At 46.1% G+C, this 54,260-nt stretch overlaps 1 protein-coding gene across 1 annotated transcript; it reads left to right on the plus strand.

The window, feature by feature from the left end:
• Window positions 1-15,053: 15,053 nt before the first annotated feature.
• glra4a (glycine receptor, alpha 4a) lies at window positions 15,054-50,067 on the plus strand (the record flags this gene model as incomplete). Its single annotated transcript, XM_079745506.1, has 9 exons — window positions 15,054-15,121; window positions 35,373-35,482; window positions 36,845-36,912; window positions 38,628-38,851; window positions 40,163-40,245; window positions 43,369-43,506; window positions 44,097-44,311; window positions 45,455-45,604; window positions 49,669-50,067. 9 exons carry the CDS (start codon window positions 15,054-15,056, stop codon window positions 49,969-49,971), a joined length of 1,359 nt encoding a protein of 452 aa, XP_079601632.1. The 3' UTR covers window positions 49,972-50,067.
• Between the last annotated feature and the right edge of the window lie 4,193 nt (window positions 50,068-54,260).

Below are 54,260 nucleotides of genomic sequence, written 5' to 3' on the forward strand. Positions count from 1 at the left end.
GGGCATCCCTGGAACAGGCGGTACCTGTGTGCCGATGACGTTCTCTTTAATAAAGTGTCCGATGTAATGATGCTTGTTAGTGTTTTTTTGGACCCTCCCTCTCCTTGAAGGATGCCCACATGCAGCCCGCAAGAAGACCTTCTTGGTGGCAGAAAGAAACAACAGCGCCCCAAAACCCATCTCTTCTCGCTAGCTCTCTCTTGCACACCGCATACTTTTCCTTCCTTCCTTCCTTCCTTCCTTCCTTCCTTCCACACACACACGCACACACACACACACACACACACACACACACACACACACACACACACACACAACTCTCTGCTTTCACCTTTCAAGGATGACGTCCACACCGCCACACCAAAGCTGACCACTTCCTGGGGGGGGGGGGTAACCCACCTGACCTTTCCCCTCCAGTCCAGTCCCTCGCCTCACTGCTGACCTGAGCTTCCTCTGCCTCAGAGTGCAGAGGGCCTGGGGGCCTGCTCCCCACTCAGCCAACGGTTCCAGGCGCAGCCATCCATCACTGTCCGTCCTCCGTTTAAATACCGAGCCCCGGGTCCATCACGGACGGCGCCGGTCGCCCGGCGGTGAGTCACGCTGAGGAGATCCCTGGACGCCGGCTCAGGGAGAAGAGACGGGTTTACTCTTCATTAAGAAGAGGAAACATCACCGGCTATTACCGAGGGCCTTTCTTTTAGAAACCACAAATTGTCCATCTACAGACCAGGCATGGGCATATGAAGGCCATTAGTTTTGGGGTATTATTGTGGTTTAAAGATGAACCCTATGATGTGAGGGGCTTTGTTGTGGAGAGCTGTACGAGTGGAGCTTTGCTTTTGGAGACGCAGCAGTTCCTACATAACTTTAAAGTTTTAATTGGCCTGCCGTGCAGCCATTTTGAACCCGTTTTGGGTTGTTTATGGCGAGAGGTTTCTGAATATTGGATGAGCAAAGCATCCTTGTATCCGATCCCTCATTAAAATTCTTGAAAGGATGACATTTTACGCCTACAAAACCAAATTAAGCAAGCGTGCAATCCTTACCAGAACGCGGATCTAGTGTGACAGAATGTGGACGGCCTGGACACGTGCGGGCCACTTAGCTTCTGAATACGCTCAAGGTCATGGTAAACTTCTTAAACAGTTCAAGGTCATGGTTAACTTCTTAAACAGCTCAAGGTCATGGTTAGATTCTTAACCCGCTGAACTTCATGGATAGCTTCTTGAACAGATCACGGTCATTGCTAACTTCTTAAACAGCTAAAGGTTATGGTTAACTCCTTGGATAGCTAAAGGTTATGGTTAACTTCTTAAACAGCTCCAGGTTATGGTTAACTTCTTAACCAGCTCAAGATCATGGTTAACCTCTTAACCTCCTCAAGGTCATGGTTAGCTTCTTAACCCGCTGAAGGTCATGGTTAACTTCTTAACCTGCTCAAAGTAATGTAATGTATGTACAGTGGTGGGATCGAAGGCTTACCAAAAGGTGATCCATTCTAATCGAAGGCCTTCATGTCATCCCCACCCGGGGACGACATGAAGGATATCAGCTACCCTGCACCCTAAATACCATTTCCGTTTGGACCGTCAGGGGGAGTCCATTTGCACCAATGAGATTCCAGATAGGAGAGAATGAAGCAAAGTAACTCCATCAGTGGTTGACTGTATAAAACAAATCAAAAGGTGCACAGTCAACAGAGAGGTCATTAACTGGGTGAAGAAACTCAAACCAGTCCAGAGTAGTGTGGAGAGAAGCAGGAAGAGGATCAGTAAGAAGGTATAGTGATGTGACCATATACTATATATGTACATGAATTAACCCCTAATTACCTTGGCCAACGGAGTAGTAAGAATTAAAGAGGCAATCCCAAAGATTTCTGTTACGTTCGCATTGGGAACACTTCCTGCTCTTAGCGGTAATTGATCCGGTTGATCCAAACGGTTTCACCAACAACGTTCAGAGCATTCTTCATACTGCAAACGTAAGAGATCGCATCAGTGGAACACAGGATCGATCAATACCATGACACCTCATTCAGCGATAGGGACTTGATTAACAGTTTAACAATGGCATATTAATAATTTAGCCTCAACCCTTAACCAATAGCCCTAACCCTATGCTAATGCTATATAATAATGCTTATTACTGATTCATTAATGTTTAATTGATATGAACCCTTATTGTTAAGTATTTCCAGTGACGTTTATACCGATTCATATGAATTGTCAGCCCGCGATATGTACAAGGAGGTTATGTTATGTTAGCTTGGTTCTTCATTGACATTGGCCGTATACGTCTATGAACACTGAGAAATGCGCCAAACAATACATAAATGATTGTTTCTCACATGACTTCCGCATGAACATACAATGCAATCAAAATGACCCAGTTCCATTCTTTCCCGTCGTTTCTCCCAACCTTTGAATGTGCATCGATTTTCTTTACTGTCTTGGGATCTGTCGATGGCGGCGGATGATGAATGAGCACCGCCGTCCTTCCACAGGCCAACGCCTCTGCCGCGGCTCACAGCACGGGCTGCCGCTCTGTGGGACTCGGAGTCCGACAGCACCCTAACACTGTGTGTGTGTGAGGTGTGGTGTGTGTGTCTTTGTTTCTGTGTCTGTCTGTGTGTCTGTGTGTGTATCTATGTGTGTGTGTGTGTGTATCTATGTGTGTGTGTGTGTGTGGTGTGGTGTGGTGTGGTGTGTGTGTCTTTGTTTCTGTGTGTGTGTGTGTGTGTGTGTATCTATGTGTTTGTGTGTGTATCTATGTGTGTGTGTCTTTGTATCTATGTGTGTGTGTATTTGTATGTGTGTGTGTGTGTGTGTGTGTGTGTCTTGGCATCTGTGTGTGTGTGTGTGTGTGTGTGTGTGTGTGTGTGTGTGTGTGTGTGTGTGCGTGTCTTTGTTTGCGTGTGTGTCTGAGACACTGTTAAAGCATTATAGATTAATGGCACAAGACTGAAGGAGCTAGCATGTGCAGTATACACAAACAGACCGACCACAAATATATCCAGCTACAGTAACTACAGTGAGTACCGAGCGTTAAATCCACAGCCTTTGATGCATTGCATCCCTATTGACCAAGACAAGGTTTATTCAAACCAGAGGGAATCAATACACGTGGTACATCAGAACGAAAGATGGATATTCAAATACCAGCCCAGCCTGAAAACAGCTCAAAATATATCGTTTTTCTTCCCAGGTGAAACAAGAATAAAATCCAGCCCATAATTCTCTACTCCGTCTTTCCACTTTCCTCGCGTCGGCGTTAAATCGCGATCAACTCGCAGTGCAAACACCGACCCGACGTTAGTAATCTCCTCCGCCTCTTCCTCCACCAACACCACTCGCAACGTCTCTTTGAGGGGGGGTGGTTGCAGCCGGGGCCACGTGACCTTGTTTACGACCTAGGCCCGGGGGGGGGGGGGGGGGGGGGTCTCTGAAGAGCCGTTTTCAGCACGGATGTTTCTTCTCCTGGTCTTTACGGCCCTCCCCTCCTCAGCGGAGCCTCCCTCCACTGTTCCCAGTTTTACGCCTGGGATGAGAAATAACTATATACCATTACACCTTGTGCTGCCCTTAACCCCCCCGACACACAAACACACACACACACACATACACACACACACACAAAACGGCCCTTGGCTCTTTAATCCTCCTTTCCTATAAATCCGGAGATGATCTCATCTGGGATTCCTCGAGCAACACGCCGTGCACAACACAGTCGTTGGAGAACGTCGCGAGGAGCCTCACAAGCAGCTGTTACACCTCACGTCCCAGGAGGGAATGTCAGAACCTATCTCGGGGAGGAAAATGCTAATTTGAAAGAGCAGGGCTTTTTTTTCTGAAGAGTATATTGTGATAGTTGAAAAATGATGTAATAATTTTTTGCAGAGCTCCCGTAGTTCAACACCACAATCCCGAATAACCCCGTAACTCAGAGGGCAAAACAGCTGTGTAAGTGGCTGATGTAAATGTGTGTGTGTGTGTGTGTGTGTGTGTGTGTGCGTGTGTGTGTGTGTGTGCGTGCGTGTGTGTGTGAGCGTGCGTTCGTGCGTGTGTGTATGTGTGTAAATTGTGCTCGCCGTGGGGGTGGCTTCGAAAAAAACCAATGGTTGCCATAGCGACAGGGAGGTAGAGCATTATGGGTGAAACGGCGGCTCGGGGAGACATCAGGCGTGTTTGTGTAGTTATTGTTTCAATATGTTCCTCTCCTCCTCCTCCTCCTACACCTTCCCCCCCCAAGAGACAAATTACCTACATGCCACCATTGTTATTATTCCACATTTTGCACGCCAATCGACCACCTCCGTGCCGTGGTGCACCGTCAATATTTGAGTCGGACAACGCACATCCTCCCCCCGTTCCCCGTTAACCATATTTATTGACGCAATCCCACACCCTCACCCGCACCAATATCCCGCTCAGCACCGAGATGAAACGCTGTGTGTCACGGGAGAGAGGGGAAGGCGGTGGGAGCGCTGTCAGCTCGACTTGTAGCGTACGACTGGATGCCGATAGCCCACCCAACTGCCCACACACACACCACACCTACACACACACTTCCCCAACACACCCAATATGTCGCACACACACCCCCGCCCCACACCATGGCTGGCTCCCACCGCCTGCAGTTCCTCTGCCTCAGCGTGTGCTGGTGATTATGCCGCTCACTATTCGAATGCTTGGGTGGAAGTTTGCCTCAGATGATTTACTCCACTAGGTCATGATGTGCCGACCGTCCTGTGCCCGGAATAAACCCAAAGCTGGAACATTGATATGTTTTGGTAAGAGTTCGATTCTGGGAGGAATAAATCAACACTAATGATTCAATAATCTTTAACAAAGCAGGGATTGATTATTATTTTTTTATCAACAAACATCATTATTATAATTATTAATTATTATTTGTTTTTTCAATTATTATTCCTACTATTATTCTAATATATGAGTGGCGTGCAATTTATATACTTAATAAGTAATCAACCCAAAGGGCAAATTAATGTTCAAAATCCCTTCTGAGCCAATAATCTTTTAGCTTTTAACAACATGTAAGGATAAACAAACAATGCACACACATTCAGGCATGCATATACAAACACACACGAGCAAACATACGCTGGCAAACACTCACACACTCATACAAACACAGCTCCAGGAAGCAGCCAATGGGAGCGTCCTCCATTTGTTCGTCCGCTAAAGTAAGACCACGACGTGGCCATTCGGTCTAATTAAGGGATTAGATACACTTGCTTGGCCCTGGAGAAAAGCTCCATTTATTTTCCTTATTGGATTTTCCTTTGGTTTGCTTCTGTTTTATTCAATCGCGCGCTGCAGTTTGTATTCATTATGGGTTGGAGGGGGGGGGAAGCCGCAGGAGTCATGGGGCAGGGAACTGGAGAGAGAGGCCATGCAGGGCTGGAGTATGCATCAGCATGGAGGAAAAGGCCCAGGCTCGTGTTTCAGCGGTCAGCTCTGATCTCGCTGAGACTGAAATGTCGCACCGCCAGACAGTGCTGAAAATAGCCTTTGCGAGGTCATCCTCTGCCAAGTAGTGCTTGCAAACGATTGCCCTAGTGATCCGACCTGGTGTGGTGTCTCCTGTCCCAATGAAGGCGGTCGACCACTTATAAAAAAAGGATTGTGTTACGCAATTAGTCCAACCTAAAGGCAGAGATTATTAATTTGTGTAATCAGCGTTTGTGTACTGTGTGTGTCTGGTGCATTATCTTCTCCATAAAACCAAGTGTTTGCAATTATAAGAATTCACTTATTGTCTTCATAATAATTACTATGATGCATAGGCTGGGGCGGAAATTAACTTTACAATGGCATGGAGGACACACTATATTAAAACATAAAGAAATATGGCTTCTTATAACAAGCCTTTACTTCGCTTGAAGACACAGAGAGGCAGAGAGGCAGAGAGAAAGAGAGAGAGAGAGAGAGAGAGAGAGAGACAGACAGAGAGACAGAGAGAGAGAGAGAGAGAGAGAGACAGAGACAAATAAAGTAGGAGTCTGTGGTCTCTGAGCTCTAGGGTCTTAACGCGAGATCTCCGCTGGGGAGCTGTGGGCCAGACCGTGGCGGCTGGCTGATATTCAGCCCCCGTGCATTAATGTGTCTTCTTTGTGCTTCTACCCCAGAGAGCGCAGCCAGTGTCTGGGTTTGAATGTCAGCTTCCCGGGAAAAAGGAGGTCCCTCCGGTGTCTGGGAAGGACACAGTCTGAACGGGAGATGCCAGGAGGGAAGTGCAAACAAGCTGGGAGAACCGCAGGTGGAGACAAGCAGCGATCTGGCTGCAGCATGTCGCTTAGCCGACAACTTTATCCAAAACAACTCTCAGGGAACATAAATGCAGGGCAATAAAGTTTGGAGCACCAGGATTGGTTAGGATGACCAATCCTGCCGTCACTGGGAACGAACCCAGCACCTTTTGGCTGGGAGTCACAAACCCTGACCACTGTCCCGTCCCCTGCCACCGTTAAGAAACAGCAGTTGTATTGCTTCAAACCTTTCAAAGTGCTTTTTTCTTAAATAAGCCAAGATGAATCGGCGTGCACGGCTTTCATTTCGTTTACCTCAGGCTTTGAGGTCTGGAAACCGTTGTCGGGAAATTTTGCGCGGGACAAATGCGAGCGTAGCGGAGGTGATGAGGAGGATGATTAAGGGATTGTCAGGAGAAGGAAGTCGCAAACTTGCAGAACAGGCAGGCAGCTGTCATTGTTCATTATCACAAAACCGTTACAGTTACAAAGCAAATGCAGTACAATAAGCTCTGCCAAATCTTATTAGACCACAGAAATTCAGTCAAAAAAAAATCTGAAATACAGATGAGTTGGCACCGAAACGTTTTCCCCTCCTCTATGCTTCCGCCTGACTGGATGTTGAGTTCCACAAAGGAGACACTGCCTGCAGGTCCCCAAAGTGGACGCATATAGACTTTGTGATAAGAATGCTTCATATACAAAAATGAGCATTGCTTTGGAAACTCTTGCAAAAATTCAATGAACACATTCCACATCAGAAGATAACTCCATTGAGAATCACATTCCTTTTTCAGGCAAAAACCCATTTTTGTGATTTGTGACATTGAATCTGCATCTTGGCAGCCTGACTATGAACTACATTCAATTTCATACGTTAGAGATCTAAAACAAAGTTATTACAATTAATGCCTAAGGTCTGTGACAACATCCAATAACTTGGCTTGATGCTCCTTCTATGAATTATCTTCACTCTCACTCACCGTCTCTCTCTGGATGTACTTTGTTTTTACAAAATAAACTAGTATTGCTGCTGAATTATTCAAATGGAACTCAGCGACTCAGTGATGTAGAAGGGAGAGAGTTGCAATTAGCAGTGCTGTTTACCCCCACAGCCCACGCCCTCCTCCTGACTTCCACTTGTCTCCGCTAAACCTACTTCTCAACTCAGTAGTATTACCTTGCAGTTCGTGAGAGCCGGGCATTACGTGGCGAGGAAAGAGCCTGCTTCTAATGTCTCCCAGAAAGGTTAGTATTCTTAGAGCTGGCCAAGAGTTCCTAGGCCGAGCCCGATACTAATTTAAACACGCCGCCCTCGTCTGCCTAACGCGCCTTCATCTCGTTTTTATAACACTCCGATCTTCCCAGCCCTCCGTGCAAGAGTCACAGAATATTCATATCCCAAACCTCATAACTGCCACCCTTAAAAATAAACTTGTGTAATTTGAACCCCCTCCTCCAACCTCCTGTGAGGGGCTTTACTCACGAAGAGGAAGCAGGTGGACAATTCCTCCGTTACAGAATGACAAACTCTCGTCGAGACGCTGTCAAAGTCTGCATCCGACCGACAGCATGTTAGAAGTGATACTCTGATCGTCTCCTCTGTTCTGTTCACCAAACAGGATTTGCAAACATTACTTTTACATCAACCCATCCCTCTCTTTAATCTGTAAAAAACGGGAGGGAGCGAGAGAACCATGTGGAGGGAAGGTAACCCCTCACGCTGAAACATCCACAACCTCCGATGATGAGCTGTTATCTCCTTCGTTACCATGTAGGCACATTCTGAATAGGAGCGTCGTGGATCACACCCCGCTTTCGTTTCAGCAAACCAGGGTCTGCCCATGATCGCTTTTGTTCCTCATACTCATAACAGGCAGGGTTTGTTGTGGTTTGTCTGTTGCTCAGAGAATTGTCATCCTTCTGCTTCTGATTCCGCCCGGACACACGCTAGCAAAAGATCTGCGGAGGCGATGAGGTCATCGAGAGGATACCAACAAAACAATTCAACAGAAGGCACCGCAAGGAAAAAAGCCTCAATGCTAGCAGGAAGTCAGTTGTGTTCCCTTACCTCTGTGTTTGCAAAGCATTTATATAATGTCTGTGGTGACCCTGGATTCCCCCACACAGAATAAATAATCAGCCTTTCACAAATCCTTTATGACGTTTCATTATCTACATTGGTTTTCTACAATTTCAAATAATTAGGCTTCCATTTAGAAAAACAACAACATATCATCGTGTAATTGACTTCCAATTACAATGCATCAATCACAATTGTGAGGAAGCCAGTGAACCGACGGATGCTCAAGGGCCTGGACGGCGTGAGAACCAATCAGCTGCCCGGTCACCGGCCGCAATCTACTCCAGACTTGGAGTAATTTGTGTCGTCTGGACTCATTGATTTTCTTCTACGCAAACTCTTTGCAATGCATGGGCCCAAACAGATGTTTAATAACATTGTGCTATACATGGGAGTATACAATGTGATGAATAATTTAAACTTACACAAATACGAGTGTTTTTACACCGAAAGCCCTCTTGCCATCTGCAAGTCCCTCTCGCTTAAGGAGAGCGTTTCAGAGCGGCCCTCTCACACATCTCCATGCTTCAGTGTGAGCCACTCCTGCCTTAAGTGAATGCACCTAAACCAATTCCAGACTTTGCAGGGCCCTTTTCTGGGCCACTTTACATGACCAAGTGGGAGGGATATTAATGTTCCGACATGGGAGGCCCATGTTTCGGGCAAGACGTCTCCTTCTGCCTCTGTCAGATACAAGACTGACTCTTCCCAACGCGTATTTGATTGTGAAATAAGTTGGTTGAATATCAAGTCATTGTTTAGGTGTCACGTTCTCTCACGCTCTCCAGTTAAAAACCTATAGCTACGTATGTTCAAAAGTACAAGCTAAGGGCATTAGGTGATTATGAACTAGAATATCAAGTTAATCGTCATGATAGATAGAAAATAATGAAAATAATTCCCTGTGCATCATAGAGGTTGATAGTTCTCCCAAATGCAATTTATCAGTGTCCACGGGTTATGATTTATATCTTGGAGATTACATTATCTCAAAGTTCAAGGCATCTTGGATTAAATATTGAAACGGATCGACGCAAAAACTAAAATAAATCAACAACTAAAAGGTTGCCCACAAGAAGATATGCCACGAAACATTGAGAAACATGCAAAGATCTGTGATTCCTAGGTGGTGGAAGCCTTCATCTGGGAATATGAAGCAGAACTATGACCAGAGGGTATTTCTTAACCCTTCACTGCCCCCATTGGTTCATACAGTGCTAAGCATATTTTCACATTACCTTGAATCTTTTTTTCCCCATAATTTGCCCAGGGCACCATACAAAAGTCCACCGGGTAACTATCAACATCTTCTTCTGGTAACTAGCCCTGGGGGTGACAGGGCTGGGATCTTTGTGTCTTTAGTCAAATGATTGCTGATTGTTTATATTTTAAATTTTACTTGGAAAAAAAAGGAAGAAAGCCAAGAATTAGAAACTTTTGATAGGAAGTATGAAAAATAGGTTTAAGATACGTATTCATGCGAACCGCCCTTATGCCCAAGTTGCAAGATTTGGAGGTTTATTTGACGGTTCTTATAATTTGAAAGCAAGCAAACCTTGTCATATAAAACAAGAAAAGCAATTAAAATATTCAACATTGTCTTCAACATTGTGTGTGGAATGTGGAAATCATTTCACACAATTGATGGATAACAGCAGGTAAGCTGTGTGTGTGTGTTTGTGTGTGTGCGTGTGAATGGATTTGTGTCAGGTTTTATAATTGAAAGTGTAAACTAACATTATATAAAGCCACTGGGAGACATTACTCAACAAATGCAACTTTATCCCAACAACAGCAGTTAGTTTACGATAGTTTAGGTTAGCATTTGCTACCGAAGCAGAACCGAATGAACCCGTCCGTAGGGTAAAGAGATGAAGACACAGGGATTAAACCAAGATTAATCATTCTACACCCGCTGGTGGATATAAAAAAGTTATGTTGATCAGGGACAAGGAGAAACTTCTCTTTTCTTCTACCTGGGAATGACTGAGGAGGACAGCGTGAAAAAGCTTCTAGAGACAGCCTTTACCTGATTGAAAGAAGGAGTTGAACGTTGCTCTTTGGGTCAAAGCCTGAACAAATGTTGACTTCTACACACCATGTCCAGTATAAACACCCAGGCCTTTAGGTCTGCTTTACAGATCAACAATATTTGGTGCATTTGTCAAAGCCAAGAAACAGTGTGAGCAAAACAGTCTTTTTAAGAAATCCAAGGGTGATCCACACCCTGGATCAAAAGCTAAAAGAAAACAAACCAACATCCCAATACACAATTCTGCAATACAAGAGCCTTCGTGACCTTAGCTCAGCAGTGTATCTGACTTTGTGCAGTCTCTGTTTGGAACCAGGCTACACGTTTGATCCCTTTGCCCGTTTGAACCCCACAATCTATTTACGCTGCAGTCCATCATACCCTGTTTGAGAGCTTCGGCTCGTCAACGGTCCCTTTATTTTTGTTTTATGGGCTTTCATGAGGAGAGGGGTCACAGAAGTTGGTCGGAGTGAATGCCATCTGGCGCATAGGACCTCGGGCCGGAATTGGACCAGCATACTGGGTTATAGGACTGGCTGTTTGAGCCACCAAGCAACCGTTAACCGTACCTTTCTTATGACACAGGGGATACAACAGGGCTGTCGGGGGGTGTATAAACACACACACACACACACACACACTAACTGATGTCGTGACAAGACTGAAGTCTCAGTCGCCGGTTCTATGTCCTCAGATTTCATCCTTAATCTGAGATGTCTTGATGTGTCTTAATGGAGGAATCACGCTCCCACTGAGTTTGCGGAGACGTCTTAGTAATTGTGAGTCAGTCAAAGGAGGTGGAGTCATGAATCTTGGAGTTTGCACCTCAGATCTGTTTTGTAGCATTTCTAGTGCATTTGTGTTTTTGTATGTCAATACCACTGCCCCATTGCATCATGTGTGTCAACACCCATCACACCACATGAGGTACAAGGAATATTGGCCAACCCTTCGGCTTTCGTAAATAGTAAACTTTGCCTGCAGTAAAGTGTTTTGGGATGGAAATGTAATTGAGCAGATGCCATGAGTATTGGAGGAATGAGATGGGTTGGGTGTTGTATTTATGTATGAGGCGGTTAGATATGACCAAGCATGAAGCGTCTTCCAAAGGCCGGATATTCCCTTCAATAGCTTTACTCAAATATATTAGGAAATCTTTCTTTTTTGGGGGGTTACAGTGTGATTTCCGAGACCTATAGCCGGGTTGAAGATAGACAATCATTATACGTTTGACGTTTGCTTTAGGTTAACATATTTGGAATTTTTAAAAGGAAGTGATGGGGAAAGAATTTGCCCCTCTAATAAAGATAGATATAGATTTAAATTCAAGGCTTTACAGGAGCTCACAATATGGTTGTTATTCGTAATAAAACAATTTACCAATATTAGATTTAAAGTCAGCTGACCTCAAATTGAAACCAAAAGCTATGACGCTGCAAAACACTGTAAAGGGTTTAATGTGCTGTGGTTATTAATACTCACAATTACCATTAAGAATAACATCCCCAAATGATGTTTACCAAATGGATCAAAGAGGACATCGGACACACAATCTGTATGTGTGCGTGCGTGTGTGTGTGTGTGCGTGCGTGTGCGTGTGCATGTGTGTTTGTGTGTGCGCGCGTGCGTGTGCGTGTGTAAGTAAACAGCGCGCGGGGGGGGGGGAGATAATCGCCGCTTTGGGCCGTAAACAGCGCGCGCTGCTGCACAAAGCCGCCGTGTTCAGCGAGACCCGTAGCGCCGCGCCGGGTTATTGAGTCTGCTGCCAAGGATAAGGGGGCCAGGGTTCCCGGGGGACCCCAAGCCAGGGGTCGGGCCTCGGAGGAGGGGGCCACTGGGTCGGGACGGTGTGCCACACATGTTCGGAGAGAACCAGGCACGCAGAAGCAGCCTCCTAAACGGCGGTTGATCCGGCTTTAGAGTTCACTCTTCCCAGAGAAGATCTAATGCCGAGTGAAGGCAGCGGGCCGAGGCAGCAGACAGGACAAGGGGACGTTATTGGGGCCCCGGCTTACAGCACAAAGTGCCCGGTTGATTAGATATTAGCTTTACCACACCCAGCCGTAACAGGTGCAGGTAGTTGGATGAGGGACGGCACGACATGACAAATGGATGGCAGGCTGCTGGGGCGTTAGTCTCCTTGAAGGGGCCGACGCGAGGACCCCTTTCTCTTGAAGAGGTGTCCAATGGCTAAATATTACCCTTGGCGATGCCCCAAAGCCATTCACAGGGTAGTAATAGCCTTTTAACAACCCCTTTCCCTATCCAGCTTCACTGATGAATTAACTTGATCATTTGATCGTCAACGGTTCAAATAGTCCGACACCGAAACCCAAACCAAACGCCACGGTGTTGTTTAGTGTACAGTATAACACGTAGTTCGATGCTAAGGGGCGGAGAGAGGACGTTTTGAACCCAGGGTGGGGATGCATAAGGACGGTGTTGAAAGACAGGTGGAGAATGATGGCCGCAGCAGGGATGTGACCTTTTGATGACAACCGAGACATTAACCCCCAGGGCCGCGGATCACGGGAGCGTTGGAGGTGAAGGAGCAGAGGATTAGGTAACAGTGCTGGCATTTTACATCCCCCCCCTCCTTTGCCCTTCCCTGTTGGCTGTCATTCCAACACAGTGAGTGGCACGGCTTATATTCCCTCGTTAAAGTACTTAGACGAATATACCCTTCGCGTGAAGGGAGTTGATTTGATTGTTTTAACCATGTCTTTACAACGTCAGGACGCAAAGGCTTATAGCAACCGTCTCAGCCCCGTAGAAACTATGACAAACCTTAACATGGCAGCCAACCAGTGAATGGACAACGTGGGGCATTGAAGTACGTCTATGTTTGGTCTGTGTACTGCCGCGTCCCCCACCCACCCCACGCCAACACCACACACGCCCCACTGCGTTCCCCACCCTACCCACAGCACCCACCACCACCACCACCACCCCTCCGACGGGTGACAGATGTCTCCTCCGCCCCAGATGTCGGCAGCCCATCCGGGTCGGCGTGCGGGCGGCCCCGCCTTCGGTGCAGGAAACGACGGCGTCAGCTCCGTGCTCGATAACTGCCGCTGCCGACAATAACGTCTTCCCACCCCTTCCCCCTTCTCCCGTCTTTCTTCTCCTGCTCCTACCCCGTCCTCACCCCCACATCCATCACTCTCTCCTCTACCTCCTTCGCCAGACTTTCCCTTGTATTTTGCCTGTTTATTTCCCTCTTCCCGTCTGCTTTGTTTGCACTGTTTGGCTGAAGACGACCAGGCAGGGCCGGTGGGAGTGTGGGGGCTTGGGGGGGGGGGGGGTTCCTCTGAGAAAACATCTTCAGTAGACCTCGCCTCCATAGGGGGAAGAGGACGGAGGGACGCAGGGCTGGAACAGCTCAACGACTCAGATTTGTTTGTGTGTTTCCTTTCAGATTTGTATTAATGTATTCATGTATTGTTATTGTTTTTCAGCATTGTAACGTTGCTTTATGTCACTTGTTCACTCTTCACCAATGCAAATGAGGATGCTTCCTCCATGATCTCTCTAGTTAAAATAAAGGTGGAAGAAGGTCGAATACTGCAAAGACGCATATAATTAATATGTGACGAGCGATAAATGACATGATAAGGGGGGGAACCAATCAGAAAGGTCGATGAAATCCAAATCGAACCTCCTGCGTCACGGTCACTCCTACAGAGAACTAATCCATCTTCATGACTGGACAGGGAGATCACAATTCTGAGGAAGCGATAATCTGCTGTGTTGATCTACACATCAGCCCCCAACTAACCCACGCAAAACAAGCAGCACCTTATCTGTTCATGAAACAGTGGCCAACGCCTTGATTTCCCATTTTCCGAGCCCATCATAGAACTGGTTAACACTGCAGACCGTCAGAACATTCAGGGCGAAACAGAAACCCATGTGCTCCAATGTTGAACACTAAATCACTCTTTATGATATTATAAAAGGGAGTTGTACTGGTAGGAACACAAACACCTACTTTCATGGAAACGATATTGATTTTAAATAACCTTACATTGCACTGACACAATATCAGTGCAATGCAATTTGTTTTAAGATGATTTTGTGTTTTTTTTTCATAACGTGTTATGTTGTTATTCCCAGTACAACTCCACCTTTTGAGAGTGTGGCCAAAGGAGTGGAAATGAAATCAATGGGTGAGGGAATTATCGAAACTCATTTTCTCGCCATCTAACCCGTGACATCTCGCGGCACAGCCCATTTACTCCCGGCCACCCCTTCTACCCCCCACCCGACCACCACCCACCCTTTCTCCCACAAGAAGCCAATTACGCGCCGAGTGGACGGCAGCTCACGGCACGGTTACTGCTTCTTTAAATCTTCCCGATATCAAATCTTCGAAGCGACCTGATTTTCGTTGAAAACAAAAAACCTGGACATAGAAACACCGAGTTTGATATAAAAAGAATAAAGATTAAACTACCCAGCCAAAAGTTGCCTGCAGGACCCACTCGGACGCAACCGACGCTGTGGTGAACAGCCCCCTGGACTCAGTGGGAGGGGAGAAGTTTGGATCCTCAGTGAGACGATGCCTTCCTCTTCCCAGTCTCACACGCCGCTCAGTGGATTTGCTGATTCCTAAGATAATTACTCCAGTTATTTCAACAGGACGGCTGGGATAGACTGAGCCAGAGATGCTCCCACGGGTCACTAGGATTCTATATGCGTTGTCTTTCTTCTTTTTCCAAGGATGCTTCATCAGGTAAGACACATTGGTTTGAAGATGTGGGGAGGTTTGAAATGTTTAAAATGTTATGACAACGTTATGATCATGAGTTTAAACTTTAAGAAAACAGTAAAGAGTCATTCCCTTATTATGGGGCTAATGGAGGCGTATTGATCCCTGTAGAGCGAGGCATAAATCTTCATTAATTGTGGTTAATTGCAAACCAAAAAGGCTCTACGCCAACAAACAAAGGAAGGATTCTCATCAGTAAGTCCCTTTGACTTGTTAATAAAAGAGGATATATCCTTGAACTCTTTTGCAAAACACACATAAAGTCATTGGGATAATTTCAATCCTGGTTTAAATCACAGTCTGATAGTAGAGTATAGTGTGTAAACCGAACCACATGTATTTCAAATGAAATTTATCTCCTGATCGCCGGACTAAATGATTCGCAGTTCCCAGATTAAAGACGCTTTGCTCTTCAACTACCTGTGGAATCGCGATCATCAGTATGGTTTTATTAGCCATACATTTGCACTATATTCCCAAAAAGCAAAATAAAGAAAGAGACTAAATCAATTTCCACAACAAACGGAAAGGTGTCGGGGATTTGTGTGACTTGTTGACGCTGAGTGGTTCACGTTGCTCGCCAAAAGACGCGTCCTCCGCGCGTCTCCAGACGCACAGACTCCGGACGCGTTCATTGATTATTGTTGGAAAATCAGCGCCGTTTTCGGGTAACCGTTTAGACACAACGTGCACAGACAGACACAACAAAGAGCCTCTGCTCCTCTGCCGCTATGTCTGCCACCAACAGGAGCGATCTATCTCTGTCTGCTCTTCAGCTCCAGACTGTTGCTATTCTCTCCCTTTCCCTGTATGCTCGAATCACGCTCTCTTTCTGACTTTACATTTGTAACCCATCCTTTTTTTTAACTCATCCCCTAATTGCAATGTTCTGTGGTTTCAACCCCAACACCCACATTCCCTATCCCATGCCCGGTCAAACCCAGGAGTGAAGGGTTGGGGAAGGAAGTTCTGCATAAACCCACCAACCTCCCAACTCTGCAGGTGTGACTCCAGACAGGACCAGAGCCTGAAAGGGCAGATCTTTAGCCTGGGGAAGAGCAGTGAGCCAATAGGAGCCAGAGGCTCTCTGAAAGAACTCATGAGGAATGGAAGCAGGACGTTGAGAGAGCAGTTTCGCGAAGAATGACCGCAAAACGATGCAGACGTCATCTGTGCAGCGAGTGCAGACGTCCTAAAGAGTCGATTCAGACTGACGGGACTCGGGCGCTAGGTGAGCCTGCGCACCTGTTGCGCATTGAGAGATCAGTGTAGGCAGGTTAAACCAGCCGTCACCACACACACTCTCAGGGAGATCTCCTGGCAGCATGGAGCACCATCTGCATGCATCATTAACTTCAAACTCTAGAAAAACCGGCTTTGGACATTTTCATCATCATCATCATGCTGTGTCTGGGGGAGCCCGGGAAAGCCACCTTCATCGTGGCCTCCACCGCACTCCCCCTACCTGGCTGCCCCCCACCTATGTGTTTGCATTACTCCACCTGGAAGCCAGCTAGGTGGAGTAATGGAGCCGCATAGGTGGAGTGCGACAGGCTTGTGTGTTTGCTTGCCAGGGTTCTAGTAATGAGAGCCTTTAGTGGGGAAGATCGCTTGGCAGATGTGGGGAAGGAGAACAGAATACTGCGTTTGATATCTACGGGTGTAGAGAGGGCGTTGGTGTTTGGCGTTGTGTTTTAACGATAGGAGCTCTGGAGCCAATTCAAGCCAAGAGTGCGTTCAGAAGGAAACCAACTCTGAAGGTTGGCCGGCCTGCCTGGAGCTGCTCACCTCCCGACCGGCTTATGAGGAAGTCAAAGGCCTGTTTGACTTCCCCCCCCCCCCCCCCCCCCCCCCCCCCCCCCCCCCCCCCCCACTCTCAATTCAGTGCAGCTTTCTGTTTTTGAGTCCACCCTTCTCCCTGAAAAACCGAAACACTCAAGGATCTTTTTAAACCGCCCAGTTGGTTCAGTTTGTGCTGGTGTGTGTTTAAGTGTAAGCATTCAAGCATCCTTTGTCATCCACCGGCAGACCATAAGGGCTGCAATGGGTGGGCTATACTAGTTCAGCTGGTCAATGTGTGTGTGCTCTCTAGTAGTGCAAGTGAAGGACTAATTGCTTAAGTGAGAAGGGAGAGAGAATCTCAGTTCCTTGTTCTCCTCACCTCTGGTCCTAGCCTGTGTGTGTGTGTGTGTGTGTGTGTGTGTGTGTGTGTGTGTGTGTGTGTGTGTGTGTGTGTGTGTGTGTGTGTGTGTGTGTGTGTGTGTGTGTGTTTACTATGCATTTGCATCCATGAGTGAAAAGTATGGAGTAAACAGCACAACGGTGGGGGAACAAATGAATCGAGAGGGTGACTCAGGATAATGGGGTCCATCATACTAAATGGGTACCAGCTGAACCATGGAGAGATGGGAGGAGGCAGCAACGAGTTTTTGTTGGCTGAAATTAGTCTGGATTTGATTTGAATATGAAGGAACAAATGCGGATCATTTAGGTGAATGTATTGAAGTGCATTTGGGATCCTGGGAGTTTGTGGCTCAGTAAGTTATTAATCAGTCTCACAAGGTGTGGTTGTGGCAGCTATAGTGGAATGCACTCAAGTAAAGCACATCAGTATTCAGAGGTATTTGACAATGCCCTTCAAGATTTTCTTAGTTTGCTATATTCATTATCACTTGGATGTACAGTGGAGTTTGTTTTTCTCCTAACCCCAATCGTTGATTTAATAATATATGAAATAATATTTGGTTTATATATACATCTGCAATTCCAATCTTGCAAGATTGCAAGCTCAATTCAAATAAACCCTTGAAGGCAATTAAAGCCACATTAAAAAGTGTTGTACGTTGTAAGTGTTTCATAGTACTACGAAATCTGGTAGTTAGTGTGCAGTCATTTTAAAGGCGCTGAACCGAATCCCAATTCATTTATACAAGGTAAATTAGGTCATGTTTTTGCGGATAGAGTGGCAAAACTGCTGCAACATTCTCAACGTTAACATTGAACAAAAATGCAGCCATGGCTGCATTTTTGTTCATTGTTAACGTTGAGAACACATGACCTAATTTTCCTTCTTGTATATCACTGTGTTCTGCATGCCATTGATGAGTAAGGAATCCCGAAGAAGGCCTTGCACCTTTTACCATTTCCAATTAGTAATATATCCACCACACATGTTTGAGTCTTTATAAAATAGGCAGCTGTAGCGCTGGAGAAGGATTGGATCCTACGCCTGAATATTAAGTGAGAAGGACCAGGCTAGTGTACACTCCAGGAGATGTTTACTTTTTAAAATTGGTAAACGCCACAGGTGTTCCCACTGACGTCTCGTGTCCGACGTGCACAGGCTTTTTTAAGTGGAGCCGAAAATGCATTAAAGTTTTGAATGACACTTCAGGAGTGATGTAAACACTCATTACCCAATCCTGCGTCTTCAACAGCACCGTGCTTAGCCCTTTAATTAAATTTGTGATATATTCCTAGCTGGCGTTACAAGCCCATTCCTTAGCACTAACAAAGTGGGGTCTGAAATTAAACACTGTGGAAAAGAGTAAACTTGCAACACAGTTTTATTTCATGTATGAGTTGTGAGACCTTCTCCAGACTGGGGCGATGAGTTATCTGCCCCGTTTGAAGGGTACCTCACTGATTTCCGGCTAGTGCCACTCAACTATTTCTGGCTAGCTGTCTTCTATTCTCTCCAACTACCCAGGGAGAGCCCCACACAGGTGGCTACGATGGAGAGGAGCAGAAGGACAAAGGGAGCAGAGAAGACAGATGGGACGTTTGCGTGACTTAATGACAAAGAAGAAAAGAGCCAAGTTAGACGAGACCGGCGAGACAGTTTGCTTCCTCGGGTCAGCACCGCAGGGATGGCTTTATCAATCAAGGAAAACAAAACCATCCTTTAAATTGCCTACAGATTACTTTTGAAGACTAAGTCAGTTGAGGGGTCTTAGGCCATGTTGTCAAAGGGGCATGACCTAAGAAATCATAAATAATTGGCCTGTTAAGCCCATTGAGACTGTAATGGTGATTAAGGGCTATACAAATAAAATTGAATTGACTGACCTAAACTTCATTATGGGTACATGTTTGATCACAGCTCAGCCCGAGTATACATCATTGACTGTTTTGTCGTTGTCTTTCTTTAAATTAAACATTGCATTCGTAGGCCCTACTCGACTATCATCTCGACTAAAAGTAGGACAGGAAACGTGCTTGATATGAGTCAATATAATTGCATGTGGGCAGTCTGGTCTAATTCTGCTACTATGTCGCGGGGCAGACAGATTATTCCGCTGCAAGCACTAGCAGCGCATGTTGGCAGTGATAGTTTATCCAGCTAGCGAACTAGCCTCCTCGCAGCTGTGCTGGCACATCCAGCCGCGGAGATGGGGCTGATTATCCCCAGTCCATTACATCCAACACCACGCATGACCTTTCCGTATTGCTTGGATATGAAATGTGCCCAACTGCTGCCTTTTTCCTCTCCTTTTTCCTCCTCCCTCCCTCCCCCCCTTACATCTGAAGGGGGGGGACTTCTGCGGGTGAGATGTTCCAGACTGCTCAGATAAATGTCAAGGGGTTGGGTAACGTACATTGAGATGTGTCCCTTCTCCATGTAAGGTGGCTTTAATAGCAACACAACCTCAGCTCATGACATCAAGAGGCACGGTGTAATGGTGGCGTAAGGCTAGAAACCCTACACTTAGACGTCCTCGGGGCCTGGGGAGTGGTGGGGTTGCTTTACTCGACAGGGCAGCCTGCCAGGCTCCCATGTTGCTGCATCCAGTGAAATCCGAACCCCTAGCTACCAAAATAAGGTTTACTATGATGTGTGACTGATGCGGATGAGCCCGATGTAAACTTTCTAATCAGTGCACAGACACTCCCCGGTAACTAGGCAGCGTCGGACTGGAAAGGGAATATCATCAGAGTGCAACACCGTCTACCGGTTAAGCGTCTTCCCTCGGGACAGCAGAGCATGTGTTCACTGAAGCCCAAATGTAATATTTTCTATTTCCGTTTCTTTTTTTGGGGGGGAGGGGGGAAGGAACTTCTGCCTCATGGCTCACTCGGTGCACACCAGTTTGACAGAACCTAGAGGTACAAGGAATCATTTAGTTGTTCTTTTTTATCTACCCCTCCTGCCATCAACTGCTGCTATGTCCGTGAGCTACTCTGCAAATACAGTTAATCCGCGATGAGCAGAGTGACTGATAGGCTGTTTGCTCTCCAGCGAATTTTCTTGTCTAATTAAGGCGGGCAACTGTAAGAAATGAGGACAAGAATAATATTAATTAGATACACTACCCATTAATGTAGAACAACTTAAAATGCGCCACATCCCAGAAATAGTGATCACAAATATATAATGCTTTCCTTTTAGACCTCAGCACAAAGGATGCAGATCTTTGAAGTGCAGATGTAAAAGTATATCCAGAGTTTAGAAGAGAGAAAGTATAAAGGGAATACAACATGTATTAAAAACACTAAATTGATATTTGAGTGAATCTGCTTCTGTGACCGAAAAAGCTTACCAGCGTTTCCAGTCAATGACCATTGACCAAGGCAGCACTTGGATACACGTGGTGTTGATAATTATGTGCGCTGAAATTAGGAACACGAAATGGAACCCATTAAAAATCCCTCCATCATGGTATTAAGCCTGGACAGTTCAGTTCATTATGATTAAACTTGGCTATGGGAGCAATGAAACAACAAACTCAAGTCTCTCTTCTCTTTCTTTTTTGGACCTCCATTATATATTAACAATAGAAAAGAGAAAATAATTACGAAAGGAGAACTTATCCAAGAAGAAACACAGGCTTTTTTCCATGTATTTAACAAGAGACCAACATAACAAAATCTTGACGGGCAAGCGTTACCTCTCGGCGAAATCATCGAGCCGTGAAGTAAAGAGATCTGTTCAAGCTGTGCATGTTGACTTAACTGTATACAATTGATTGGAGTGATTGTCTTCCACCCACAAAACCCTGATTCAGGAACTGTTGATTGATCCATCCTGTAATGATCTTGTCAAACCGAGTTTAAGCTGGAAAGTATTGAATGGTCACACTCCGTAATAAAGCATCTTAAAAGGGCGCTGAACCCAAAACCGTATCAAGTTTTAAACAGTGTTGTCTTGTATGATGGTCAACATAGTAATCCATGTTATTCTTTATGGAATGCCATTTGAGTCAATATTAAATAAATGAATAGATAACGCTATGAAATAAATTAATTAGGCAAAAATTTAAATTATTAATACTATACTGAAATAAATAAATATGTTTCTGATTTCAAAAGGACAACTGTTTATGGAGACTTTTACGCCACATATCCATCCGGTGTTTTCAAATGAGTGGGACGTGGTCATTTTCGTGACGTTGCAGTGCCTTTACTGTGGCCCTTCAACCTCACAACCATGGACACCAGTGGCCAAGCGTGTGGATGCGTGGAGCTCTGCTGCAGCGTTTGATGCTGACGCCCGCGTCCCAGCGAGGGTTGACACTGATAGTAAAACCCCCACAGTCTGTGGCACATTTCATACACTACGACGCTCATTATAACTCACCGACACAACGGCGGTGCTAAAAGAGTACCAACGTTTTGGTTGGGCTGTAACCATAGGTATAACAACGCCCCCGTCCATCCGAGAACTGTCGGACAAAAATGTATTTTTAAATCTTATGGGGTTTGAATTCGAGTGGACGCATGGGGTTTACCTACACTTAAACCCGGGAACTATTTGGTGGACTAGTGGTGTTACCTGGTAGCTGAAACGCTGACGTATAAAAAAGGGAAAAAAGAGAGGCGATTGCCGAGAGCTGGACCTTTGAAGTTAGATCACTTTATTGCGACGGGTGAATATTTCTTTCGCATCGGTTCTCGTGTAATGTTGTGTCTGTCACTGCAACTTGCTTACTCATTCCGTTTACCGTCATGACGTGTAAACTGGCAGAAAAACAGACAATATATTTTTTTTAAACCACGAATCAGCGAATAACCCTTTGAACTTGGGCAAATCTGAGTCGGATCGTTGAGGTGGCAACTGGGCTTGTCAGAAAATACCATGAAGCAGGCTACGAGGAGCTCCCCTGCTCAATCTGCTTGATTTCATTAGTTAACTGGTAGACTTGACCAACCAATGGAAGTGGTAAATGCAATTGAAAAGCACTTATCAGCTCAAACCATAAAAAGGTCAAGGAAATGTGGTGTGATTGCCAACCCTCTCTGAGGCAATGACTATGAGGGCTAGAGAGATAACTATCCAATTTACCCCTAATGCTTTCATTCAGTCACATTCTGATCCCTTCCATGACAACAGCAAAATAACCAATAGGCTTTTGCCAATAATCAGTTTCCATAGCGATATAACCTCATTGATTGGTGGGGTGTTGCACTCCACCGTTGGAGATTTGATGATTATATTGGTGTGTTTGCCATTAGCGGCCCTAATCATTAGCTTCGAGGAGAGGGCGAATGCCTTGCTCAAGGGTAAAACCACAGCACCCAATCCATTGCCTAGGGGCTTTCTACCACCTCCGACCGATTTGACCTTGCAAAGCAAAATCATAAAGATAAGGTAGTTTGGGACACTTTTATAATTGGCGGAAACTTATTCGCCGAGTATACAAGTTGCAGCTGTGAAATACCTGGATTGTATTGGCTCAAGTATTTATCTGCATGTATTACAGAGCGATTTGGACAAGAAGGGAAAGACCGAAGAGACCGATGCTCTCTGAGGATCAGCAATATCACAAGGTTGAAGCAATTTCGTTCCAGGAATATTAAGTTCAACTGATAGAACTTCTAGACAAGCAGGACTATTCTGCAGAGCGGTTTAGTTAGCATCATTCATAATGGAGTTCTGAGCAGAACGGCAGATTGAACACTTACCGTACTGTTGTGCATTTCCAGCCCGGGCTGTGAGCAGGATTGTTGTGTTCCAGAAATAGATGAATTATCTACACATGGCGTTCCTTCATTAACTTCTAAACAAAGATAATAAACTTACAGGTAACTGAATATATTTATGGGGAAGTCTGTCAATTAGTGAGGATACAATAAAGGCCTACATGCAAAATTAAGCATTTGTACCAATTTCAAACGGAAAATGATATAGTCTGACCTCAATAGTCAGCAAAGACGTTTAAGTTTGAAACAGTAATTAATGATTTCGTCAGGGAAGAAAGGAGCTTATCTTCATGAGTTAATTGGGATTTTGTTGAATGTTTATGTATAAAGCTTTATCTCTTTATACAATCCTTCACTGTTTCTATTCTCAAGAAACAAAATGTTTGGTGATCTGTTGACCGTCCCCTCTCGTTTATGTGACCATGTCAATGCTTGACTACCCGTGGGTTGGAGCTCCAAACTGCTGATAGTTAATGATTCATATTTGATCAAGCTATAATGAAGTTTACCTAGCAATCTACATTGTATTCATTGTCCACCATTCTCTTTATTCTTCCATGACTGGGACTTTTGCTTTGGAGAACTGCTATGCAAATCTTCAAAACTTAAAACCTGTTATTTTCAAACCTCTGTTTATCAGAAAAATCGAGTTCTAACAACAAAAAAAAGGCGTTACACAAAATACAAATTTTACACATTTATTGTGGTACCAATTTGAACTCAGCTGCAAATGTCCTGTTGGTTCCAGACAACTTACAAAAGGAAATCGCAAACTACCTCCAAGTACAAAAAAGTCAAGGTATGCTCAGTGGGAACTTTAAACAACTAAAATGATCTATTTAACCAAGCAGGCAACCACCATCTCTATTGTATATTAGTGTCTTAGGCTAAAGCATTTTAGTACATGCTATTTTCTAAACAAAAACGTTGGTTAATGTACGGTTTGGACTTGATCACAACACCAGAACATTTCCCGTGTAAATAAAGACAAAAACATCAAGTTTAATTATTACAGAGCTCCACACCAAATCAATCCATCAATGAGTCAGACCCCAATGGCAGATCCTTATCGTTATCTCACCCAACACAGTAGGCCCTGTTCTTCTCAAACCTATCCATAACACCTCTGCAGAGATATACAACTTTATCTTTGCCTTCTATATCTTACTTGCCCTACCATAAAGTCAATGCATTTGTCTCTTGGCCACCCTATAAAGTGCCTGAATCGTCGTTTGAAATACTGCTGGTATCACATCCGCACTGGATGAAAGATGGTTTGTTTTGTCTTGGCCCAATATATGAGCTACACTGGTTGAATACATTTGGAAAAGGCTGAGGTTATTCTAGCACTGGGGGTAATCATTTTGCCTTCTTCGCAAACTATTTATTCTGATATTTATTTAGTTTTTTGTTGAGATTGCCCGGTATCTTTGCGCCAAAGGACCCATAACGGTTACACGCTGCATCCTCTTGTTGTAAAACTTTTAGAGACCAAAGAGACTTCCAAACGCCATTTTAGTTTGTTCTTTGTGCTGGCCTCAATCTCTTGCATTTGAGAATCGAGCCTCTGAGACTAAAGACTCATCTATCGATCTATCTCCTTCTCTATCCATCCTCTATATATATCAATTTCATATGTATATCTATCTATTTATAAATGTATATCAATCTATCTATCGATCTATCTATCTATATATTTATATACACTAGTAACTCATGAATTACAGGTTCATTTCCTTAACACAACCCCATCTAGTGGAGCTTAGCCTTGCTTCGTATTAGAGCTAAATAATTAATGGCTCACGCAACTCACTGTACAATATTTCAGAAAAGCAGCCTTTCACTGAGTAATTAGAAACATCCTGTACACAGAGTAATGGCAGTGCTCACCCTGACAAGATGCAGGATTACAAATATAAACTTGAAGTGGGGAAATGCATTCACCTTGTTTATTGCAGGGAATTATTGCAGGCATTTTGAGGGATTACAAAAAAGTTAATAGCTGCTGGAAAGGGGCCCAAAATATCTAAATTTGTGGGATTACTGAGCAACATTAATACAAAAAAGGGATTGCCTTGATAAATAACATTTGGAAACCCATTTAATACTCATGCCTGTGCGATATCATGGGTATACACAAGAAGTCTGCAGAACCCACTAACCAAAATCCTTCCTCTTTGGAAAAGGCCAGAAATCCCAAGGATTATAGTTCATACTACACAGTCAAAGCCGTGTTTTACTATGTCAGCTGCATCACCAAGGTCCCTGACAGGTAGTTTACACACCCGTGTTACACTGATTCTCCCTGGCAAAGCCCTGGGCAGATCTGGCTTCTCTCTGGCCTTCATCCAACAGTTTGGCTGGTGAAACAGATCAAGGGTCAGGACCACCATCTTTTGATTCTCTTTTCTCGCTGTTATGTGCAAAATATAGTTTTTTCGAGGGTGGTAACAACAGAATGTTGCAAGGAAGTATTGCTACAACTCACGACACAGAATAACTTGATGAGCAGGACTGTTATAAGCCCTTAAATCGTAAGGGTGAGTCCATTCTGTGTGTACAAGGTACAAGACATTCTTGTCTTGTACCTTATATGTACCTTAAAATGGTATGTTATAAGTTACCTAATAGGGCGGCATGTGGCCCACGCAGTAGAGCGGATTGGCTGGTAACAGGAAGGTTGATAGTTCGATCCCCGGCTCCCCCTAGCCGAGTGTCGAGGTGTCCCTGAGCGGGGCGCCTCGCCCTGACTGCTCCCGACGAGCTGGCTGGCGCCCTGCGTCGTTGACACCGGCGTCGGTGTGTGAATGTGTGCATGAACGGGTGAATGTTGGGCGATATTGTTCAGCGCTTTGACAGGCCACTGATAAGAAAAGCGCTTCATTAATGCAGTCCATTTGATTGCATCGTACATATCTATTGCGAAGGGCTCTGTTACCTCAATGCTAAGTTTCCCTATAAATGAAAGGAATCTTCTTTCTCCTTATTGTTAGTGCGGTCCCATTGTGTGAGCCAGCTCAACCAGCTGTGTGTTCATTACCAGAGGGCAGCCTCTCCCGGCGGCACAGAGCCTTCTCAAGGCCCTCTGTTAGCGCTTTATAAGCAATACGGCCCCCGGGGGCCACATTAGAGAGAAAGGAAAACAGCCACAGAACATCATTTCCTCCTCAGTGTTAGGGAGCAAACCTCTGAGTCCAATCAGCCTGGAAGCAGAAGGAGAATATCTGCGCAGAGCAGAGAGGTATGGGAAGAGGATCAAATAAATACCAAAGCAATGCGAGCGATTTGCCTACTGGACAGTACGCAAATCACGGGGACGCAGAACAAAGATGAAATCACACCAGGCAGTTAACATGGAAGGCAATGATAGCTGTGGTCCCCATGCATATTCATCCAGGTACATAGCAGGGCTATTATACACAAGCAGACTTCAGCTTCTAATGATATGTTTACGGTGTATCAACGCACACCCCTCTGCAGAAAGCCCAGCTAGAGAAATCACCATGTATTTTAAAAAGGTGTGTGTGGGAAAGGGGATGGGTTATCAGCTAGAAATGTGGAGATGCATGCCAATGAATCCCTAGCAATTGCCCACTGAACACACGCACACACACACACACACACACACACACACACACACACACACACACACACACGGCTGAATCGCATCGGAAATCTAATCTCGCTCTTCTAATCGCTGCATTTCATTACCTTGACGAGATCAAGAAGAGTCCGCCCTTCTTTGATCACAGAGTTTATGTCTTATTTGTGGCCACACTCCACCACTTTACTCACACCAAGGTTGGTGCATTCAAAACAATTACTGTGATAGATCGCTTACTTCAAAGTTCCTTAATTAGATGTTATACTGGTTGTTGTGGATGCCGAATTTTGACATTAATCTGGCCAGAGTCTAAAGTAGTAATGTTTTCGTAGAAGTTGTGGTAGGAGTTGTACTGAAGTCCAGTTCTTGGCTCGTGGTCAGATCCAGTGCATGAAGATAGCTCTGCAGTCCTTCTCAAGCTTCACACAGAACACATCACAGCCACCCCCACGCTGTGAGTCAAGGCTCCTCTCTCTGGCTATCAAGAAATCCAGCTAGCGTCTTCTCACACAGACTGACAGCAGCAAATCCACTCTGATATCAGATCTCAGACATGGAGAATACTGCCCGGCGCTGACAGGACGGGAGATACGAGGCGTCAAGGAACTGGGGAACAGGGTTTCCTGCCCGATTCATCTCCTCACTGCCATAATGCGGGCAATCCCATTTCTGAAGATTTTCTTTAACCTGCTGCCACATTTTCGAATAATGCAGTATTTCAGATCGCTTCAGGGTGAAGAACGATAATGGCAAGGAGATAGAGTCCTGCCAACTTTTTGTCTGTCAGCTATTCTTGAGAAGCAGTGGATATATCAGTCACTGATTCAACCCTTTACTTTTTATGTCTTAAATGTATGATTCTATTATAATTGTATGATGTACTGATGTGTCGTTAAAGGGGCCTATAGGGGTGAGCCACGATACTCCGGATTATGGAGATTGAATCCGACACCGTCGGGATACCCAACACCCTAGCCACTACACCAGTACCAAAGGGATGTTACTAGCTCACTAGCCGTGGTGTTGGTGTTATCACGGTTTTAATAAGTCCTTTGGGTTCAAATATATGTATGAAAAAGGCTTTATTATTCAATGAGTTGAAAGATGGTTCTCCCCAGTTTACAGCTGAAGGCCACCACAGCATGTGGGGGGAAGCTGCTGCGTTAGAGAGAAAACTCTTGCAGCACCGAAATGTCTTAGTGTCGATCATCCGGTACTCTGCGACTTGTCTCAATAAACGATTTTAATCAAAACAAATCAAGATTGAGGCTGTTGGACGGGAAAAGAATCATGTAATAAGTGCTTAGAGGGGGGGGGGGTGTGTGTGACATAGTGCTGGCTGCCTGAGAATGGGCGAAAGGGGAACAGAGCGGGCCTGGAGGGGGAGGGGGGGCGGGCAGACACCGGGCGGGCGGGCTTCTCATTCCAGAGGAGAGACAGAGCCATCACGGGTGTAAAACTGTCATCCGAGTGCGGCCTATTTAGTCCCCGTCAGCCGCCGCGATGGGATCACGGAAGCATCGTCGGTTCATTCCGGGAGGCTCCGGGGAGAACGCCAAGCCTCCCTCCCACTAGATCCCAGATTACCTCACAAATGAGGACGCGCAGACGACAGAGTTCGTTGTGAGTGCCGATTTGCTTAACGTGTTAGTGTGGATTAGTCTACATTCCTAATCATTAAACCGCAGGGTTTGCAGTGAGGCAGTGAAAAGTATATTTTCAAGGCAGCTAATATTCCCATTAACATTGGCTCATGGCTAAAGTCATTATTTTTTTATTAACAAAAAACAAACGATTAGAGCCGAACACTAAGGGGATTAAGAACAGTTTGCACGGAGAGAGGATGTTAAAAAAAACACAGTAAACATCTCACTTTGATGTGTGCTACTAGCCCACCGCCTGTCAATGCAACGAAAAGTCTTGCACTTTGCAGTTTGCTGGAGCTTAAGTTTGCAATTGCTCAACGATGAGCTTGAACAGGTGGTGGACGGAACCTTGAATCTCAAATCGAATCAACTGGAAATATGGGCAATAAGTTAAGCCGTACAATTCTTCTCAGAAACGGGTGATTTGCGATTTCAAAAAGATTCCAAACGTCATTCATATTTCCCCCCTTAGCTTCCTCGAATATCCCTAAATACCCACTAAGATTATATATTTATGTTCACCATTGCGTACCAAACCTGCAACCCTTTTTATGATGAAACAAAGGACTAATATTATTATTATCATTTAGGATTTTTATTTAGCACATACTGGACATTAATGGTTGTGTGTTGCCACTGTGGGGTTCCTTTATACTGGCTTCGCTCATATGCATTCATCACACATGGCCTCTGTAACCATCCTGGTTCAGTTCCTCAGGGTGAGACTCAGACCCCTCCTCGGTGATTGTGTGTTTGTTTGCTTACCTGATGGCAAACTGGAGGGATTGAGCTGGCCTGCAGGTAGCCTCCATGTTGCCATCATTCACACGTGGCCATGACTCATGTAGCCACACTCCTTCTTGTCAGAAGCCCCCTGCTGCTACGCAGATCAATCTCGTGTTTCAGACAGCTGCTGGTGTCCCTGTATTACCAGGATTACCATTCACCACACCTGTAAAGAACAACGTGCAAGTGTAAATGGCAATGTGCTCCGAATCCCATTTCCCGTTGAAGCTCATTGATCAAAAGGGAAAAGCCATAGCCACGGGCCATCATATACATTGACAGAGAGAGGAGGTCTGTGCAGGTGTTGGGGGTTTTTACCTTCAAGCTCAATGTGGATTTTGATAAATGTACTCTTGGCAAGACATCTGTCAGTGTCAAAGGTGTTTTTTTATGTTCAAAGTCACTTAGATTGCCAACCATAGTGGATATCCAAGAAGACGATAATAATAGACTTCATGACTAAGTGAATACTAAATAAACTTAGAGCCATTGCTTTCTAGCCAAGCTAAACAATTAAAGAACAACAACAGTGTTGATCATTTAAACTATCTTCCTACTTCCTGTGAGTCACATCCTGTTTCCTGTCATTCACATCCTGTTTCCAGTCATTTCAACCGAAGGACACAAAATATTTGTTTGAATATTCACTCATTTGCAAATGAATAGAGGATCAAATAAATGTCATTATTTATTCAAGCATTTAAATACTAAGTGAAATTAATTACTAGGTATTCAACCTCATTGTCAAAATAACTCCCTCACTGGAAAATCAGATTCTCAAGTGCACATTAGTTTGGATTTTATTGATCATACAGATCATGGTAAAATGATCTGTCTCCAACATCAAGGTTGATGCTTCTGGCCGTAGCGGTACGGCAGAGACCCTAATCGACAATTGCAGAAGTATAAATTGAGCTGGCAGTTGAGAATCAGATGTTGAAGAGGACATTAAGTAAAGTACCTCACAGGTATGACAAACGACAGCCCCATCCTGATGGCCAGCTGGCCACCTATTCGCGTTCAGCTTTCATTATGCTAATGCCCCTCAGGAACGTGTAACGTTCATGCGTGGCCGTCTAAATGGCGCTGATTTCCCTTATTGCTCCTGTGTTCTGGGGAACAGAGTCACGGTCCCATTTGAGTCACTATTCTGATCGGAAGTCTCCAAACGAAAGACAATTACCAGCATATGTCTCCTGTTCCGGTGGAGGAATAAACATGGGTTCTGACTGGGTTTAATTCCGCACGGGGATTGGTGAGTTGCCGCTAGAATGGGGATTGAGCAGCAGGAAGATATAGTGTACCTGCCAGGTACTTGGACTGTTTATTCCACAGTTTTATGATGTTGATTCAAACTACTAGGATGTAACTCCATGCTTACACTGCACCTACAGTATAGTTGATTGTAGAATGAGGAATGGGCCTACGCTCTTTAAATGTGTCCCTCGCTCTAGGGGCTAACTCATGAGGCTAACATTGGGACAGCTGTGTTGCTTTTTTCCATGCTCTCCCCTTGAACTCAACATAAGTCAATGATGTGAAGAGGCATTCCACGAGTGCTGATATTGGCTCCTTTAGAATAGACCAAAAATGACATCCTTTGTCCTTTCCCAACCACTTTTCCTTGACCTTGAAGGAAAGCGTAACAGGGTCAAGAAAAGATGTCGAGGAGAATTCACGAGGACTTAGGAGAAGATAGCCGCGGTGGGAGGACAATCTGACTGCTCTTCCATTTAAATGTGGCTGCCGCAAGGAATTGTGGGACGGCATTATCTCCTTACCTTTCGCTAAGGCTGAGATAAGAAAGAGGCATTGAAGACCCTTTCCTTAGCATTTAGAGAATTCGGCCAGCTCTTATCATGGCTGCCACTTGGATTCTTCCGGGCCTTTCACTCGGTTGGAAAAACTTCCTAAACCAAAATGACTTTAAAATGCTCTGTAGCATGGCTGTGATTTCTGTCATAGAAAGATACTCGCGCCCTGAAATTCAGTGTTACAGCAATCTCCTCGTGTGATATTGCTGAATTATAGTAGTAAGTAGTAAATAAGCATAAATGAATATATATAAATTACCAATGCTGCCATGGCTATTATATTTGATTAGTATCATGTGTATGTATTGCTAAAGTTATGTGCTTTCTTAAATCCACATGGCTCAAACCTTCTGATGGTTGGCATTCAGTTTAGTGCATCAATGAACTAGTAGCTATCACGACCCGACCACGTTCAAGCATGACTTTGAGGTAGTCCTAAAGCCAGTAGTGTGTAGCTACCGTTTCATGCTCACAGACCGTTTATCTGGTTCACATTCCCATAAACCGAGATCCTGTTTGTTGGCTCAGGAATCCTGTTGGATTAATGTTAAAATGTGTCTCTATCCTACTGCCCTGTTAGCATGAAGGCACAGAGTCAGAGAACACCAGAGAAATGTGTTTGCTCCTTTTATGTTGACTGAGGTGCTATTTGTTCTCCACCCCCCCCCCCCCCCCCCACCATTACCCCCTCTGAATTGCTGATTACGTCCCCCCCAAAATACAACCATAACACAGCCATGATTTTCATAAGAATAAGAATAATTCATATTTTTATGTTTCGCTAAAACAGATCATTGCAAGTACAATGAAAACAATAAAGCGAGAACTAAAACCTCCATTGGAAAGGCTCTGTGCTCTGTGGTATTCTGTCTCCACATGGTGTCATGATGAGCTGCAGACAGAGCCCCACCCCTGACAGGTAACAAGTGAGTCAGTGCCGACGAGAGACTCCGTACCGAAGATGACTGCCAGACGGAAATCCTGCAGGTTTTAATCTCGCTTTGGCACAGGATAAGCATCTGCCATGCCAAACTGTAAAAACGGTTGGGGGTTTTGAAACACAAGCCTGCAGAAGAAAGTGTTTTATCCGGAAATGAATTATTGTCTCTTGTAGGCCAGATGTATTGCCTTAAAGACACATCTTTGAAATGTTACATTTATTTTATTTTTCATGATTGTTGTTTGACGAACATTATGTTGTTTTATGATTTAGATCATTCAATTGATAGATCTTAATTAGTTACACTGTGACTAATCAGTTGTCCTGTAACATACAGCACATTTTTTCGGTATCTTGCACATTTCTGTTATTGAGTATTTTGCAATTTGGATATTTTTTAGGACAATTTTGACCAGAACCTCCCCCAGAAAAAAAACGTTTCAAATCAAAACGTGGACTAAAACTGATGGGCTCTTTGTGAAACAAAACGGCCGATAGTGGTGAACTGGGAGCTGAAGGGAGGTAAACGGTACCGGCAGACATATCATTAGCCGGCCATTTAGAAGAGAGTGCCTGAGGGTTGGAACCTCACGCACGGGTCCGTTAGCCAGCTGGAGATTATTCATCATGCTGAGCCTTCTCTCGTCCACTTCAGGGCTCGGCCTTTCAGATAGCCATCAAATCGTATCAGAGCGTGGGGGGTGCTGAAGCGCTTCATGAGTAACTTGACTTAGACGTAAGCTAGATCGGTGGGGAGGGGGGAGACACAACCCCCCACGGCCAAGGGTTGGAGAGTCAGAGGCAAGCAGGCCTCCCTTTGTAGAACAGGATTTTTACATTTGGGTTTTATTCACACACATAACATATGCGCGTTTCATAATGGTTATTTTTTCTCATAAATAAAAACGTTCATCGTTCTGTACGTATGCTTCGCACAGAGTGTGTGAAATTACAATGAGCCAACCGTTCATGCGGTTACTATTTTATTGATTGGATGCTCACACAATAGGAAGGGAAGTAATTCCCATTGATTTTAAAAATGATTGATTGATAATGTTTTGCACGTGCTACAATGATGACTTGAAACATATTATACGACTGAACTTACAAAACGTTTCAGCTATCTTTTAAAAGACTTCAGTGTGAGAGAAAGTGTGACGGGACCTGGCTTGTCCTGTGTGAGGAATCATAATAACAGGCTATAAAGCTAATGTACATTGACACTATTAACCATTAATGTAACCTTAAACCTTAACCTTTATGTGAATCAATTCATTTTAAAACCAAAGCGTGGTTTTCTACCTGGTTTGTCTTTGATGTTCCTCTCTATCTCAGGTACTGTCAGGTCTGCATGTCACGGAGCTGTTCCACTGGAATCAAGCAATGAAAATGGGTGCTTGTCTAAAAGCTCTGACATCAGAAGATTGAATTGTTGATTTATAGTTCTTTAAGAGGAGCCGTGGCCACATTGGCTTACAGGCAAAGCCGTTCTCCCTTTGCTAGTGTCGGGAGATTGTTTTCCTGGAGTGAACCCTTGATCAATTCTCTTGACAGAATGCAATTTAATGGACACCATCCATGAGATTTGCTAGCACCTCTTTCGTAGGCATACACACCGGGCAGTCTCCTGTCTGAACGCACACGGAAGTACCTGCGAACAAATGGCTTTAAAGGAACGGTCTGCAAAAAGGACGCGTTCATATTTACTGTAATTAAATACCTCGACCAGAATGCGCCATTAGAATTGTGCCACAATAATACATGGCATTTACCATGTATCATTGGGAAAGACACAAGGAGATCTACCTTTATTGAGAAGTGATTTCCTTCTAGGAGAGAAAGCGTAGAGGTCTGGTTGTGCAGGTGTGAGCCCACCTGGCTCTGTGTGTGCTCACAAGTAGCCAACAGACGGCCAAAGAAAGAAGTGAGAGAAAGACGCAGATGTCCACAGATGTGGAAGGAAGACGATGATGCAAGCGGACTGGGGTGGTTGAAGTTCAAACTATGAGAAGGACTCCGATATAGCTCAACAGGAAGGAAATCTTCAAAGGCACATGCAAGAAGTTCTGCTGTGGAATGGCGGAGAGAGTCAAACTTTATCGGGAGTAGCTCGTGTTTTTTGCTTTTAATTACCCTACTTGTATTCTGTAACTACAGGAAACCTCTGAGTCCTGCTTTCCTTATTCTCCCACACGCGGAGAATTATTATACCACACTTATTTGGGGTATACTGTATTTCTCACCCAAACGTAATTATATTCAGTTTTCCATATCCTAACTCACAGGCTCACCCAAACTCCATTGTTGCTCGTCCCTGTCACGAGGCTCAGCCAAGGGTTGTCACATCCTCCCTCCCCACGTCTCTGTGGATTTGAAGCGCGGCGCTGACGGCCTCTCAGAGCTCCGTGTCTCGGGCTCAGAACGCCGCCGCCGCGGCTCGCCCTCCAGAGGAAATTGGGCGCGGCGGTGCGCACTTCACAGAGGCGGGGATCAGGATGGATCGCAAGCTGTTAACAATCGCATCAGAAGCATGGGACGAGAGCCACGACGGTCCAGCGGGGACACGTCACACAGGAGATCCATCAAGGCCGCACGGCCTCTGTCACAGGGCTCGCCTCCTGCCTCCCCCTTTTTCATCGGTCTCTCTCTTCCCATTTTCTCGTTCCCACTTTATCGGTCCGTCTTGCCCCCTTCCCCCCCCCCCCACCTTTTATTGTCTCTTTCTCCTTCATTTTCCTTCTGTCTCTCCCTTTCCAATTATTTTCACTCCCTTCCCCCTTTTCATTCGGTCTCGCTTTCCCACACTCACAAAAAACACACACATTCACACATGCCCCAAACACACAGACACACATGCAAACGCCCCGAACACACACACACACACACACATACCCACACAAGTCTACTCCTGCTCTCCGCCGGCTCTGCCTGCTTCCGCATGCCCTGATGGCCGCGTCTGTCAGGCTCCCAGAGTCCCCGGCTGTCTCTGTGGAGCCTGTATCTACATCCCCCACCCCCCGGTGTGACAGTAAGCATCTCAATTGAGCCATCACCCCCATCCGAACCCTCTGCTTACGGAGCCGCGTGTTGGGGGGGGGGGCGGGAGGGTTTACCTGTTTCTCTCTTCTCACCGCCTCCGCCCGGGACAGGGAGCTCCAGACGAGATATCTCCATAGCTTCGCTTTTTTGGACCACAGCCAGGATCCGTCCACCCCCGTTTCAACCACTTAATTATGGAAGATGTTTTGTGTTGTGGGGGGGGGGGGGGGGGGGTCTCCACACATGATAACTGACAGTTGTCCTCCTCGTTAGTAAGCCCAACCTCTGATCTCTCTCTTACTGCCTTTGGAGTTACCGTCTGTCCTCGCTCTCCTCTTCTTGTCTCATCTAGTCTCTCTCCCTCTTCCTCTGTTCTCCCTGCTAATCTCTCGCCTCCCTCGTTGTCTTCCCCCTCTCCACGCTGGTGGTCACGTCCTGCTCGGTGCCGATGGTGGGTCGCTGTCAGACTGAGCTCCTGTAAGGAGGAGATAAAAGATTCGTCTCCTTCTGATTTCCTGGACAAGCTCATGGGGAAAACGTCCGGCTATGATGCTCGCATCCGACCCAACTTCAAAGGTACGTGCGGGATGGTGGAGCTGTGATCGGGGTCATGAACGCATCCGTCCACGGGTTGGGTTTGATGCGTCGTGATTCCTTACCCAGCAGTTTCCAGAAGTTCTTGTCAAGATTTTGATGACATCAACGATTTTATGAATTTGTTGCTTGTTGCAGATCAACAAAGTTAAGACCAGACATAGAAGTATGCCTTAGCTTCTTCTATTCAATCGCAGAGGCCATTTTAATATAATACTTACAATGAAAATCTAAAGGATAATAGAGTTATATGAGTTTCTGGTTTGGAATGGATGATGGGGTACTTGAACCATACTGGTGGAGCAGGGAAACACTGGTCTAGGTTAGGGTGTTTGGATCCCAGCTGAAAGACACTGGGTTTGAACACCAATATAAGACTTGAAAAAACAGCCAATAAAAACAAAAATTGATTAGAGACGTCAAACCCAAAAACAACTCAAGACAGCCTGAAGCACCATCCCCTTGATTGTGAAGACTGAGCAAAGACTAGAATACAGCATAAGCTAAGTAATAAGACCCAGGTCTTACAGTGATGTTTAGAACTCCCCCATCTGGCCATGACCCCCATCACCTTGAGCAACATGCCTCCCCCATACTTATTAATGGCCTGCATCTACCTTTAGTCGTTCTGGATTAAAGCATCTACTTCAGTACTGAATAGAATATTATCCTCCTTGGTCCCATCTGTAATTGACATCCCTGATCTGCAAGTGCCCAGTGCTATGAAACAGACTCAGGTTGTATGTTGTAAGGTGAGGGGTCTGACGGGCTTTGGTCGGTTATTTAACATGCAGAACCAGCATGCATGCGCGCCGGTGTGCTAAGCAGGGCAAAGATGGAGCTGCTCTGCAACAGAATATCTCAGGGAGCTTGCGAGACTCATCCATATTTCATGTGTGCTCCACAATCTCAAAGTTCTCCGCACTCTGCAAGACATCCATCTGAATCCATAACACTCACAAAGGCACCTGGTATTCTACTCTAATCCTGTATCTTTTTGTGTTCTTCTGAAGAGGTCATTCACTCGCTGCTGTAGGCCTATGGGATCTTCGCAATAATTGATATAATGGGGCTAGTTTGAGCGAAGACTCTCTGTGATTGAAATGGATTGTGTCTCACCATTAAAAACAAAAAACATAAATATATGTATGTGTGTTAATACTGTATATGTATGAGGAATATAATGATGAGGGTGGAAGAGAGGTCACTTCATAGAGAAATCACAAAGTGAATACAAACTTAGCTATGCATAACCATCCTCTCAGAATAATGAGTGCATTTGTAACCACAGAGTCTCTAACGATGTTCTCTCCTATCTGTTTGTGTCTGTTTGTGTCTTCTCAGGCCCACCGGTGAATGTCACCTGCAATATCTTCATCAACAGCTTTGGCTCCATAACAGAAACCACCATGGTAGGAGCATCATAGGAGCTCGATCTTAGCCTCATGAAGCGTACCCTTATTTGGGGGATTCTTCCCTGACCAGATCACCATTCAGTGTAATGTCCTCATGTCTCGTCGTTAATATGTTTCATAGTTGAAAACAATTTCCCGCCATTTACTTCTCATTTACTTCCTAGTTATAATCCAATCAAGGTTGGACATTTTCTCTCATTGTTTCCTGGAGCATATCAGTGTAACCTTCAGAGGCCAGTGGGTCAGTGACGGGCCGATAATGAACTGTCCTTTCCACAATTAATATCAAAATTGGAGGAAAAAAAGTCCAAAAAAAGGAAGGAAGGAAAGCAAGGTGAGGAGCTAGAAAAAAAGGAGGACCTTTACCTTGGCAGTCCGCTGGCTGGGTCAGCACAGACACAAGCGTTGTGTTAAATACTGTCAAGGGAGCTGGCAGCAAGGGCCAGAATGTGCACTGAGGTCAGCACAAAGGAAGATGACAGCAATGATGTCACCAGAAGTGGAGGGAACGTTTATTGTGATAAATGTGGCGCGCAAGCCGCCGGTTTGTCCTCCGCGGGGGAAGTGTAGCGTATGTCCCGGTTGAAATAGTATTCTAAATAAAGTTATACCTGGATGTGACTATAACTGTCCTGCTGGGGTCGGGACTGATGGGAATTTAACCTTGCCTCATTGACCCGGTAGGTCAGAGGTCAACATGGGAGCTTGAGTCCCGCATGGCCACTTTCTAACAAATCCATTTAAGGGGTAAAAGGTCGGACTAAACTCCTAACTTTAGCTTTTTCATGATGAGGCTCTATCAGTGCACCTCTAAAGAAGTTTGGATGATAAAGCACTTTTAGTCCCCGTGTTTGCTGAGGGAGCGCTCATACCCATTCATCTCATGAATCGATTGATCTTTTAGTCTACGCCAGGTCAGAAAAGCACTCTGGTGGGTGAGAACGGCAAGTGGGCAGTAGTTATCATCACCCGCTAACCGTCTGCAATAGTTTTGCAATATCAATATACACAGGGTGCGATTTGTGAAAAAACCAGAGGGGGGGATAATTTTGAGAAACATTTTAAAATGTTTCAAAATGAAGACGGACCCTGTGTATTTTGGTTGTGAATTATTACGATGTAATGGTGAAAATACGGATAAAAATAATTCAGCAGAGGGTAGGACGTGTAAACCAGAGGGGGGGATAATCCCCACCATCCCCACCGGCAAGTCGCACCCTGAATATACACAAAAATCCAATGCTAGACAAGAACAAGTGGCATCAAACGCTCTCATCAGCAATCATCGGTAACCACCAACACTCTCCTGCCTCTTAATTTCTTCATGATATTTTGCCACTGTGATACTTTGTTACACACCTTACTCAAAGTTCTGTTCCAGCTCGTGGTAAATGTGTGAGACCACATCAGGGTCATGGAAAGCAGTGCAGCATTTCCTGCATTAATCATAATACTTTGTTATTATGATTAATGCAGGAAGCATTTAGCTTTAAGATGTCTTCGAAACGTTGATGTGTTCTTGCTCAAGACAAAAATAAGCTTGCAAAGACTTACAAGACTAAATAACCTATCCATAAACCAAACAAAAATCAATAAATATGTATATATATATCTGTCAACTAATAGTGAATCGTGTCAGTGATGGACACCAACATGTGTTCTTCTTCGCGGTCGTCTCTGTGACGCTAACTCGTGCGAGGCGCCCCCTACAGGACTACCGGCTGAACCTGTTCCTGCGGCAGAAGTGGAACGACCCGCGGCTGGCCTACAGGGAGTACCCTGACGACTCTCTGGACCTGGACCCCTCCATGCTGGACTCCATCTGGAAGCCCGACCTGTTCTTCGCCAATGAGAAGGGCGCCAGCTTCCACGGGGTCACCACCGACAACAAGCTGCTGCGCATCTTCCAGGACGGCAGCGTTCTGTTCAGCATCAGGTTGTCCGTCCGTCTGTCTGTCCGTCGTCTGTGTGCCTGTCCGTCTAGAATCACAACAGAACACTTAGGGTTACCCTATGGTAACCCTAACCCTAACCCTTATACCAACAGAACACTTACCCTCGTGCTGTGTTCCTATAGTGGCTGTCTGGATATGATGAAGGACAAAATGTGGGATTAAAGTTTGGATATTTCCCAGTTTAATAAACGCACAGCGATAATAACAGGGGATGAAAACTTCAAGTAGTTATTTAATGTTAGTTATATAGCAGTAGTTATTTATTATTAGTTATATAGTAGTAGTTATTCATTATTAGTTATATAGTAGTAGTTATTTATTATTAGTTATGTAGTTATTTTTGTCCATTTATTTTCGGTGTTGTTTATTCTAACGTGGAGCAGAAACACTGAAAAATTAAACTGTGTTTAGTTGCTGGGGGAACACTTTAAGGTTTACCAACTGCCATCCAGGTCGTGATCTGCTCAGCGATGAAAGTAAGTCTAATTTCCCAGCGACAGTTTCAGAGTCAGATCCGACAGTAAGGGTTACCTACGTGCCTCCAAGACCTGAGTTGGCTCACGTTAGGGAGTTCATTCATCAGGGGTACTTAGCGTTCTGCTCTCTGGAAGAACAGCATACGGTACGCCTTCCCCGCTTTGGGTGGAGAGAACGCGTGCCAGCGTGTATAGCTCTGGCGGCACTCGTCTGTCTCTGGGCGAGGCGTTGCAGCAGGTAATTACACTGCTCTCTTCTACCCAAACCTCCTAATGGCTCCCTGGCATTCCCCAGGCTTCTCAGAGGCTCGATGCATCGAGGACATAAAAGGAGCCGCTGTGTTCTCCAATTAGCTGGCGGTTAGCGCCGCGCTAAGTGCAGCCAAATGGCAGCGTAACTCACTGTCCAACTCTCACTTGTTTAATATCAAGAGAACCAAATATGTGTGTATTAAATAATCCATACATTTTGGAAGTCTGGACCCTATTGTGTGATCTGCTGATTTATGTAGGGATGATCAATTCCTGCTCACTGCCTGATTTCCTGCTATTTTGCCCTACTTATGCTCTCCTCAATACTGACTTTACCTTTTGCCTTTACCCATTTTTGTTTTCTATTCACTCTTACTGTGATTCTCTCTCCCTCCCTCTCTCTGTGTGTGTCTCCCTTTCTCTCTCTCTCTCTCTCTCTCTCTATTTCTCTCTGTGTCCCTCTGTGTCTCTCTCTCTCTCTCTCTCTCTCTCTCTCTCTCTCTCTCTCTCTGTCCCTCTGTGTCTCTCTCTCTCTCTCTCTCTCTCTCTCTCTCTCTGTCTCAGACTGACTCTCATCTTATCCTGCCCTATGGACTTGAAGAATTTCCCCATGGACATTCAGACCTGCACTATGCAGCTTGAAAGCTGTGAGTCTTCCTTTCCTTTTCCCAGTGTTCCCAATCCACCCCCTTCACCCCCTTCCTTTCTCTTTATCTCCTCGCTTCCTTTCTTTGCCTCGGTCTGCATGTTGATAGTTTATTATGGTCTGCCTCAGCGTAGGATGTCTCTAGAGATTCGTGACATGATTATGGTTCTGTTGGCAAAGTTTCTTCCAGAAAAGGTACATATAAATAATATTTTTTTTATAAGACCGACAATGAGTTTCTGATTACTCTTTCCACTTACTTCCATAATGCAGATTCATATTCATATTTGATTAAACAAAAATCAGAAAAATGTATTTTCTCGTTTCGTGCCTCAGGCACAGATAGCATCTGACCCTGATAAGACCAATTTCCTGAATATAAATAATAGATCTTTCATTTTGGTGTCCCTTATATTACTTGACCCTGGGACGGTGCCTGGAGGTGACTTAATTCACCCTGTGGAGACAAAGGAATAGATATGTATGAAAAAAAAACAAGTGAACCATTCGCAGTGTACTAAATGCATTGCCCCTGTGGCTTTTCCCCACAAGTCAACAAGCCAAACTACTACTTAGCATCTCATTTCACCACAGTAGGCAACATACTGTTTATGTAGAGACAGGCCAGTTTCCAAGCATCCACCGTACAATACAATTTGAATAATACAAATAAATAGTGTTTCAATACACATCTGTCCCTATGGAAAATGCTACCGGGCTTTAAATGAGGCAAAGGGAAGTATAATCCCTCATCCATTTTTTGTGGAAGTGTATTCAAGGTGGAGGATGCACACGCAGCCTTCAGCAGTGGGTTCTAAGGACGCAGAACAGGCGAGGGTCTGGTTGTTTAGGGTCCGACACTGCCATAAGTGATCCACGTCATCATCTCTGATTAAAGGCCTGCAGAGTCAACCTCCTGGTCTAGTCCCGACATATGTTAGCAAGCGACCCGAGGGGGTGATACTGTGCTAGCCTTCCACTGTGGGATGGCCTAGAACCTCAAGAGAAGCCTCTGGCTTTCAATGCTAATGCTCCTACTCTGCAAGGGCTATCCAAAAGAGCCTACAAGAGAGAGAGAGTGAGAGAGAAAGAGAGAGAGAGAGAGAGATTAAAGAAAAAGATTTGAGCTATGGACTCCAAGACTCTTTACTGCCAAAAGGCGTCTGTAGATAAAAAAATAACCAACCATCCCTTTGTGAACCATCAAAGTCCTGGATGTACTGGCCTTCTCATGTGCTTTGACTTGAGCCATCACTATTCCCGGGAATATTCCCTTTAGGGATGGATGCACCAATACCAGCAGTGATTGTGGATGCTGAACAAAATATGCTAAATATGAAGGAAAGGCAATTTAGGTTTTTCACATAGATATTTTATTGTCCTTTAATGTCTGTTGCTTAAAGGAGAATACTTTGTTTTATAGAGCTCACATTAAGTGTTAGTACTCAGCATTCTGTAATATAAGATTTATTTTAAGTCCTCCTAAATTATAACTTCTTTGGTGTACCTGTTTGCATCCCTGTCCCAGATGCCTACCCCCTACCTGCAGTTCCTTTAAGAAGATGGAGGATTTTACTGTAGATGTGATTCACTATAATATAATTCACCGTGTGTTGCTTTGAATAAAAGCATCTGCTCAAGGACTACATCGTAAAAAACCTCAAATATCGGATTCACTGGCAGTAAACGTTCTCAACGTGTTTTTTCCGTCGCAAAAATGAAGACTAATTATTCTGACGCAGACTATCGCCTGAATCCGATGGTAACCTTCAGAGGTCATCCTCTTCATAAAACAAATCAGACCCCTCTGTGTGGCTCAAACTCGTAACTCTATTCCCTTTTAATATTCCAGACATTTATACGTTTATTTAGACTCTACGTTCCGTTTGCTATGCTCCTTGACCGTCCTGTTGGAGACGTCTCCAGTGTGCTGTTCCCCCTGCTGGTTGAGGCGGGATGTGTGAATGGCGTTGAATGCTCCTGGAGAACGAGATAAGTGTGTTGTAGCGCCGCTGTTCTTCCGGCGGGAGGTAGCGGATAAGGGGTAATACCTTGAATAATTGATGTCTTTGTAATTCGGGGGCCTCAAAGGGCTCCTCAGCCTATCACTCAGATGTGTCAGGAAGCTTGCACTGTGATTGCATGGCCCATGTATTTTTAATACACCTGTAATCAGGCCCACAAGAGGGTATGACAGTGGAGTCAATCAGGAAAGAGATCGTTGGCCTGATTGTTGGCCTGTTTGTGTAAGTGGGTGAGTGTGTATGGGTGTGACAGGGAGGGAGTGTGTGAGTGAGTGTGTATGCGTGAGTGTGTGTGCGTGTGAGAGTCAGTGAGTGAGTGAGTGAGTGAGTGAGTGTGTATGCGTGAGTGCGTGTGCGTGAGAGAGCCAGTGAGTGAGTGAGTGAGTGAGTGTGTGTGCGTGTGAGAGTCAGTGAGTGAGTGAGTGAGTGTGTGTGCTTGAGAGAGCCGGTGAATGCGTGAGCGTGTGATGAGTGTGTGAGAGTGATAACTGCGCCCTCCTCTTGAGTTGTCGCGTCCGTCGCGGCCTGGCGGGCTGTTGGCCGTGTTTATGCTGCGTAAATAACCCCGTCAGCCTGACACCGTTTGCACATCCTCATCCACGGTGTAAACACGTTTACGGCAGGAGAGTGCAAGGGCGCGCGCTCGCCCCGAGGAGAGCGGCCCGCTCAATATGTGCGCAAACATCTCCCCCTACCCTCCCCCCGTTGTCATGAGCGGACATGCGCCTCACGTGCGACCTTATCCTACCACGACCTTCAAACAACCGCGACACCGCCGCCGCTACGCTGGCGTGTGACCTTTCACGGTGACAAACGGCACGGGTGGCGGCGTCCGGACGGACACGCGGATGTTACATCACCGCCCCCCCCCCCCCCCGGGGTTCATTAACCTTCTTTATTTTGTTCTTTTGTGTGATTTTCAATCATTCCGAGTCCCGGAAAGAGCGGTGTCTCCGGCTGAATCAGGAACCAGAGCTGCTTTAGTCTGAGATGATTCTCTCGTATTGGGGTCAGGATCAGGGTTAGCTAAAACTGATGTAATTACCACTCTGCCCGCTCCGTGTGTCTCCTGTTCCCTAACTCCCATGGTACGTCCACAGTCGGATACACGATGAACGACCTGATCTTCGAGTGGCTGGCCGAGAGCCCCGTGCAGGTTGCTGAGGACCTCACCCTCCCGCAGTTTGTCCTGAAAGAAGAGAAGGACCTCGGCTACTGCACAAAGTACTACAACACAGGTATGTAATGTGCTACAACACAGGTGAGTAATGTGCTACAACATAGGTGTGTAATGCACTAAAACACAGGTGAGCAATGTGCTACAACACAGGTATGTAAGGTACTACAACACAGGTGAGTAATGTGCTACAACACAGGTATGTAATGCACTAAAACACAGATGTGTAATGTACTACAACTCAGGTGTGTCATAGACTGCAACACAGGATTGGAATGTACTATTACACATGTTGAGAGACCGATTGACACTGCCTAATCCAAGTTCTGGACAAAAACAGGTTGTTCTCTGTTTCCAGTGTACACTTGTTGAGCCACTTTTGAGCAACCGGATCTTTTGAGGATCAACAGAGTCTTAGTTGCAGAGTAGAAGTCCAACAGAGATCTCAGTACAACCAACAGAAACATTTGTGTTAAGTCATTTTAGAAACCCAGGACGATAATGGCAACCAGATTTACTCTGTGTCAGTGGATCCCAAGCCGCATACACTCACAATAACGACGTCCTCGAAAGCCTTCATCAAAAATTAAAGTGAGCTCTGGAGAAGTGTAAATAATAGTAAATAAAAAAAACGCCGGATCACCTCCACAGGAAAGTTCACGTGCATCGAGGTGAAGTTCCACCTGGAGCGGCAGATGGGCTACTACCTGATCCAGATGTACATCCCCTCGCTGCTCATCGTCATCCTGTCCTGGGTGTCCTTCTGGATCAACATGGACGCCGCGCCCGCCCGCGTGGGCCTGGGCATCACCACTGTGCTCACCATGACCACCCAGAGCTCGGGGTCCCGTGCCTCGCTGCCCAAGGTCAGCAACACGACGACCCTTTCACTCGTTCATTTGTTTATCGAATCCGAGATCCGGAGAAGATCTTTTAGTGAGTTGGTTGGTTGGTTTGTTTTTTCTTCTTCTTCTTTGGTTGGTCTTCTCTTAAGACAACGTGGCTGTGCTGAGGGGAGTAGAATTAGTCGGAGAATTTGCTTAGAATTAGTAAGTTCTAAGTCGTTCCTTCCACACGTTCTGCTATTTGGTCGTAGCCTTGCATGAAGGATAATAGACTCTAATGTAGGGGAGTCGCTCACCAGATGGTGCGTACAAGATGTTTGAATTCCCTCCTCTAGGCTAGAGGAGGTTGTGAACCATTAGTTTTGGATAGTTATTCAAAAAGAAACCAAATGCAATTGAAAATTATAAATTAAAAATGTTCCCAATTTTCTCAGTTCAGTGGAGTAAACAGAAATCAATATTCTACTCCTTGATTCACTGGTGCACAAAGTGACCCTTCTGATGCAAGCTACCCTTAGCCATAGCACCATGTAAACGTGTTGAAGTCTCAGTGAACCCAAATTCATCGTCTCTTTGGTTTTAAACGTGCTATTTGTCCTCGATGATCAAAAAAAAAATCGGATCCGTTCCGAAGTCTCTGCCACGCGGTAAGCGGACGTTCTACTCTGCTCTGAACCGAGAGCTGAAGACAGTGTGTGTGTGTGTGTGTGGTTCTGCGTCTGGCCAGCGGTTAATGGCAACGGCGGCATCCGAAGAGAGGATTTAGCTTCATGGGCACTTATAGTTCAACGGCACAGTGTGTGGCCGATGTATATATAAAATTCATCATAATAACGAGATCGGGATGTAACCATGGGGACAACTCCTCCCCCTCCTTCCTAGAACACTCTCTCCGCCCGCGGCTTCCTCAGCAGGCCTCCCTGAAGTGTCCCTGAACACGTCTCCTCTCTCCAAGGACCGGTCCCGCCGCCCGTCCTGGGTCCCGGAGCCGGACTGACCCACGGCCGCGTGTCAAACTGCGCCCCGTCCCCACTGACGCATTATCCTCTCTAGGCCATCCCAAGGATGTGGGTCACCGCGGCAACAAAACAACTCTCATTAGTCCCGCGGGCGCCGTCGATCGGCCATCGAGCGCTGTGTGACCTTGTCCCTTCCCCCCCCCAGGTGTCCTACGTGAAGGCCATCGACATCTGGATGGCCGTGTGCCTGCTGTTTGTGTTCGCCGCGCTTCTGGAGTACGCCGCCGTGAACTTCGTCTCAAGGCAGCACAAGGAGTTCATCAGGCTGAGGAAGAAGCATCGGCGGCAGAGGATAGTGAGTGTAAATCACGCGCGCACGCAAGCGCACACACACACACACACGCACACCGCGCAGGCATACATAGACGCGTGCACAAGAAACACACAAACATACAAATCAGACCAGACATATAGTCGCAGAGACGACACACAGACAACAGACATGCACACAGACATTAGCCCCTACACGCACACATGCACACAAGCGCACGCACACACACACCGCGCAGACGCACAGACACACACAGGGAAATACATATTGCTGCAAAGTCAGTACAAACACACACACACAAACACACACACGCGCACACACACACACACACACACAGAGGGAAAACGCAGAAAGACAGCCTCAAAGTCCTTGTCACATTCTGAAAACACGGTCTCTCGGTAGTGCAAGCCGCAGTGTACTCAGGACGTGAACCGAGCGACCGGCCACAGCTGGCTGTCATATTGCATGAGGGAGACGGGCTCATCTCGAATCGCCCCTGCTCGTTGCTGCTGTTAGCGCTGACCACTACAAAGATGGCCTGATCATTCCTCCCTCTGTCGCTGCCTGTTCAGCACAGAGGCTCGACTGCCCCTCACACAGATCACTAGCTCCAGCATGTGAAGAACCCCGGTGTTATGTAAGGGGAGCTGGATGAGATCGGGAGGCCACAGCCTCCAGGTCAAAGTCAGGTGGAGACTGAGTAAAGCTGGTCTTCAAGTCAAGTTGAGATGGAAGCCCCTGTGTGGGTAAAACTGGAGACTTTAAACCAACATAATCGGTGGATATTGGTTATTCGATTGAGTATCATTGCTTTGAGAGGAAGCAATGTAAGAGGAGTTTTAACAGAAATGTAAAAATGTTTTAATAACAACCAAAAGTAATGCAGAAAAGCAATACCACTTCCCCTTGTCATTGTTTACAATTAATCCGATTTCATATTCCGTGATGCATTAAAACACAGTTTCCACACACGGCGCTGGTGCCCTCTTGTATTCAGACAACCAGGAAAGAGAGATATGAGACCTCTACACGGCCATCCACAACAAGACGAAAACATAAAAGCAAGACGTGCATGTCCTATTAAAAGCTTTTCAGACAGCCTGGACAGCCTCCAAGACATATGGCCAAAGCCCCCATGCTCGGACCAAGAAATCCGGCAGATTTACGGGACTGTCTGCTGCACCTAAAATCAATACAGAGGGTGAAAATGATGTTCTGGAAAGTGAGAAGGACTCTTCCTGTCCACATCAATGGCACAATTACTTCTAGCCCGGGCAGTTTGAGTTGCCAGTCATCTGTCTGGGGGGTATTGACGCCACGCCCGGTGTGTTCCTCTGGACAGACGTGGGGGGTTTCGATGAGCCCTACTGAAGCCCAGACTAACCAGGTTTAATCGATACGTCTTTGACGTTTATTCAGCTTTCTGAACAGGTTGCGACCATTTCTGTGTGTGTGTGTGTCTTTGTATTTCCAAATGGAGATCCAGCCCCCCGTGGTCTTCGCCGTAACTGAAATCGGTTTCTAAAGCCTTTCTCCCCGAGCGACGTCACGGTTGTCACATTATCGCATTATCACAATTCCATAGGGTGCCGCTTTAAATTCCACGGATCTTTTTATCATCCTCGTCCAATCCGTCACCAGATGAGATCCGAGATCTGGACCTAGCCCTTTATGCTAGGTGCTTCACTTTAGTCTCATGAAAGCCAAGTGGATAATCACGTTACGCAATTTACGAATACGTGAAAAGGGCGGGAGAGGCAGCTATCCAAAACAAACTGACGTCGGGCCCTCGAGGCGTGCACCAGAGTTACTGCCTCCGACTCTTTGCTGGTTGCCTTGGTGACAAAGGGTTAGACGACAAAGCAGGAATACGCGAGCAGTCGCAGTCGGCCCGTTTTAGGTTTTCCTTCCTGCGTCTCAATTCTTTGTAAAGCGAGGCACTGGTCAGCCGTCCCTGAAGCGGAGGGACCCTGCGGAGAGCGAACAACACCACCGATCCGAGGGAGAGAACCGAGGCTGGGCGGCTGGCTCAGCCGCCCAGCCTCGGTGGGCGGATCCCCCCCTCCAACCCGATGACTCCCCCCTCAGACGTCCCGGATCGTCCACGTCCCTTCAGCCTCCCCAGTACAGCTGATAAGGTCCTGTTGCCCTTTCCCATAGCCAACGGGCACTGCTGAGCCCGATACTGGTTCCAACCCAGTCCTGTTAAACCTCCTGCCATCCCCCCATCCCCCACAAACGAACCCCGCCCACCAGATTCTTTAGAAGGGTAATCCTCAAATCTCCAAAATAGTGTCCTTTACCGTGTCTTTGGTGGCCTCTCAGCTGTCATCACAGGGAGTTTAATGTGTTTCACCTTCAAGGCCTTGCCAAGAACATTTCTAAATCCCTTCTTTTTTTTCTTGGCCTTGCACCACCTCCAAGGATGTTCACCAGCACCAAGTACGAAGTAACTTTGAACTTTTTTTTAAGTCTGATAGCCACTTTGGTACACGTTGAAAGCATTGACATTGAACTTTGTTTTTGCTTCTGTTAATGGTCTGTTAAGTGTGTCTATGTTTCTCCCTGGTGTAGTCTGTGACGTGAAATATAGGGGGGAAATATGTTTGACTGAACACCCTTGACTGAACACACTTCCTACTGACCAATTATTGCATCCTGAAGGTGAAATCATGTCCACGATACTTTTTTATATCCACAGTCGTGAACCTTGCGCTAAAATAAGATTGGATCTCACCCCAACCAATCAGAGTGGCCGCGGTGAATGTCGCTGCGCCACATGATCTCTGCACATTGACCAGAGAGATGAGAACCTATTATCTCTTAGGGGAACACACTGGTACAATTCAGGGCTTGATATACCGGATGCTGGAGATAAGAGCAGAAGGGATAATTAAGTGAGGCTGGAAGGGCGACTGCCGCTGGTTTGACCGTTACCGTGGGGTCGTTTGTCATTGGGACAACATTTAGGGACCCAACAAAGTTCCGCTGGCAATTGATCAACCGTTCTCTGAGAGGAGACAAAGGATGTTGAAGGGGGAGATGGGGTGTCAGGCAACTAAATACCATCACAACAACCAAACATCCGAGTCATTTAAATGTCAAATCTGTCTGCCATCGTTTTCCTGTCTTGCATTTCTTTCATTCATTCGCTGCATGAATAGAAAAGGAACAATGGGGGTATTGAAATTCATATTCAAACTAAGAAAAATCACATACATTTACCGGGATTAGGATGTCTTCTGAGCCTTCATTTGGCTTATGCGTCTAGGTCAATGGGGGGTCAGCACGAGTTGAATTGCGTTGACGTATCGGGCCTTGCGCAAAGTTTGTATATAGTATAGATGTATATTGACAGCAATGAGTCTTCCAAAGTAATCAGTGGCAAGGGTTTCACAGCCAAGGTTGATCTGAAATCGGAAGGCCAAGGTGGGCGGATCACCTGGGGAACTCGAGGGTCAGGGAGAGGTTGAGCTAGTCACAGAGAGAGACGCAGATAAACAGACACGAGGGGTCAACGCACTTAGGAGACCTCTCACTGACTACTGATCACCCGATGGAGATCGCTCATGTCCACTGCCCCCCTGCCAAATGAACTGTCAGAGTTAAGGAGGAGCTCTATTAATATTCCCTTCAAGGGGGAGGAGGCGAGGGGCTCATTCAGAGTGTTTATCTTGTTCCGCCATCTCTCTCGCTGCCCTTGCTATATCAGAGGGAATGTAAATGAGTTAGCTTCACTCAACATACTCCATCTCAAGCCACGGCCTAAAAGGAAAACCAATCACTCACAAAGTCTATTGTTTTAGAAATGTCTCGCTCTAAAAGGCCATACTTAGAAGTGTTGTCCAAAATAAACGCTGCAATTCCCAAGACCCATTAACGATTGTCACAGAAAAGGCTTTTGACACCCTGATAGAGGGCTGATTTGCGGATTCGCTGACGGTTTATATAGTGTGCATGAATGGGTGAATGTTTGGCAATATTGTGAGGCGCTTTGAGTGGCCACTGGTTGGAAAAGCGCTCTATAATTGCAATACATTTTACAAGTGTTATATTTTCTTACCGATCCGCTTCCGTCTTCTCCCCAGGAAGAGGAGCTGGTGCGGGAGAACCGGGGCTTCTACTTCAGCGGCTACGGCCTGGGCCACTGCCTGCAGTCCAAGGACGGCACAGCGGTGGAGGCCGCCACGGTGTTCACCCCGCCGCCGCGGCCCGTGCCCGTCGCCACCTTCTACGACGCCGACGCCCTGCGCAAGCGCTTCGTGGACCGCGCCAAGCGCATCGACACCATCTCCCGCGCCGTCTTCCCCCTCAGCTTCCTCTTCTTCAACATCTTCTACTGGCTCACCTACAAGGTGCTGCGGCACGAGGACATCCACGCCAACTTGTAAGGGCGCCGGGGGAACCGGGGTCGTCCGTCGATCCGCCGCCCGGCGTTTCCACGCCGGCGGCTGCGTTTGTTATTTTCTTTGTTTTTCTTTGTATCTTTGTATCGTCCTTTCTGAACCAGAACTGCCCGTGAGAATCACGTTAGAAGTGTGAGGGGGGGGGGGGGGGGGGGGAGGTCTTCGGTCGTTGCCAGGCTGTTAACTCTGCTCAGGTGCATCTTGGCGGCTTGACTGCTCCTGGAGCTGACGTGATCGGGAGGAAAAAATGATGGCAGAAAAAAATTAAAATCGTAGCAAATTGGGTCCGCGAGGGGGTGAGTAGGGGGGTGAGCAGGGGTGAGGAGGGGTGAGGAGGTAGCCATGTGTCGCTTTTGCTCTTTTAATCCGTTGTGGATTTTGTTTTTCGGTTTGTTTGTTTGTTGGTTTTCTGGCCTGGATTGCAGCAGGGACAAACCGAGCCTTAGAGGAGGGACAGGCGCTCGGAACGAAGGCCAATCACATCGCTGAGATCCACTGACTTGAATTTCAACCATGCATCTTCGAATGAATGTTTTTCAAACTCGACGCGTGAAGACGTTTTTTTACAACTCTTAGATTGCCGAACCAATGGGTCACGGGCTGGGTGGGCTTGTCTTTGATATTTACCAGTGTTCGATTGGGGTAGTGATATGTTTTAACTACTTATATCAAGAGATTATATATATATTATAGTGTATAAAACTGTACATAAGACAAAGCTGTTCAGTAATTGCACAGAGCACAAATGTGTATTTCCTCTCTACATTTTCTCAAAATTTAAATAAATTGATATTCTACCAAGAAATCAAAACTACCTCTGGTCCTCTATGGATAAATCTGTTTCTGAAAATAATAGAAATAGAGCCACTTATTTCTCCAATCAGAATATGTATTCTGTCCGGTTGAAAGAATGTTCTAAATATAGTTTGAGCAAAGATTTTCATACATCTTCCTAACAATGTCCTTCAGCCCATAGCTGTTTTTAATTATGCAGGTATCGCTAAGAGGAACCTCAAATCATCGCTGCATACTAAACGGTTCAAAGTTCAATCCCTCGCAGAAGCAGAGGGGGGAAGGGCTCCATCTTGTACGCTGATTTCATTCTTTCTTTTTAATCGTGCGAGCGGTGTACGTTCGGCCCAAGTCACTGAAGAAGCCCTTGAGAAAACCACCCGAAGAAAGAAGCCATTTTGTTCCCCGGTCCCACCGGCATAGCACGAAGGTGCGGCGACAGAGAGACCCGGGGACAGGGCCACTGAGGGAGGACAAATGTCTTTTTTAATGGGAATCCGGCGGGGTGTTTTATCAACTAATGAGTTTGAAAAGGGAGGCATGGACGTCTCCCCGCTAATGACAATGAATTTAAAGTTGTAGGTTCAGTCTGGGCCTCAGTGAGGAGACGGTGTTCCTAATCAACCCCCCCCATGGCCCTCGCGTCCTCGGGGAGGGGTGCGTGTGCACGAGGGTGGGTGGTGTGTGTCTGTATTGTGTGCACGGGTTTGTGTGGTGCGTGCATGAGTGTGTGTGGTGTAAGCAGGAGTGTGTGTGGTGTGTGCAATGTGCATGAGTTTGTGTGGTGTGTGCACGAGTGTGTGTTTGGTGACGAGTGTGTGTGGTGTTTTCACGAATGTGTGTGGTGTGTGTACTAGTGTGTGTGGTGTGTGCACGAGTGTGTGGTGTGGAGTGTGTACTAGTGTGTGGTGTGGTGTGTGTACTAGCGTGTGTGGTGTGTGTACTAGTGTGTGTGGTGTGTGCACGAGTGTGTGTGGTGTGTGCACGAGTGTGTGGGGTATGTTCACGATAACAGGCCCGCAAGCTTGTGTGAGCCAGAACATACGTGTGGAAATGGAAAGGCTGTTGGTGCCCTTATTTATATATATATTTATAGATAGATATATTTATCATATTTATTATGCCATTCATTCATTTATTATGCCATTCATTCAGGATGGTTCCCCCCCCCCCCCCCCCCGCTCATTGAGGGATACAAAAAGAGAATCACAAAGCGTCTGCTAAGGCGTAATTGTGAAATAAGGGGCGTCTGTCAGTCCAGACCTTCGGCGTGTCCGGGCGTCTCGAGCGTGGAGGATACTCTGGGAACAGCAGCCTGCAGCTCATTGACTCCAGTAGCGGCTGGTTTCTCAACAGGGCTAAGAATAAGAATGAAGTCGCTCGACACATTGGCTCTAAGTCCCCGGCACTGGGCTGTGACAGCTCAAGCAGATTTATAAAAATGAGGAGGAAGGTAAGAAGCAGATGTCAGAAGTATTTGTGATGTCTCTCACTGGGGCCGCTTCTCCCAGAAAACAACAGTTAAGGGTCTGAGTCTGAATGCACACACGCACGCACACACACACACACACACACACACACACAAACGCACGCATGCACACTTTCACACACACACACATACACACTTTCACACATCAAACACACAAACACATACACATACCAAGAAGAATGAAGTTTGACATACACTTTAAAATTTACCATCTCTTAACATTGACCTCATTAGTATTTTCTATATATATTAATTATCTTAAATATCAAAGATTATTATTATTAAGATTATAGAAACCTAAACCTCACATTTCTTATGTTGCCTTGGAAACAAAATCAAATCGGTTTGCAAACCCTCAAAATCTATTCATAAACACATTGGTTTGAAAATAGGTCTTGGAATAATTTGACTTCTGGCTATGACACAAGAAGTGTTTTTAAGATTAAAGCAGGCGAATGGCTGAATAGCATGTGTGTGCCGATCTGAGAAGCGTCTTAAATCGGTTGCCCGTGACCGAATCGGCCGCCCCTTTCTATTTCACATCGGGCCGTTCCTCCTCCTCCCTGCCTCAGAGGACGCAGGCGGCGGATGGATCCCCTTAGCGGGAGACAGACCTCTCGGACGGCCCTCCGTCTCCCCCTCATCCCCCGCGACAAGCGTCTCCATCCGCAGGCTCATGCGTCCATTACGACGCATGAGGAACTTAAAACAAACACGCTGCCTCTCCCCTCCACCACCATCAGATAAGGCTTAATCTGTGCCTCTGAAGAAGAGAGAGAGAGCGGAGCCATGAAGCTGTCTGGTCTATAAAGTAATCTTCCACTTTAATGTCCGGCCCCAAATGGGAATGTTAAATATTCATTAGCCCGGTGGTCTCCCAAACACCTCGGAGCCGCTTGTTTCTTTGAGGAGGCTTAATCTAACCCTGCTCGTCCTCAGCCCCCCCCATGTCTCAGATCATATTTGACGGGCCGTGTGACTGGCTTTGGCTAATGCGTGTACGCCACTGCAAGAGATGTGTGTGTGCTTGTGTGTGCGTGTGTGTGCGTGTGTTTGTGTGCCTGTGTGTGTGTGTGTGGTGTTCATGTGTGCGTCTGCCTGTATTTGTGTTTGTGCGTGTGTGTGTGTGTGTGTATGTCTGCGTGTGTATGTGTGTCTGTTCATGTTTGCTTGCCAGTGTGTGTGTTCATGTGTGCTTGCCTGTGTGTGTGTGTGTGTGCGTGTGTGTGTGTGTTTGTGTGTTTGTGTGCCTGTGTGTGTGTGTGTGTGTGTGGTGTTCATGTGTGCGTCTGCCTGTATTTGTGTTTGTGCGTGTGTGTGTGTGTGTGTGTGTGTGTATGTCTGCGTGTGTATGTGTGTCTGTTCATGTTTACTTGCCAGTGTGTGTGTTCATGTGTGCTTGCCTGTGTGTGTGTGTGTGTGTGTGTGTGTGTGTGTGTGTATGTGTGTGTGTGTGTGTGTGTGTGCATGTTCCTGTGTGTGTCAGATCTTGATTGATGACGTGATACAAAATGAGGATTGTGGAGATGAAGACGAGGCTCCTCCCCCTCCTCCTCCTCCTCCTCCCCCTCCCTCCTCCTCCTCCTCCTCCTCCCTCTCCCCTCTCCTCCTCCTCCCACTCCTCTCCTTCCTCCTCCCTCTCCCCTCCCTCCTCTCCTCCTCCCTCTCCTCCTCCCCCTCCTCTCCTCCCTCTCCTCCTCCCCCTCCCTCTCCTCCTCCTCCTCCTCCTCCTCCTCCCCTCCCTCTCCCTCCCCCTCCTCCTCTCCTCCTCCCTCTCCTCCTCCCCTCCTCCCTCCTCCCCTCCTCTCCTCCTCCTCTCCTCCTCCTCCTCTCCTCCTCCTCTCCTCCTCCCCTCCTCCCCTCCCTCCCTCTCCTCCTCCCTCTCCTCCTCCTCTCCTCCCTCTCCCCTCCTCCTCCTCCTCCTCCCTCTCCTCCCCCTCCTCTCCTCCTCCTCCTCCTCCTCCTCCTCCTCCCCTCCCTCCTCCTCTCCTCC

Source organism: Pollachius pollachius (assembly GCF_949987615.1).
Source record: "Pollachius pollachius genome assembly, chromosome: 10".
Taxonomy (NCBI): domain Eukaryota; kingdom Metazoa; phylum Chordata; class Actinopteri; order Gadiformes; family Gadidae; genus Pollachius; species Pollachius pollachius.